This window comes from Alosa alosa, chromosome 2 (genome assembly GCF_017589495.1).
Source record: "Alosa alosa isolate M-15738 ecotype Scorff River chromosome 2, AALO_Geno_1.1, whole genome shotgun sequence".
Taxonomy (NCBI): Eukaryota; Metazoa; Chordata; class Actinopteri; order Clupeiformes; family Clupeidae; genus Alosa; species Alosa alosa.
Genome location: NC_063190.1, coordinates 37,550,843 through 37,622,931, shown reverse-complemented (window position 1 = coordinate 37,622,931; position 72,089 = coordinate 37,550,843). Strand labels below are relative to the sequence as shown.

General features: G+C 41.7%; 2 protein-coding genes, 1 long non-coding RNA gene and 1 pseudogene across 3 annotated transcripts; 3 read left to right on the top strand and 1 right to left on the bottom strand.

The window, feature by feature from the left end:
• The first annotated feature begins 26,471 nt into the window (after window positions 1–26,471).
• Window positions 26,472–29,263, top strand: LOC125285648. The gene is made up of 4 exons (XM_048230186.1): window positions 26,472–26,849; window positions 27,003–27,230; window positions 27,415–27,559; window positions 29,036–29,263. The coding sequence occupies exons 1-4, from the start codon at window positions 26,572–26,574 to the stop codon at window positions 29,261–29,263; spliced, it is 879 nt and encodes a 292-aa protein (XP_048086143.1). The 5' UTR covers window positions 26,472–26,571.
• Window positions 29,264–29,848: 585 nt separating this feature from the next.
• Window positions 29,849–30,701, bottom strand: LOC125290902. Its single transcript, XR_007192886.1, has 3 exons — window positions 30,470–30,701; window positions 30,049–30,149; window positions 29,849–29,919 (listed from the first exon to the last, which is right to left on the bottom strand). It is a non-coding gene; the product is annotated as an uncharacterized LOC125290902 (long non-coding RNA).
• A 3,524-nt stretch (window positions 30,702–34,225) lies between these two features.
• On the top strand, window positions 34,226–48,124 carry LOC125289944 (annotated as a pseudogene).
• An 11,236-nt stretch (window positions 48,125–59,360) lies between these two features.
• On the top strand, window positions 59,361–67,097 carry cbr1l (carbonyl reductase 1-like). The gene is made up of 4 exons (XM_048237054.1): window positions 59,361–59,888; window positions 62,979–63,159; window positions 63,382–63,505; window positions 66,498–67,097. The coding sequence occupies exons 1-4, from the start codon at window positions 59,600–59,602 to the stop codon at window positions 66,735–66,737; spliced, it is 834 nt and encodes a 277-aa protein (XP_048093011.1). The 5' UTR covers window positions 59,361–59,599; the 3' UTR covers window positions 66,738–67,097.
• Window positions 67,098–72,089: the final 4,992 nt, after the last annotated feature.

The window sequence follows — 72,089 nt, the reverse complement described above, 5'->3', positions numbered from 1 at the left end:
TTATATGCAACTTTATTAATATATATTTTTTGGTTTTAAATCTCAGACAGAAGTTAGATAGAAGTTTCATAACTGTACATAACCAGAGGATAGAGAGGCTATGGATGGATGTTTGGTCTCCAGTGACTCACACACACATACACACACACACAGGACAGAGATGCTATGGAGGCATGTTTGGTGTGCAGTAACTCACACACACACATACAGAGGAAAGAGAGGCTATGGAGGGATGTTTGGTATGCAGTGACTGTGAACTACCACAATATATTCCAACATTTATCTGCAGCTGGAAAATTAGATGTGGATAATGATCTAGACCTCATCTGTCTACATTACGTCATGCTTCCACGCATAAATCAACATCTCCAGCTTTTCATAAAAGCCTGGGATCGTCATTCACTCTCCACAGAGCAAGGAAGGTCACAGCAACAATTCTGGATCGAGGGCCAAATTATGGTCGGTAATCCAATCTCCGTCCCTGTCAACTTGCAGGTAATGCCTAAACACCAAAAACATGTGAACAAGATGTGAAGTTTTTCAAAATCTTTCTATTGTTCCTAACAAAACTGTATTATAATGTTAACAGACCTCAATTCTGATGCCATCTGATAAATCTGTGCCATGGACCTGTTATGACCCTGTGGGTCGTTTCTGTGTATTCTCCGTTTCTGTTCCTCTGTTCTGTGTCTTATAGGTCGATTGGTATTGTGATCCTATTGGACGTCTTGACGACCTGGTGACGTCAATCGGCAGCGCCGCTCTCGCTCTTGCTGGTTTTGGAGGATCGCTTTCGTTCCACCGCCGCTGCCGCACTTCGTTGCCGCTAGGGCCAGCCTCGGGCCGTGCCCGTGCAACCACCATCGTTTTTCCACTCCCTGGGGCGACCAGGAGTAAGAGCCTGGCCGCAGAGGCCTACTTTTTAGGCCTTGTTTTTTTATAGTGTCCTCTACTGTTTTTTCCATACTGTTTTTTTTTTGTATTAATAAATACATGTTAATGTTATGTTTCGTTGTCTGCCCGTCTCTCACAACTCAAAAACGTTGTTATATCCCACAAGCCCTAGCCCGAGATATAACAGATCGTATACACTGGTCACAATGTCTATGCCATGCACCTGTACGCTGGTCACAATGTTAATGGGATTGACTGGGACGGCCCAACACCAACTGATCCAGAGGGAACAATCAATTTCCCAGAAGCACTTCAAACTTTGAGGAACCAAATTGTCCATGATCTTCGTGGGATTATTGTGCTGGCCGGAGTTTTTAGAAAGAATCGTTTTCTGAGGCGAATTTGCCGTTTGCATGTAAACGAAGGGCACAAAGGAAGGGAAATGTCTCTGTTTTTCAAAATAACACGCATGTGTAAACTAAAAAGACTATCTGTGTAAAAGAATGGGCCAAAATCACACCTGAATACTGCAATTGATTAGTTTTGTCATACAGGAAATACCTTGACGCTGTCATTACAAATAAAGGCTTTTTACAAATAAAAGGATTTTTTTATATATATGTGGATTACCAAAATTAATGCTAATGTCTGGTGAAAATTTCATGCGAATAGCCTCACTGGAAGTATACTTACTGAAAAAAATGTGGACATGTTCAATGCTTATTTTCCCCGCTGTATATCAATAGTATTGTAGCGTTTCACCAAGAGCCAGATGTAGAGGTTTGAAGACTTGAGATATTTGCAATGGCTTGCTGCTAGCAATGTGGTCAGAGTTAGTTCCATAAGCAGCGTATAGTCCAGTTCAACAAAATCCACTTTGGAAACGTTAAAAAATAAAAAAGATCTTTGTTTTATTTCTCTGTTTTACACTGGCTGGCTAACACACTTGTTCTAAGTAAATCCAATTAGCATCGGCAGTGGCAGCTAAGAAAACCGTATGCTTCCACAGCTCTCAAGTTAAAGGAGAATTCCGGTGTGATATTGACCTAAAGTGTGTTGAAACATGATACCAAGTGTGAACGTATGTCTCACCGTATGCTTCCACAGCTCTCAAGTTAAAGTCCGTTCTGAAGTTCAGATCAACATAGCCGACGTGAATCTGCTTAAAGAGGCAGTACATAATTCTACCAATATGTAAATCACATCACACATGAATTCTATTATGCTTTTAGCTATTAAATAAACTTATAAATGAAATTATTTATCTTTTCAACAACTATTTTAATTACATTAACTATCAAACACTATGAATTGTACTTTGGCCTCTACACCAGAGTTTCATGAACTGGTTTATTATCACCAAAGCACACAATGCAGCATATAACACACAGCGGGCCGTGTCAGGCCCAGAACTGAAAGAGACAGAACTTCCTCGAACAGTAGCCTATATTCCTCGGGGGTCCCGCCCCCCTCTCGCCAGGCTGCCAACCATGAGCGTGCCCGGGGTTATGCATAGCACGGGCACTCCCTGATTGACAGCCGGTCGCTACAGTATATTGTCCCCAGATTAATTGAGGTGAGGTTGCTTTGCAAAACGCCACAACGGTTGAAGCAGGGAATCCAACCCACAACTTCTCAGGCCCCATGTTAAGCTATTAGGCTACTATAGGCTACAGACAATACAACTTATGGCTATACACATAGGGAAGCAGTAATTACATTCATATTGAAACTTTACGTTGCCTACCATGAGAATAAATATATGGAAAAAACAACTTCTTTATGAATTAAAAAAATTAAATTAAAATGTATCTTGATCGCGCTAGGTAATTGTAAAGTCAAGACATTGGTAGTTTAGTCAAAGACTTTCTAACGAGGAGACACAGCTCAAAGAATCTTCATGTAGGTCACATGCTGCTATTCCGACATGCCGCTACTTAGACATTGGCGTCTAATTGTCGAAGTGGCGGCATTAACATTAATTTTCAAGCGTCCCACTACTGCAACATTTTTTTTTCCATTGTCGGAGTAGCGGCACTTGACCTTTTTTCAAACGTCCTGCCATTCCGACACGAGGTCATTAACAGTGGCATAGCCAGGATTTTTCAACGGAGTGGACTTTTGCGAAGTAGGCCTAGGGTGGGCCTCTATTTTTTTTTTTTTTATTCCAATATGGGCAGTAGCCTAGGCCTACAGTAATCATCCCAACTTTAAACAACACACGATTTCATCACAGCTCAGACGATTCATGGCAAAAGAAACAATAAAAAGGCTACATTGATAAATAGCAGGGGCAACAGGATTGGATTCTATAATAGCCTACGCACAAGAACTTCAACCGAAAGGTTAGTCGCATCTCAAGGAGTCCAAGAGAGTTGATTAGAGAGTCATTTGAAATGTCGGGTAGCCTAAATTATAGCCTATAGCGCGTGAATCTCAGAGGAAGAGATTTTGGAGAGAGAGAGAGAGGATTTAACCTAGGTGATGATTATTTATCTGGTGGTAATTAGACTTGAGTATGGATACCTACAAATTGTTTTGAATAAAAAAAAGACAACGAATGAAATATAAACACGCGGAATGAAATATAAACACGCGGACCTGATTGGTTCTCGAATGGTCCTCATTTAAATAAAGTTAAACTTTCGCCAACTTTGTTTCGTCTGCCTCAGCGTTTCGCTCTCATTTCGCCAGGGCGAATTTCGTGTCCATTCAACCTCAATGAGAGCGAAGTGAAATTTCGCCGTGTGGAAACCGACCGTAACCTGATAATTTGTGGGTTTGCAGAGTTCACACTCTCCATTCTCTCAGACGTGGGCAAGACAAAGACAGGTTACACTTCGGTTATTATAGCCTCTTTTATTCACAACCAAATTAGACAAAACACAGTAGCCTAAAGCCCTCCTTACACCGACAGACTTTGGAAAGATTTGCAAAGATTTGGAAAAGATTTTTGAAAGACTACAGTCTCAGACCCTCTCACATCTAAAGACAAGTAGTAGAGTTTTAAGTCACAGACTATGATTTTGCAATGACTAGGGATCTTGCAGGGTCACCATTTACAAGACTGCAACTAGATTCCTTTAAATCATTACCCATCGTGCAATAGATAAACAGGAACTGAAATGATAGCCTACTAAACTCAAAGTCGTATTTTCGTGTTTCTGCAGCATTGTTTCATGCGTGACATCCTTAACCGATACAGAGTTGTTCTGTCACTTGGAAGAGCTGACTAAATATGTATAAGAAATGACAGATATTATAAAAATAACAAATAATTATAGGCTACAGCTGTCGCCTATACTTTTCCCCTCCCTGTTTGGTGTTGGTTTTTATAGTTCACGTCACTATTTGCATGAGCCACGACTAGAAAGACTTGCGATAATATCAAACATGTTTGAAATTGTCGTAACGGCAAAACTAGAAAAGGTCTGACTCCGACTGACTTAAAACCGCTAAGATTGGCACCTTACACTTAACAATCTAGTTGACGGGAGCTCGCCGCGATTCCAGTACAACTCCCATGATTTCTTAACCTGACCATCGCCAGATGAATTTCGCTCCGCCTAGCTCCACTCATCCATCTGGAACCGATCCGATATGGAATGGTGTTTCAGAAGGCTGGGCCTAATCAAAAAATGCTTGCATATGATTGAATAAGCCACTTGTCCGTCATCTATTGACGTGCTACTTCAACCACTCACATCGAAGCCAACCCGTGACGCTGATAACAGTCTCACGGTTGCTTCTCCACTACATCACATCTATGAAACTCCCGCCCTGCGTCCTGATTGGCTGAACCATAAAGTCGGTTGCAGAAATCACTCTCAATGGAAGAGGTCCCAGATGGATGTGAGTGAAGCTAGGCGGAGCTAAGCAGAACAAAATTCATCTGGCGAGGGTCAGGTTAATGATTTCTGTCCGACTTTGGAAATTTAGTTGCCGACTGTAAAAACAGACCAAAATCGTACAATGTAAGGCCGCCATAACGTGCGCTCACTTCTGTCCAGCTCAACTCTTCTCTAAAACCTTCCGGTGGAGACACCACTCCCCCCGCAACCAAAACACCCAACACTCAAATGTATGGGGAACTAAATTCACCATAAACCAATCGCAGCTCAGCACCAGGCAAACTCGGCCAACTTCAACCCAGACAGAGCTCGAACTGCCATTCTATTGAAATTGATTGCAGTTCATCTAGCCTCTAGGGGCGGTCGCAAATGAACGTAAAATGAGTTTCTGCTACACTCAATTACAGCTTAAATGGTAACATTAACTTCTATTAATAGTGCAAAACAAGACACCCACTGTTTTTATAACACACTTGCAACTCAACAAGCAATCAACTGTTTCAATAAAACACTTGTAACTCATATTTCAGCCGGCTGATGAGACTGCAACATAAAAAAGGTGACTGATACATTTTAGATATTTTATTAATTTTTCAATGTGTGAAACAATTGTGTGTTAAAAAGAACAGGGGGAAACAACAAAAATACTGCGACAACTGCTGACATATTGAAGGTACATAAGAGTAGACTACGGCTAGATCAGCTACTTTCTTTTTTAAAAAATGTGTTCATTCATAAAGGAACAAAGACCCAGTATGCCGACAAACATGTTTAAAGCCTTGGCAGAAAGATTGTATTGATGAAAAGGTTTCAAGTCCCCATTTTGCCTAGGCTACAGAGCCATAATCACTCAGGGCTAGCCAAGAACAAGTGACTGACTGAACGAGAAGAACAGACCGAAGTCAAACAGGTGGGGGGTCTTCGCGTGAGAACGAACGAACAAGACAGATTGAAGAGACATCTTATTTTATTAAACTGGCATGACACAGAAAATACACAGGTTTCCCGTTTACCAACAAAACTAGATGCATGCGCAGCCATGGGGCAGAAGACGCTTGGTGGCCGTCCACAACGTTATAAACTTAACCTAATAGTCGGCTGCTGTAAGCTATAATCAGAATTTTGTATACCCCTGTTGTCTCAATGATAATAACATCTCATTTCAGGCTATATTTCAGAGTTTGCCGTTCATTTGCTTTATTAATATAACATTGTATTTTGTCATTTTTGGCGAAGACATGCATTCCGTTAGGGATATTGAACATAATGAACATTCTTTAAGGGACTGTTCGTTATTTATAAACGGGGCCACCGGAGGAAAATAGGGGAGGGTCATGTCTTTTTATTCTTTGTTGAGGGGAGGGTCACCTAACTTTTTTTTGTCTAGGAGGGGGGGTCACCCATCTTTTTTATTAATGAAAACAGCAAAAAATCAAAGTGGCTTGTTTGATTGTTGATTTCTGTCACCATATAACGTTCTCTTTCGTTCCATAGCTCTGTCAACATTGAACAATGAAAATAAGGGAGATTTCCCGGGTTTCTAACGCAAAATACGGAAAATGTCAACCTTCGTCCCCATTAACGTTGGAAGGGTTGGAGCAACAAAGTAGCCTACTTAATTCACGCCTAACAGCCTATATCCAATTGGTCAACTTTATCCAGACCTAAAAAGCTAAATTTAATTTTACAGCCGAACACTGCGAGTCGTTAACTTAAATAGGCCTAGGTTAAAATCACTCTGAGTTCACATTCAAGCAAGCAAAACGATGATTTGAATACATCTGTTTCACTGGAAGGGCAAGGGGTAACAACAGGACAACACAGAGACAGGCCAGAATGCAGGACTAATATTATGAGAGTATTACAGTAATATGGGATATTCTACGGGAAAATATTAAAACGACAAGACAGCGGGGAAAAGTTAAAATGATAAACCCGGGAAAAATTGGCATGTTAGGTATTCTTTCGGTCCCTGTGATTATTTGTGAAATTGTGTAAACGGCCTTTTCAAGTCATTTGAGAAGGAAGGAGTGTAGCAAGCTCCCAAATTGGCCTTCGTGAGAAATTGAGTTTTGGATAATGTTCAGCCGGCAGCTTTACAATGACTGAGGAAGCCTAGAGGCAGAGTCCATAGCAACAAGTTCATGTGTTGAATTTGTTATTACCCAGTGTGCTTTGTTGAATGGTCTCAATGTTTTATTGTTTTATTTAATGTGAATACTTACTAGAGGAGTAACTTATTTCAAGTAGGCTAATGCAGTTGCAGGAAGTGTGCATTTAGTTTCCATGCTTATTGTGTTTCCACAACAATGTTAGTGAGTAAATCTACAGAAATGGCCACCATCTTGGTGAAGTGTGATGTGTAAGATCAGAAAGCAGAGGTTGTTTTAGAACAGTAGCCTAAGTTGATGTGTTTTCATAACGCTTTACAGCGTGGGCGGAAGGTATCGACAATTGGCCGGGGAGGGTCATGTCTTTTTTGAAAACCCTGCTGGAGGGTTATTGAAAATTTTCTTGTAGGCAGGGGAGGGTCATGCAACTTTTGATTGAAGCACTCAAAATCCCTCCGGTGGCCCTGTTTATAAATAACGAACAGTCCCTAACCATTGTGATTTTGAATTAATGCAGTTTTCAGCATAACAACTCATTTTATTCTTTTCATGGAGAGCACTGCTCTATGCTGTTTTATGGTGCTTTCTGCCTCTTAGTTGCGCACACATGTTTTTGTGACGTTGCATAGAAATCCATGTATACAAAGACAACATGCATTTACCATTAGACAGATATTTAAATGTAAATGCCAATATTGAAATGTAAACATGGTATTGTTAATGTAAACCATTATCATTATTTTTTATGGTATGCTCGCTCGCTAGCCCATTTGTTTTTTTTCTTCATGGAAACGGTTGCTATGCTTTCCTGCTCCTCATTGGCTAATTCGATGACAACGTTTTAGAAACAACACAGACAACAGCATACGATTGGTTTGGCTCTCGCCCTAGGAAGCTGATTCACAGCAGCACTAGGTCAGTGTGATTCAGAGATAGGGTTGGGTATCGTTTGAATTTGAACGATTCCGATTCCAATTCCGATTTCTTATTTAGATTCCGGTTCCTAACGATTCTCGATTCCGAGAGAAAGACGAGGCAGGGTCAAAAAAAGAGGCAGGGTCAAAAAAGGGTCAAAAAGAGGCAGGGTCAAAAAGAGGCAGGGTCAAAAAGAGGCAGGGTCAAAAAGAGGCAGGGTCAAAAAGAGGCAGGGTCAAAAAGAGGCAGGGTCAAAAAGAGGCAGGGTCAAAAAGAGGCAGGGTCAAAAAGAGGCAGGGTCAAAAAGAGGCAGGGTCAAAAAGAGGCAGGGTCAAAAAGAGGCAGGGTCAAAAAGAGGCAGGGTCAAAAAGAGGCAGGGTCAAAAAGAGGCAGGGTCAAAAAGAGGCAGGGTCAAAAAGAGGCAGGGTCAAAAAGAGGCAGGGTCAAAAAGAGGCAGGGTCAAAAAGAGGCAGGGTCAAAAAGAGGCAGGGTCAAAAAGAGGCAGGGTCAAAAAGAGGCAGGGTCAAAAAGAGGCAGGGTCAAAAAGAGGCAGGGTCAAAAAGAGGCAGGGTCAAAAAGAGGCAGGGTCAAAAAGAGGCAGGGTCAAAAAGAGGCAGGGTCAAAAAGAGGCAGGGTCAAAAAGAGGCAGGGTTTTTTTCATGTAGCCAGTCGCCGACATTCAAAAAATATGCGGTTATAGTTCACAACTTTTGCGAAGTAGGCCTAGTAAGCCTTTATGAACCTTTTCTATTTTCGGAGAAATACAACATTGAGCACGTTTTCATGCGGGGAATAAACCGTTTTGAATCAGTTTATTGCCCAAATTCCGTTTATGTCAATATTCCACCTGTTTACATGCAAGTAGAATGTCACGTTTTGAGCATATTCCTGTAGCAATCCACATTATTCAGAATAAGTCAGCGACGCAGCCCACAAATAGGTTCCCAACGTCGACATAAAACTCCGCTGGTGGAATTCTCTCTTTTGGCTCTTCCACCTGTATTTCACTTGTTCAGGCGTATGTCGATAGCCAGCCTCATTACGTTTTTTACAAATCTTTTAAAAAAATGTCACTATTACGACATTTTCCCCCGTCGATGAACTCCATGACATTTACATGATTGCAAGACATAAGTTTGTCTCCTCGTCTTTCCAAAAGTGTGTGCGTTGTTTTGCCAAGATTAGGAAAGTATGTGAGAGACAATTGGTTCATTTTAAAGTATATTTTTTGGGCTTTTTATGCTTTTTTAATTCGATAGGACAGTGGAGAATGAAAGGAAGCGAGTGGGAGAGAGAGTTGGGTTGGGATCCGGAAAGGACCACGGGGCGGAAATCGAACCCGGGTCGCCGGCATACGGTGCAGGTGCCCCAGCCAGTTGTGCTGGGGCCAAAAATTGGTTCATTTTATAATAATTCTATGCGAATTGAGCATGAGCAGGCCTACAACACTCTTCCTTCTGGGAGTATATTCCGTTTAAGATGTTTTCATGACCCAATATTCCGTTTAAAACAGACATATGCTAGGGTATGCAAACAGTTTATTTGTAAACCAAATATGGCCTTTTTCGGTTTATTTCAATCAAAATAAGGTGTTTATAAGGCACACGCATATTCGGTTTATTCCCAATAAACTGATTCGAAACAGTTTTTTTTCCAAAAACAATCAGAGAATGTCAGAGGAAGGCACTGTCTGGTTACTTCCGGTCTCTGGACTGGTTGTGGTAACACATCTCTGTCCAAGCAAGGGCGCTCGCGGGCAAGTGCAGAATGAATGGGAGTCTATGGGGTTTCACCCTCAGAATCCACTTTTCTCAGGATATAATTTTTTGTCTAGTAATTTGAATGTTGCATTCGAAAGGGGAGGCAAAGAAAATACACACTGTTTAGTATTATATTTTTTAAAGTCACTCAATTGTTCTAAAAAGCCTTTCAAACGTGTCAATCATTGGCACAATGCTAGCGTGTAATGGGTAACAACGGCCCAACCTGTAAGAAATCGAAAGGACATAAGTACTCTTCATTCGACTTTTTAACTATAATCTATATTGAATTTGCAGAATCTACAATAAAATTTGCAATGTTTCAACGACAAGCAGGTGAAAGAGATCAATTTAGCGGTCTTGCTCCATAGACCCCCATTCAATCTGTACTCGCCCGCGATCACCCGGGGGGAATTCTTTGTTTTTTTGTTTTTTGTTTTTTTTAAGTATATTTTTGGGACAGTAGAGAATGACAGGAGGCAAGTGGGAGAGAGAGTCGGGGTGGGATCCGGAAAGGACCACTGGGCGGGAATCGAACCCGGGTCGCCGGCGTACAGTGCAGGTTCCCCAGCCAGTTGCGCCACAGCTGGGGCCACCCGGGTGGAATTCTAATGGAACTGCAACCAAGTTCGATACTTGGGGCTTAATAGGAAGTGCCAAGGCTCTCCGTAGACGGGCTCTGAAACAATAAGCTTGTTCGACTTGATGCAGATCTGACTTGATGTGATGCATGCTGGGTTGAACACAATGCATACTGGGATGGACGCAATGTTTGCTTTACAGTCCTTCACACTATTCCTTCGTTATTGGGTCCTTCTCCTCCCCCTTCCCTACACATGTCCCATGCACTGCAGCCTACACATGTCCCATGCACTGCAGCCTACACATGCCCCATGCACACAGTGTCCCGTGCACTGCAGCCTACACATGTCCCATGCACTGCAGCCTACACAGTGTCCCATGCACTGCAGCCTACACATGTCCCATGCACTGCAGCCTACACATGTCCCATGCACTGCAGCCTACACATGTCCCATGCACACAGTGTCCCATGCACTGCAGCCTACACATGTCCCATGCACTGCAGCCTACACATGTCCCATGCACACAGTGTCCCATGCACTGCAGCCTACACATGTCCCATGCACACAGTGTCCCATGCACTGTAGCCTACTTTCTAGGCTACTCTGTTTTATGTTGTATGTTTTTAAATGTTTCTGGGATGCAACCCTAGGACATTTGGAGTGGATGAATGGACTGTAATTTGTATTTTTGTTTCATTCCTTCATACAATCATACATTTAAAAACAACAACGGAAATGAGCCCCAATTTGTTGACCGATAAGGACAATTTCATGTATTCATTTCTTTATTATAATACACATCTTTTGAATGGAAATATCAATAAAGAACTTTCCAACAATCAATTGGGATTTAGGTCATGTCATTTATTTGGTTGTGCAGTCCACATAGACACATAATTAAACAATATTGTGTACATAGAAATATAGGAACACAAGAAAGGGTTCAAAATGATAAACAAAGGTGGCTGGAATATTCCATGATATCCCCATATCAGCACATCATTTAGGGGGGAAAATCATTAGATCCAGATCCATTAACCTAAATATGTCAAAACTTACCTGTGCCTGCAAACTTACTCATGCCTGCATTTTGAAAACATGTTGAAGACAAAAATGTTCCCACAGCATTGGTTGGGTTTGTTTATGTTATTACGATTATAAGAAGCATTGTATTGGTTGGGTTTGTTCATGTTATTACGATTATACAGTGGGCATCGCTTTCAAATGACCACTTCATTCGCGCATTACGAGGCGTGAAGCTGCGTGAAGTTTTAGTACCACTTTTAGCCACCGTGCATCGCTCTGCCACTGTACATCGCTCTGCCTGCGGTCCCTTCTGAAAAAGCAGGATCTACCATTAAACATAATTGTTGCCGAGAGTAATCCCAGCCTACGAATTCAATAACAAAATAAATCATGCATAATTAAACATTACCTCGATTTAGGCTACTTGGGTATGGCTTAAGGCTTGACTACACGGTGGTAACGAAAAATCGAAATCGAAATTTGCTGTCTACATTATTGTCAGTGTTGGGGTAACGCCTTCACGCAAAATCAAAACAGTGGTGTGATAATTGAGCCAGTAGAAAAATAACTGTTCAGAATGAATCTGTAGCCTTGGGTAGGCTTCTGCAGAAAACAATGTTGTTGCCGATTTAATACTATCTGGCGGCGTTTTAACAGGCTACTAATAGAGGCTTAGACAACTATGACCCACGTTTTGGTTTCAGAAATTAATTTTCCCTACTTCTTGACTGCAATGTAGTCAATTGACTGCTTGACATGTCATTTTTATTTTTCTGTACAATAAACAAATACATCTGCTTTATGCCGCAGAATTACATTCATATTTGGAACTTACATAGTCCAATGCATCGTTCCACTACGTTAGTGTTTCCCAAAACCATAGTAGCAACGAACGTTCGCAACCACTATCGTAAAGTTGTGTAGTTACAACTACACCTCTCGACCTGTGGTAGAATGCTAGAAGCATAGTTCCAGGGATCTTCATGTCAAAGACGTCACCCTGACGCCAGTTATTTGTTTGCAAATTAATAATTATAAATATATTTAGGTTTCTAATTGATATTTACACTTCTAACCATACATCCATATTTTAAAATGCCCAAGGCAGAAAATACATAAATTAAAAGTCAATTTGCAGCCATGTGCACGTAAGTAAAAGTCACACACTTGCAGATAATAATAAGGTGGTGCACACTTTTTGAGGATCAGCTGAGAATATGTAGCCTTTGATTTTCATGGGGGGTCTACTGTTAGCGCAGGATTTATTTAAAATTCTTCAACAGAAGGCCACCTCGAATGCAGGCTTGTGGTTTGCGCAGCCTACAGTAAGTAGGTCTAGTGAGTTAGGAGTCCTCTAGACTTCTTTTCAGCTATCTCAGAGGTGGAAAGTTATGTTAAGCTTGGGGGCAGGGCGGGTTAACAATTCATAGACCCTTGGGAACAAATGTCTGATGGCCCCCTTGCCCCCAGCCAACGTGAATCGGGCGGTCAGTTAATAGGCTTATCGTGAAGATTTGTATTGCCATTTAAGGCACGAGCGCATCTGTGAGGCCAAGCCTCACCAAGTAGCCCGTTTGTTTACAACTAACATTACATTTAATTAAACTGCTTATAGGCTATGCCGAAATAGTTTCAACATTTTGAATATCAGTGTCAGGTGAATTGGGAAATGCCTTATGGCTGAAAGCTTCTTGTGATCCCCCCTGTCAAGCAATAACCATACAAAAGTTAAAACAGATGACATGATGCCATCACTGACATAATGCGCAAATAATATAGCCTAGATATTCCAATATATTCGAATACATGTGTTTATTTTAGAGGGATATTTGAACGTCATTTTTGAGCAATTTTGACAGCCCTAGTCCACTGTAGGCTACAATCGTCTATTAACACCTTCCACTAACCCCGTGAGTGGGGGGTCGCTATAATGCGCGTGAAATAGCACCATTGAGTAGCCTATGCGAAATAGCCTTAAAATCGTTCGTGTTGTGTGCCTTCTGGTTTCTCCACCTACTGGTTTCCTTTGCGCTGCATGCGCTGCAGCAGTTGTCAGACATTCACAAACAAGTTGTTTTAGGGCGGTTTGAAGTCGCCATTCATACGCCATGAACGCCGGGCTACATTACAGCCACTGACAAAAGACATGTAAAAAAAATATATGTTTTGAAAACTAGCTTTTAAACTGGATTCGATCCTCAAAAAAGCAAATACACACGCATGACTCTCTCCATCCTGATTCCCTACTCTTTGAGCCAACTAAGATGTTACGCGAATCAATTAACTATTGTAGGCTACCATTAATTAATAATGTAGGCAACACCCAGGTAACATGTTCTCCAGGCTATCTGAAACAAGGGGTTGCCGCTCATCTACAACAACTGGTTACGTTGGCTGCTACAGTCGTCAGTGCACTGTGCACAGCGGCCTATGCTACTCTTTGTGGTTGATCAACTAAAAATAAAAGATGTATTTGGTGATGACGTTATTGTAGGCCTAGTAGACCTAAATTCTTAATTTTCGAATGTCTTTGTCAGGGAACATCTGACTTTTCAAAACCATAGGCCTGGTAGTCGCTCAGACAAGGAGTTATAAGATAAAGGCAATACCATTTGTGTCACCTAATGCAGTTCAGTGAATTAGCAAGATACCATCAGAAGGCAACAATCATAAAGCACAGTCTTGGCGCGCGCCTCTCCCCCCGCATGAAGCTGTCTGCGTGTTGTAGGCTAGATTTGCGTGAGTTCTTTCTATCTGCTTCACTTTTGTGAGTTCACGACCACCTAGGCTATGTTATAGGCGTTCTATGAGGTACCAGTGTTTAGCTGTGTCACAAAACAATAAGCTTTGTCAGACTACTTTTAAAATGATATTCAGGGCTATATACATTTTAAACATTCGGGGCTGAAGACCCGACAAAGCCTTGCGTTAATTCTTCAGGTGGGAAGTGTCAGGAATGAGAGACGCTCTCATTGGAGTATATGAAGTAGGGAATTGACAGCAACATATCACATATCACATCTAACAATCACATTATGAGAGATGCTGAATTTAACATAAACTGCGATGTTTGATTTTAAATGAATGTAAATTTAGCCGGGACTGTAAGCTGTCACACGTGGGTGCTCGATGTTTTCAGTGGGTGCCCGAGAGCGAGGAGCATCAATGTATCGGCGCCTATGACAAGCGTATCTCACGGTTGCATCCATTACAAACAAACATGCAATGTGAACGTCTGGGATTGGGAAGAGCACTAAATGCTCTACTGAATAAGCACGAAGTCAAACCTTTAAATGAAAAACACTCTTTAATAATCAAAAAAATAAACCGCTAATGAAGTAAACTTGTGACCATCAAAAATCGTTTATCGCCTGTAACTCTGTGATAACAGGACGTAACAGGAAGGCATTTGGCTGAGCAACGGAGGTTAATATGCTCTATATTTTGTCAAATGATGTCTGTCTATTATCGTTGCACTTTTCGGAGAAAACCAGAATGTTTAATTTGTCCTGCGTTTCTTCTGACTGCAAAACGGGATTCACTCGCAGTTAACCAAATATTTCTTTATTAGGGCAGGGCAGGCATATTTCTGGCTATTAAATTATTTCTAAACCAGTCTGCTAAAGTTTGTAGTGAAGTCTGTGTAGGGTTTTCCAGGCTCCATTTCTTTTTACGAGACAACCTGCTCACTTGAGCCATCTACCGGTTGTTTGGGTTGTTGCAGCGTCACACTGGGAAAATACAAATTAAAGTTGCGTTGCAGACCGCGAGTGAAGCAGGCCAAGTCGAAGCACTGCCCACTGTAAGAAGAACATAATTGGGGGTCTTTCTAAAATCAGTTGCTTAAATGAAGTTATTATACCACAGGCATGCTGAATTTCCCAAACGCACGCTGTTTGCCGGTTGGTCAGGTACTTAGATTGGAACAGGTGTTCTATGTTAGGCCCTTAACTCTAAGGCCTTTATATATGGCCAACAAGCTGCCTCCCATCACATGACATGATAACACAAATTCATTACACCTCATGGACTTACAGCTTTTGCATTTAGGGCTCAAAAGTATTCTACATGAACCATTATACCAGCACATTCTTAATTTCTATTCAGAGACGCACACAATGCTCCACCAACAACTATCACTAACGTACAACAGAGGATAGGAAGATAACTAGGCCTCAGCACCTCAGCATGTGCCTAATTAACAAATGTTAATTAATTAATCTATTGCCCATCTCAGTATTTTAGTGTAACCTACTAGAATAGCTTCACAACGAATACAATACTCAGCTCGCATTTTTCTAGTGTTAGAGTTTTCACAGGCCTCAAGCCCCCAAGATTAGTACATCATTTAGAACAGTACAGCTGACGGAGTCACAATTTGTTCTGTTTTTATGAAATTGAAGGTGAAGACTCGCCATATTTACACCTTTTTGGAGGAGATCCAGATGGTGCTGGAGATGTTAGAACATTGGAAATTGAAGGTGAAGACTCGCCATGTTTACACCTTTTTGGAGGAGATCCATGGTGCTGGAGATGTTAGAACATTGGAAATTGGGTCGGAAGCATTGAGAAGGTAAGAGGCCTGTTCTATTTGTAATTACATGAGATGTGCCATCATATCACCCTGTGGTGTATTTCCCACCTGCTCACCACAATGAAAGAAAATAATTGAAAGGGGGTTTTGCAGATTGAATTTGTGATACCAGAATTTGTTGACAGAAACAAAAAGGTGGAGTTGGTGGAGTTCACATGATGTTACAAATGGCATCCCTGTAAAGGGCAGCCTGCTGGTGGTGGTATTGTGGTGGATGATGGGCATGATCCATGGCCTCCACGTCTGGTTCTTCAATGTCCTCGGAGTTCAGGCTGATGTTGTGAAGAACACAGCACGCAGAGACCTCTGAACTTATGTGTTCCATTGACCTCATGTGCACATATCGGAGACGGCGGAACTTGGTTTTAAGGAAGGCCGAACGCGTGTGCAATGACGTGCAGTGTTCCGCTTCTGCCCCCTGCAAGGTGCCCGTTCTCCCTGCAAGGTGCCCGTTCTCCCTGCAAGGTGCCCGTTCTCCCTGTAAGGGGTTAACAGTTGTGGCAAAAGTGGGTAGGCAGAGTCCCCCAACATGGGCATACCCTCTGGTATGACAGAGTGTTGGATCTTCCTCCAGCGCTTGGGCAACTGCAGAAAGCCTGCAGGCCCTGCATCATGCCAACTGCCAGGGTGGCCCACACTTATGTGGCAGAATCTCCTGCTACTGTCACAAAAACCTGTCAGGATAACAGAATAAAACTGCATTCTGTTATAACTATAACTAACTAAGGCTATTGGGTTTTCCACGTGTGGCTTATTGGTGTGGATGTGGCACCCATCCACGGCACACACTGTCAGGGAATGCCGGATTGGACCCAAGTGCAAGACTCCTCCAGGCAGAATTTAGAAAGACACACTTTATTGAAGGACAAACTTACAGCAACGACCAGGACTTCAACAGGGTGGACAGAGAAACGATCCGATAAAGGACAGAGAAACGGGGAAATACACAGCCCAATTAACAGAGACAGAGGACTGGACGAGACCAACAAGACAATAGCGGGGAACAGGACGCAGAAACGGAGGGAAAACTAACAAGACAGGAACTACAGACCAAATAAGGAGATGGGCCGGAGACAAAGACAGGTGACAGGCAGGTAAAAACAAAGCACATGGGGAACCAGGCAAACACAGCACACACAGGACACAACACAAAATGGCCACCAGGGTGGCACAAAGTCACTCCATCCAGGCAAGATCCTGACACACACTGGCAAAGCCCAGCTCAGACCTTTGGAGGGCCTCCCCCACAGGCCAGCTAATGTGATGCCCCATGTGTTCATTGACAAGGGCACAGAAGTGGTGCAGATGGCATGACAAAGTAGATTTATTCATATTAAATCTGTCTGACACACCCCTATAGGACTCCTGGTCAGCAAGAGTCCACAGACAGGCCAGGACACTGTTGGTGATGGGTATCTTTGTTTCAAGTGGATTCTGATAAAATGGTTCAAGAGAACCAAAAACATCCTGGGTAGTAAACATGACAGAAACAGTCATTAAAAACGTTAAAACTTGTATTAGTATAGCCTACTATACTACGCATGACCTACGCACCTCCACTTGTGCTTTAGAAATCCTGAAGTGAGGGCGAAACTCTTCCAGGCTATGAAAAGACCTCCTCCAAATATCCCTGAATTTTTGGAACGATCCTGCAATCAATCAGATTTGGGACACATTGCATGTATTGATAAACTGGAAAAACTGCTCACAATAAATGCACAATGCTTTAATGAGTTTGTGTTGTATGTCACATGAGAATATATAGCAAATATTGGAAGGAGCCTATTACTGGTAGATCAACTGTCATGAAGGACAGGATTGAATATCAAAGAAGCCTCATATAGGTTGTCAGATAATCCCTCCCTGAAGGCCTGCCTTGGATCATTGTTTACAACAAAAAGTTGTGTTGATAATATTGTTAATATCTGACTGGTTGTCTCACAAATGACTGTAATAAAAATAACTAATATGCGTCACAGGTTATGCCCACTGGGTGTACATTTCTGCATGTAATGAGTTAATGGCTATGTTTTGAGAGTGTAATGCATTCTGATCAACATACAGCGATACAACATATTTAATAATTGATAACGCGCGACACAGCCTACTTATTCAATTTCATGATTGAACAAAACCATTTGCAGTGGCCTGTATGCAGTAGACTAGAGATGTAGTGCATTGCATTGTCAGTGCCATGCATTGTCAATGGAAGTCATTGAGAGACCATATACATTCATAACTTAACAGGGCTCGACATTTAATGGTGGCCCTTGGCTACCAAATTGTTAGGCTATCCATAGTGTGTTTTGAAGTAAAAACAAAATAAAGCAGGACTGACTCTAGAGGGTGCTGTTGTCATAGATACATATAGGGCTGTTGCATTTGATAGGCTACTGCCTAGGCTTAACCTGACAATAGCCAGATGAATGTCGTTCCGCTTAGCTCCGCCTAGCTTCACTCACATCCATCTGGGACCTCTTCCATTGAGAGTGATTTCTGCAACCGACTTTATGGTTCAGCCAATCAGGACGCAGGGCGGGAGTTTCATAGATGTGACATAGCGTAGAAGCGACTGTGAGACTGTTATCAGCGTCACGGGTTGGCTTCGATGTGAGTGGTTGAAGTAGCACGTCAATAGATGACGGACAAGTGGCTTATTCAATCATATGCAAGCATTTTTTGATTAGGCCCAGCCTTCTGAAGCAACACTTCAATGGATCGGTTCCAGATGGATGAGTGGAGCTAGGCGGAGCGAAATTCATCTGGCTATTGTCAGGTTAGCCTAGGCTAGGCCTAGCAAAAAATGTTACAGCCACCACCGTCAGGTATCGAACCCAGGTCTCGGGATTGACAGGTACTGACATTACCACGACTCCACACCGCAACTCCATGCAGGAGATAACATGACACCCTTACAACAGGTAGAGTTATAATCACATAAATCACGTAGGCCTATAACATCACAAATAAAGCATCATGTAAAATGTTTTTATCACCTTCGTTCTTCGAGGTTTTCTTGTTGTTGAAACACGGGTATAAATTCCGGTAACTCCAAAGCTTCTATTTCGTCGGCAACAACTACTGATGTGCCCAATGAAGCGAGGCTTCGGAGCTTGTGTCGAGCAGAAAGGGGCTTGCCAGATGAAGCCCCGGTTCGAGGCTTGTGTCGTTTCCATAAAAATCACGTGACTAATGACAAATGAGGCCTCGGTTTATGAGTGTGACGTCTGAAGCTTCGTTTGGGACACACACCCATGTGACTGCTTCGGAATCTGATTCAAAGGCTTTGAATTGCACGAACCAGGGCACTCGTTCTAGTGTCGGAATGTGTTGTGTTGTATTGCAAGAGTAAGGCGAAATTTGTGTTTCTATAGGGTAGCCCTGTTTTATATAGGTTGCTTTCTCTATATGTGAATTTATGTTCTTTTCTTTCTGGAAAATGTCCATAATCCATAATGTCTTGCACATAGAAATAAAGAAGAAATAGCCTAGGCCTAGCCTAAAGCTTTGCGATTTAGAACAATGCCATTAAAACGTGTCTGTGTTGCAATCTTGTCTCAACTTCAATCATGTAATTTCAAAGCAATACAGGCTAATAATGTCTATAACAATGATGGCTGACATAATATTTTCCTTTATTGAAAGATTGATTCATAAATCGTATTTGGTTTAATTAGGCGCCTGGTCGTTTCCTTTTCACTCTCGTCCATAGCGTGTTGAGGTTGACAATACCAGAGATTTTCTAATGAGGAGACACAGCACTCAAAAAATCCTCCATAGAAATGCATGGGGTTAGTTGGCCGTTGTCTACAGATTTCACACCCCTTCCTCGGCAAAACGTCGACATGTGAATACATTGAGCCAATCATGTGGTGTGATGTGAATACATTGAGCCAATCTTATGGTGTGTTGTGAAGACATCGTGCCAATCATGTGTTGTGAACTCGCCGCTGGAGCAAGGTTGGTGTTGTGAAGCCTTGCGCACGCGCATTTCTGCTGAATAGGATGCCCGATGAGTGCCCAAAAAGTGTTGCAATATGGCCGCCGAGTGAAGGGACTTGCCTAAAAGGACTTTGACAATACTTAGTCCTGCTTCAGAAGCTAAGATCTTCACGTGATAACAAGTGACGGGATTATGTTACCTAATCGTATTTTATTATATGGAATTGAGACAAACAGAAATGCAAATTTCTTGCAATACTGTTAATGTAATGAATGAGAACATTTTGAAGCTTTGGCATTGTATTGAATGTTGTAGGCATTCTTTTCACTAGTCCGTGGCTGCTATAATTTATGCAAACCTCCAGATGTCGCTGTGTTTTTAATGTCCCGAAGCTTCGAAACATGGAAGACAAGGTGCTGAGTAATGTGCCGAAGCTTCGAAACATGGAAGACAAGGAAAACAGCAGCACTCGAGGCTTCATTTACCCATCACTAGCAACAACAAATGCAAACGCCGCGAGATCCGCCATTGTTTACAGGAAGTAGACCGTGTCCAACTTGTCTGCATCCTTTTTATACTCCACCCCTACAGTCGGCATAAGATCACGTTAACGTATGCAGTCAGCCAAAGTCAGACCCAGTTCATCTCGAACAAGCCTAATGCTATCATGACGTCATTTATGCAATGAGCATGCGACCAGAGAGGGTTAAAGCGTCGCACAGGAGCAAAGTAACTGTATTCTCTGGATAAGAACCTATCTTTTGCTGTCTATAATAAGAACCGTAGAAAGTGCAGGCAATCTGTGGGGAAGCGTGTGAATGATGTTCAAGGGAAAAACAGTAAAAGATAGCAGCAGGAAAATCCATTGGGAAAATCCACGAAAGCATTGGACCACAACATTTCAGCGAAGTTCTCGATGCAGCTATCACAAGCAGACTAGTATGTGCCTATGTGAAATCTACATCCCATAAGCATGCGCAGAAAACCTTGTCGACCAACAGGAAACGGTTGAAATTTGCTTCATTTGTCTCTACTGACGTCTACGTGATGACTCTCCATATCTTTTACTGTCTATGGCAACAATCGAGTCAATGCACAATATTACATTACATTATTCCACTGCTTGGTTGAATTTCCCATTGTCCTACGTAACTTAGAATGACCATTAACATTATGTTATTTGAATACCTATGAAGTAGATCCATTTTTTTGGCCGTATCATACTTGTATATTAATTCACCAAACTCCGCGTAAAATGCAGACATTCAGAACATAGCAACATTGTAGCATATGACGGAGGTGGCTTTTAGCTAGATGGATGGCAGCAGGCTAAGTAAAATAGCGATGTTTCAAAGCTAAAGTTCATCAGAATCCTAGGATACGGTTTATCCTGCAAGTTGAGAAATTAGTTTATGTGTCGGAAGAAAGTAGTTCTACAAACAAGACTGTTTTAGTGATTAAAAACGTTTAAATTGTAACAGGAAATGAACACAACGCAAGTGGCAACAGTGGAATAAGCGGTATAATGGACCACGGTGGTCTGTTAACAGAAATTAATGCACTTACGAGGTTTAAACGACCCTCCGCTTCGCGTCAGGGCCGTTTTACAACCTCGAACGTGCATTCATTTCTGTTAACAGACCACCGTGTTGTCCATTATCCCTTACTTACACTACATTTAGCTGACGCATCACAGTCAACACTAGGGGGTGTTGTTTTGTAAGGTGAGCAATGACATGAACGAAAGCCATTTTGTCACATCTGTCATAAAGTGAATGTTGCATAGACATCTTCAGTGGACATAAGTAGTCGACAAAAGCAATATTTAGTTGACATAAGCAATATTTTCGCACAAAAGGAACGTTATAGCTACTAGTTGTCTAGCTGTGTGGCATTCTGAAACATCCTTAAATTCGTTAATCTATCGCTCGTTTCAACTTGGGACCTATTCCCGTCACGCTATCCAGCAAAATATTCTTTGGTCACCACTATTTATCAGTTTACTGCTCCCATTGACTTCCATTCAACACATCAAAACAATACTTCAATTATGTGCTCAAACTAACGCCGTTATCCATAGCTGTTATCCATTACATGTCAGAGTAATTACATTCAAAGACGTACCTTCATATGACATCACTATTTATAAAGGAACAAAGTTTAAAAAGAAAAACACACACAAATCAGATGGATTACAAAAATAATTAGTACGGATAAAACAATATTTCTACTGTAATTTCCTGTTAAATTAAATATGTCATGGTGCTATTGCGCTGCACGAAAGTGCAGTCAAAGCACGCACATCTTTAATTTAAAACTGGGAGCAGGACTAAAGGCATATAGTAACAAGTAAGAGAAAAGTCCGCTACAACCAGATTTTGCTCCCAATAGTTTAATTTAATTGTGTGAAGTTTCGGACCTTTCAACCCTTCCTCAGACGTGCCATACTATGTGAAAAAAGACACCCATATATACATATTCAAGGTGGTCACATGACCACACTTGATTGAAGGTGTTTAACAGTACTAATTGAAACATAATACATAGACATAATAAATAGACTATCTACTAGCATACTGTCAGAGTCACTTAGTGTTTGAATGTATAAATGTATACAATGTCCCCGGGGGGTGTTACCAAAGTGAAAAATACGAAGTGCAGTGGTAGTAGTAATATAATCCTAATAGCCTATCTACACATGTACAACATATACGAACAACGACTTTGACTCAGTCCAGGATTGTCAAAAACATTGGAGCAGACATTTTGAAAAAATATTTTTGAAAAGAATTTAAACAGATACATCTAGTCCACACGACGGATCCCAAGTAGTCCCTCGTGGCTGTTACGAAAAGGGCCTCGGGTTGAAATCCTCATGCCCAAGGTGTACATCCAGTATGCTTCTCCTCAAGAGTGAGGCATTCACATCACCACCCCGACAGGGAGCTTTGAGTCCAATGTACCTCAAAGAGACGTTGTGTGAAACTTTTGTGAAGTCTGTTGCCACTGGACATTTCTCATCTCGATTGCAGATTTTGGAGCGGTGTTCGGAGATCCTTGTTTTCAGGCACCTGGTTGTCTTGCCGATGTAGGCCAGCCCACAGGGACATCTGAGCATGTAAATGACATTATTAGTGTTCCATGTTATTACACCTGTAATGTGAAGAGTTTTCCTGTGAGGAGTGATGAGAGGTCTTAGTTTTAGTGGTGAAGTTGCCCTGGGGCGAATGGCCACATCTGTAGTTGCTATAGGGGCAATGGCCACATCTGTAGTTGCCATGGGGACAATGGCCACATCTGTAGTAGCTATGGGGACAATGGCCACATCTGTAGTTGCCCTGGGGGCAATGGCCACATCTGTAGTTGCTATAGGGACAATGGCCACATCTGTAGTTGCCCTGGGGAATCTGTGTTCTGACTGTGCAGAATGGTGGGCCCTAACAAGTAAATTCCTCAAATACGGCGGTCCAACCTCGGGGGTGAAGCAAACAATTGGGCCTGACTCTATAATGTAGAAGTATATATACTCTTTTGATCCCTATATAAGTATAAGTATATATACTCTTTTGATCCCGTGAGGGAAATTTGGTCTCTGCATTTATCCCAATCCGTGAATTAGTCAAACACACTCAGCACACAGTGAACACACAGTGAGGTGAAGCACACACTAATCCCGGCGCAGTGAGCTGCCTGCAATGGGCCTGTAATGTGCCTACAATGTTTGCGTATAACGGACTTGAAGCGATGGCCTAATGGCGAGTACTGTACAATACAGTTGACCCTCGGCTCCGATGCGTCTCGTCTAGAGGTTTGTAAAGAACTAGTTTGTGAGACTCCACCAAAGCATCTGCGAACATTAGAAATCCAGTCTGGTTTATAATGTCTCTCTTTTGTGAGACACCATCGAAGCGCCTGTGAGCTTTAGAAATCCAGTCTGGTTTATAATGTCTCTCTTTGAACCTTCTCTCCAGGTCATCTGACAACAGAAGAAAGTCTTAATCTGTGCTACAAATTCTTCTAATGCGACTGAATTGAGCGATTGGTAAACTTTTTTTCAGAGGCACTAGATGATATGCACGGCGCTATTGCGCTGCTCGGCCACCAGACGACGCCATTTCACTGCTTGCTTTTACATCCAAAAAAGGCCCAAAGTGAAGTTAAATGGTTGCTGGCATAACAGCTCCCACACACAGCTGCGTGCATCGCGTTGCTGGAGACGCATCCCATTCACTTTAAATGGGCTCACATGATCCGTTGCCGAACTGAATTGTGGGTCCTTCGCATCGCGTTTCTCCCGCTGCTCGCGTTGAGGAGTTCAGCTGTTGCTGCACCGGCCAATCAAGCCAATCTACGGACGGCACCAACCAATCACATTACCGTCATTTGCATAGCTACCGTCGGGAACACCCACTGGAATGCGTTGACGGAACGCAGCTGTGTGTGGGAGCCGTAAGTCAGCGGCGTTCTTTTGAGCATATAATTTAGCCTACGTATTATTTTGATGTGTTGAATGGAAGTCAATGGGAGCCGTAAATCGGTATAGCGGTGACGAAATAATATTTTGTCTTTTAGCGTGACGACGGTTAGTTTAAAGTCGTTTGTTTAAAGTGTCAAAGTAGCCTGGGCTATTCGAAGTGTCAGTTTATACACGGGTTTCCCGTTTACCAACAAAACTAGATGCGCGCGCAGCCGTGAGGCAGAAGACGCTTGGTGGCCGTCCACAACGTTATAAACTTAACCTAAATAGTCGGCTGCTGTAAGCTACAATCGGATTTTTTTTGTATACCCCTGTTGTCTCAATGATAATAACATCTCATTTCAGACTATATTTTTAAAAGTTTGACGTTCATTTGGATTATTAATATAACATTGTATTCTGTCATTTTTGGCGAAGACATGCATTCCGTTAGGGATATTTAACATTCTCTAACCATCGTGATTTCGAATTGGTGCAGTTTTCAGCACAAAAACTCATTTTATTCTTTTGCTCTTTTGCATTGCTCTATGCCAGGGGTGGGAAAACTGCGGCCCGCGGGCCGGATCCGGCCCGCCAAGCACTTTCATCCGGCCCGCCGAGCATTTCATTTAGTTATCAGGCTGCTCACTATTTTTTTCCTGCGATAGAGACGACGTTGGTTAGCTTTACTGCAAACTGCTTTTCACTCTCCTTAGATAACGTTTACAATGTCAATGTCAAAACATAATGTTAAATAGAGATAACATCATGTTAAACTAAGTTAACTCTTAGTTATCTCCTTTGCAGCAGATCTAATGTGAACATTTGCAATCCATTTAATTGGGAACGCGTCTGCACTCACGAGAGGGAGAGAGAGCCGCAGGTTCCAGCTCGCTTGTGATTGTTGATAATTGATATCTCCTTCTTATAAGAAAGTTTTAAAAGGAAATCATGAAGGCAACAGTAGTTCCCACTACTGACCATTTAAAAACTGTGAGAGGGCAGAGCCGTAGGTACAGCACTAGCCATAGCGGAGCAGGCAGAAGATCATTGAGAAATAAACGTGAATTAATTTGTTAAACAGCATAAAATTTGCAGTATTTTTAAGCAATTCATATTTTAAAACAAATACTTTTCATACTAAATTAGGCTATAAAAAAATTATTTTTTTATGCGTGTGCCGTTGGGGGGGTGTTGTGCGGCCCGCCGGCCAGTTTTCAAAACCCAATGTGGCCCTTGAGCCAAAAAGTTTGCCCACCCCTGCTCTATGCTGTTCGATGGTGCTTTCTGCCTCTTGGTTGCGCACATAGACTGTATATATAGAACTTGACAGTGTGCCGTCTGTTAAGAGTGATGCGAGCGCTCATCCAGAGCCCCCTGGTGGCTGGTTGCAGTACAATGCGTAACTCCGCCTATCTCCATGTATTTCAATGGGCAAGTAGCCAACTTTCCGTGTCACTTTTTTCATCTAAAACTATTTTTGCATCTACAACTTTTTATTCGAAAAAATTGTTTTCAAGATGCTTCAATACACACTATTTTTCTTTTCTCGCTGAAATTATTTTTTTTTATGTTATTTTAACAAATCTAAAAAGGCCGTGTTTACACCTATGATTGACAGCTAGCTGGCGGCAGACTCGACGCTTTGTCGCTACCTTATTTTAACGACACCTGATATCCACACGTAATCTAACCTAAATAAGTGTTGCTGTTATTATCATTAGGCTATATCTTATCACAGTCTGATTAAATACATATTGATAGACATACATTGTGTGATTGTTTGTAAGAGACATCGTTGTTAGTTGTGACAGATTCTTAGTGAAAAAAGATATGTGCTGTTCTTTCGTAGATGCTAAGTATATTAGCTTATAGCATGCTAAATCGTGCTAGCATTAGCCAGTTGATAGGTAAAGTAAAAGGGCTCTGCTATATTGATCCGAAGTAACGTTAGTCACGATCATTTACAGTCCTACTTGTTTCAAATGGTTTAATGTGACCAGTGATTGCCGCCACCACCGTTGCAACTTCATTTGAATACACTTAAGTCACTGGGAGAAGGCGATGTTAAGTTTCATTAACGTTAACTCTTGCTTAGTTTTGCACGAATGGCAATAAACGTCACCTAGCCTGCTAGGTCAACAACCTCGGTATGACCATTTATTAATAAGCCAGACAAATAACGTTACTTGTTTTTTAGTGAACACATATTGGACCATAGCTTAACGTGAGGAGGGATTCAAAGTTACAAATGAACAATTTGCTTAGTATGCTCATAACAGCGGTATCTGAAAATGCTGAGTTAAGGTATCGTTGTTACCTGCAATTCACCTTTGGCTAAGCCCCGCCCCCCTTAGTTACTGTTGCTACGTCCGACAACTTCTGGGCTCTGGTTTTCTGACTGGTTATCCTAAGACTCTGGTTAGGTATCAACAACATGGCTTATGCTGCGACAGCTCTTCCTGCTGAACTTTTGTCAAACTTTTATAAAGCAGCAAATAAAGTGTCCGATAGGAGTAGACAAAAGGGTCTGCAATATGCGTTCGAAGGCTATATTCAGGACATACAGGTGAAACGCAAAGAACAACAAGGCATCCAAATAGAGGCAAAAGCATACCGGTCACAGTCAAAAAATGAACCACCGCATATCCTACTAATCGAGACGGAGGCTGGGACTGACAATATCAAGGAGCAACACTGTTCATGCAAAGCTGGGTACGTCTCTATTCACTTCTAAAATCGTTATTACGAAGCAAACGGACTAACGTTACGCACGTATAGTTCTACGTTATATTTATTCAGCGTGTGCTATCAACAATCGGTAGACTTTTCAACTTAAACTCTAACTTAAGGTGATGTTATGGTTATCTCCACAGGGTTTTGCGCGCACATCATTGGGCTTATCCATACCCTGGATCTCTGCAAGGCACAACACATAAACGCTGTGCCAGTTCAGTCCTCCACAAGCTTACCCCAACAATGGCATAAGCCAAGAGGTGCTAAAGTAGCACCACAGCCTGTGACAGCAGTCGTTGTGGCCAGGGCCAAGACAGAGCGAAAACGGAGACCCATCTTCTGCCAATACAGCAATGACAGGTGAGTCACAGCTATGTTGATTTTTAACACCATGTAGGCTGGCTATCCCATTGTGTCCTTCCACCATAACCAACTTAATTGTATGTAGCCTATGTGTTTGAGAGCACATGACATAGGCAGAAATGTATTTTGTATTTCAGATTACTTGACATACGTAGAAATGTGTGACTTTTCCATCTCACAGGGCCATCTCTGAGGTAACAGATCAGGATTTATTGTTATTGAGACAGCTGACAGGGACACCTATGAGCTACATAGCAAGCAAACCCCAGATAGATGTAGTGATAGGTCAGGAGAAGTACCCTCTTGGAAGTGGCTTGAGCTACCAGGTAAAGCAGATTATGTAAAACTGTTACAGATAATGACTAATTTCTTATCATTTGCAGGAAGACATTTTATTACACTCACATAGCCAACATACATTTGATTTAATTTACAATAACAACACAATAATTGATTTATGAACCATGTTAAAAAAAACAAACATTCAAATTCAGGAGCTTAGCTGTGTGTAGACAGATCATTGTGCTGTATCCTATGCTTTTATAATGTTCGGCTGGAAATTGGACAGCATACAGACCACGAACCATATCTGATTTATGTTTCCAAGCCTGACATTAGGGATCCGTCCAGAAACCATTTTAAATTTCTTCACTTTGGCTATGGCTCTTTCTACATGTACTCGGTGTTTGGCTATTTTCTTTGTCATCTCAACATCTGTAGCTGGCATCTGACTATTTGATTTGGCAAAGGGGGGAATGTTCAAATTAAGCCCAAGCTCCTTTACATCCTTCTCAATAAGAAAACCCTTATCCACCATGAGCCCATCACCTGCCTTAAGATAGCCACACTGAAGCAGACCTTTCAGTAAATCTTTGATCCCACATTGTCTAAATAGCTCTTGGTCTGAGATTGATCCCGTGTAAAGTGTGGATACAAAGATAATGGCACCACGAGGATCACAGGCAATAAGACATTTCAGTGTGTTGGCAGATTTGTAGTTTGAGTAAGTCTGACTTTGAAGTAACAGTGATGTTGGTTTTCTGTCTTAATCTCTGTACCATCAAGAATAGCAAATGTTGTTGGGAACTCTGCTCTGTAGTTGTCAGGCATGTTTTCTGTTATTGTGTCCCTGTGTGGCCAAATAGACATGTTGCCTAGCCTACCATACATGAAATCAATCCATGAATTGAATAAAGTGCTAACAGTTCGTTCTGGAATTTGAAATTTGAAGGCCAGCTCTTTCAGATCAAAGTTTTGCCTCAGCTTCATAAGCACAAGTAGGAACTGTTGTCTTAAAGGCATGAGGTTGATTTGCTGATCTACTCTGTGGTATGTCACAGGGCTAAAGTGTTTGTGTATCCGTTGCAGTACTGGGTATCCTAAAAAAAGCACACAGCTTGTTGAACTCATCATAACTAAAACCTGTGCTGTACTTAAAGTACTCAGGCACATTGCAGTTAGATATAGTCTCTGGTGTGAGTTGGTAATGAGCTTGAGTGGGTGTGGTGTGGGTGAGATGAGTGAGTTTGAATCTCTTCCCTCAGCAAGGCATTTTCTTTTTCTTTATCGGCAAGTTGCCTCTTTAATTGATTTATTTCTTCTTGGTCCTCTGTGCGATCCTGGTGTGGATCCTCTGTGGGAATGTGGTCTGTGGGAATCTGGTCTGCTGTGTGAATCTGGTTTTCTGTGTAAAAACATAACAATGACATTAATAAAATGAGGCCTAGTAAAAAAAAAAAAAAAAAAAAAAAAAAAACGTAATGTAAATAATAAATGTTTTTTTTCCCCTTCAATGCATACAGCTCCCACTATTGGACAACACTTCACAAGCATCCTCCCTATCAAACTCCAGTGACTTCCCAGCATTCCCTTTGCCACCACAGCCAGGCTCTTTCTGTACTGTCCTTAATAAAGTGCAAATGGAAAGGTTCAGTACCATAGTAGTCTCAAAGGCTGAGGCAGAGGCACTTGAGAAAAACACCAGACAGCAGAGTAGCAACAACATCTGGCATCATGTCCGGCTCTATTAAGCCCTAACCTCATCGTCCTTCAAAAGAATATTCTCTAGAAGAGCTGACTTTGAACAACTTGCCATCATCATGCAGAGGAAGAAGAAGAGCATCATGACAAAAGCCATGAAGAGAGGCCTGGAGCTTGAGCCAGCGCTGCAGCCCAGTATCGCGGTCATCACTGGTAATGATGTGCAAGTGTGTGGGTTTGTCATCAACCCTAATGCCCCCCTATTTGGGTACATCCCCTGACAGAAGGGTTCAGAGTGGTGAGAGTGAGACCTATGGACTACTCGAAATTAAATGTCCAATGAAAATCAGCTACACCGATTGCCAGTACCTTAAAAGGGTAGCGATGACACCTACAGGCTCAATCGTACTCCACGAATATTACTTCCAAATCATGGGACAATTGGGGATAACTGGGATGCCATGGTGTGACCTTTTGTGTCATGTGAAAGTGACTATCACCTGGAGCGAATTTGTTTTGATCCCGAGATGTGGAGGAAAATAAAAGATAAACTTGACTGGTACTTTTTTTGAGCACTTTCTCCCTACAATGTGCAATGACAGTCCACAACCGTCCACATGAACTGTAGCCTACCTTTTCAATGACCATGGACAACTCCTCTGATGTGGTGTCCTGCACTGATGAGCCTGATACTGTGGAGATGCCTCTGTAAATAGATAGATACATACAAATAAATACATATGTAAAATCGATTAAAGTGTTTGATATTGTTCTGATACTGTGTTGTGGCTGTTATATTTTTTCTGTGATGGAATTATTTAATTATACCTCTTACCTCTTAGTTGGCAGTCTTCGACTTTTGACTGCACTTCCTCCACCAGGAATAGCAGGGACTGGATTTGGGGATTCGGGACTTGGTTCTCCATTAACAAAATGCTGAAATAGTGATGTAAAATATTGTTGGACTGTGGCAACACGCTGGCGGTAGTCACCTTAAAACTACCACAAGCGTATCTGTAACATTAACGTTAGGTGTTTGTATCTTTAATAACGAAGTTAGCTAACATCCAGCCGCTAGTCAAAGAAAACAATCCTGATTTACGTGATAGCTAAGCTATCCCTAAACTTGCTTGCTTGCTAGCACATTGATTCTTCAATAATTAGGGTAGAGAACCGAAATCATAACCTAACACAGCATAACATTGTCTAACTAGTATATCATATAACTTCACAGTAAGGTTAAAAGCAAAATTTACCTTAGAGCACACAAAAGTGTGCTTGTTGATCCTCGAGGGGTTTAGCTGACTGTGAGGACACTTGTCAGGATTTGACTTCGGTTTTGGGAAGGGGAAAAAACGGACACCCCCCTCCAACCTTTCTGGGAAACGCGTATCTGTATTACAAATGCCCCAGGCACAACGTTTAACCATATTTTTGATCAAACTACCTGCCGAGACCGAAAATATGAGACGCCTGCGTTAAAGTCAATGGAGCGATGTGAAAGTGTCGGACCTCTATGGGAGCTCGTTGTTGGCTGCGCTGTGATTGCGCTGTGTGGCTTAGCCAAAGGTGAATTGCACTGCCGGAGAAGCATTTTGCATTGGTATGATTTGATCAGGTCTTGCCAGTGATGTGTAAATCCTCCCGTAGACGTACCCTATTTCAATACGTCTAAATTGAAAACTGTGACAACTCATCATAGGCTCTCTCAATATGTCTGTAATCGTATGACTCTACCACAGGGTTGCTAGTACTAGTCTTTCACCAGAGAGGGTGCTCCATTATAAATCAAAAATGTAATATTGCAGCCTTCATGTCAGCTGTAAAAATATGAGAACATGGACCAACTACATCAGGATACTCTGTAGACATTTTACACATAATCAGGAAGCTACTTTGCTGTTCAGTGAGTCATGTGTTTAAAGTGGTACTACATTTAAAGAAACATATTTTTATTTTTTGCTTCAAGTGCATAAGAAAATACCACATTATGATGGCTAGGTTACACTTTTGTCCAAAGCCATATACAAATACAAAACAATATAATACTTAAATTTAACAGGGATCTATCAATAGCCTAATGAAATAAACAATGAAAATGAGGGGGGGGGGGGCAATAATAAATAACAATGCCCATTCAATCAATAATATAACAATAACATGGTAACACTACATTAAGGAGAATATCAATAAAAAAACAATGTCAAATTAATCAACAGCCTAATGAAAATAACACAGTACTATACAAACCATAACACTTAAGAAGCGCTTAATGAACTAAGTGCATGTTGAACAGATATGCCTTTAGACCCCTCTTAAAAGACCGAAAACTATCACAGGAATGAAGAGCACTGGGCAACTCATTCCACCAACATGGAACCACTGAGGGAAAGAGTCTTGAATTTCACCTAGCGTTTAAGACTGGTCGACATAACAGGCGCTCAACAGAAGACTGCAGTGGGCGGTTGGGGATGTACATCTTGATCGTTGAATCAAAATAACAAGGAGCAGATCCAGTCAGTGTCCTATAGGCCAAAGTGAGAGATTTAAATTAATTAATTCTGGCTACTGTAGGGAGCCAATGGAGAGTAACTAGGAGAGGGGTTACAGTGTGTCCTCTTAGGCTGATTGAAGACTAGGCGTGCTGCGGCATTCTGAATGATACTTCAAACAAAATAAATAAAAACATTCAAAATTGATTTAGTATCAACCAATAATTATTCTGATATTAATGTTCTTCTAACTTCTACATCTGTGTGTAGGCTACTGTTAAATACCAAGGCAGTTAAATGCAGTGGTATAGTCTATGTGATACACAGGACTACACAGTAAACCCACTTAAAAAGCATCACCATCTCAGTATACCCATTTAAAATAGGCAAGGATTGCTCACAGTATACCCACCACTACAGCTAACTAGACTACAGCACTGGTTAAATGGTGCATTGCAATTTACAATTTGTGTGAGTTCAGGGGCATACCGAAAGTTGAAGTTTGGGTGGCATCAATAAAGAAAATAGAAACAAAGTGATGTGTACAGCCTCAAGTATGAATGATGTCAAGTTAACAGAAGGTTCAGAGCAGCGGCAGACCTATCTTGGTGCCATAAGTTATTGAAAGTCATATGTTTAAGTAGTGGTGCTGTGCCATGTCCCATGTATAAGGGGCTTCAGGTTGATCCAGTGACAGTGGGTGGTGTCAGGGAGATGAATGTCTGGGAACTTGGAGAAAGGGGGAGGACATGCCACCTCAGGCAAACCACTTCACGTAGGCATTCCCTTGCAGACTAATGGAGACCTCCTTGCCGCCACCTCCAGTACATTCAGCCATCACCCATACCTTATCTGCAAAAAGGGAAGTTACAATAAAGTTAGTCAGACAATTTTACAATATTACAAAGCATATAATGAGGCACTCAACAACACTAGTAATACCAATTAATTAAATATATGTGTGCAATAAATGTCACTGCCTACCTAATGTTAACTACACGTTTAAACATGCGTTTAAACTGCAAACTAGCTAGTAGTTACATAAATATGACAAGTTGATGAGGTCCATGCTTCATATAATGTTAACTTACGTTGCTTTATCACATCATAAACTGTACTGACTGTGTAATCTCCATGTACAGTCAATGGTTACTCCATGTTGAGATGGCAAACATTCAGATTGAGATATTTGAAAACAGCAAAAACTAATAAAACCGACTAAACATGCATCGACTCTTACGGGAGCTGTTTGCTAATCTTCACCTCAATGACTAACTTAGCCTACCGTTTACAGTAACGTTAATGTAGCTGCTAACGTTAGCATGTAATTCGCTGTCCGTATTTCTGTTGTTAGCTGATTAGTATTCACCATACTAATTTCTCACAGTCTGTAATCAACATAATAAGCTCTCTTAGACATATTTAAGAACAACAATAGACAAAAAAACTTTTCAGTTGATACACAAAACTTACCAGACAAGAACAAACCAAAGACTGTTGTTTGTGCTGTTTAGCTAACTCACAGCCGCTAAATTCATCCAGCCAGCTAGCCTTCGGCGCCGAGTCGACCTCATTATCGACCTGTGTTGTGGAAAGGAGAAGGGGGCGGGTTTCACTTTCGACAAAGGTGTTTAACTTCGCTGAGTGGGCGTGCCTTACCGCGACTCCTCTTCACTCGCGCGTGCTTCAACTTCTGCTGCTTGCCGCACTTCAAATTGGTTGCAAATTTTCCAAGATGGCGTCGCCTCGGCGGCTTCAATTCCATAGAACACTGCTGAATGCAACCACACTGTCCAGTTCTATATATACAGTCTATGGTTGCGCACGCATGTTTTTGTGACGTTGCATAGAAATCCATGTATTGCACGTCATTTTGAATAATGAATAGCCTACGTCGAACTTGGCACCAAAGATTCTAGAGCGGCGCGTAGCGCTTGGCACTGCACTTAGGCCTCTTGCCCGTAGCAAGACACCTGCCACGTTTGAAAACAATCGGATCGGTTTGAGAGATATGCGAATAACAGATACACACACACACACACACAGATAAACAGACAGACATTCCTGTCATTTATAGATAGATAGTCTAGACCTATATTTGGGGCTTCTATATTCTTTCAGGCCAAGCGTTTAGTGTGCAAGTAGCGTGGCTATCCACTTTTATAATTGAGGCACATGCCAAATTTGTATTCAATTCATTAGATTGGTAGCCTGGCTAGCGCCACCACTTCTCAATGAGACGTGGTCTGGGAACCAAACGTTAATTTTCTCGTATTTGAAAAAAATGCCCAGATCCGTTTATTGGGTGCCACGGATGGCTATCAAATGCGTCTGTGCATAGCTCATCATCGTCTTGCTTTCCCCCTTGTTCTGTGATTGGTTCCCTATCTCAGGCGAAAATTTGCTCCATGGTCTCCAGGCTGCCTTAGCAGCGTGAATCAAATCGCGCGCAAGGCAGCATGGGAACACCCAGGCTATTAGATTGGTTCTGTAACCTGTATATTAAGGATCTTTGCCTACACGATCCCAAACATTATCATATACTTCATCATGACTTGGGAGTTTTGGTTTGCTGACACCCGAAAATGTCAGACTGAGCAAACCTGACACTGAATTTTTGATTTCACTCTAGACAACGAATCATGCGATAGCCTAATACTACCAGTTCAACAATGACGGTGCACTTTTTCTGGAAGTGTGTGTGTGTGTGTGTGTGTGAAGTAGTTCGGTAGGCGGAGTTCTGCGACCGCGACTGTGCTCCACCATCAGGCGTTTGCATTGCTTCTCTCTTGTTTGAAGCTTAAGTACAACATGTCGAAAAAAGTTGCAGTTGTAACAGGTGCGAACAAGGGTATTGGACTTGCAATCGTGCAGGGGTTGTGCAAAGCTGGCTATGCTGGAGATATCATACTCACTGCGCGTAACGAGAAACTCGGACAGGAGGCTTTGCAAAAACTGAAGTCCGAGGGATTCAATAACGTGCTCTTTCACCGTCTTGATATCTGCGACCAAACCAGTGCCGAAGAACTCCGGAAATTCCTAGAGAAGAATTACGGCGGTTTGGATGTCTTGATCAACAATGCTGGGATTGCATTCAAAGGTTTTTGACTTTAATTAAAGTATCTAACTGCACGTTTCGATATCACTTTTTGGCAGACCTGTGTGACTCTTGGCGGCAGTCTGTTCATTGCGTAACGTGGTATTTTGTTAGGCTGCAAGTGCAAACCTTTTCAGGAAAATTTTGTTCAGTCTTCACGGCCACGAAGCTTATTTCTAATGCTGTTGTCAGCCTATTAGGCTAGTGACAAATGGTCAGAAAGGGCTTTAGTTTTTGAGATACCCCTATCGGAGGTAGAACTAAACCCAACAATGTTTTTCCTCATCTCTAAGGTCTCCCATATATGAAATGGATTCTTGGCTAAAAATATTTTACTGCTAAGATTGTTAAATTAACAGATATTGTTATACACCCCAAAACCAAAAAAGGACTAAAATATAGCCTGTCCGTATTGGAGTTAAGGCATATAAATTGGTGCAGATCAATTACACGAGCTCTGAGACCTTTGAAACTTGGCATGTTTATAGTCAGGAATTTGCTTTACCTACTAGAAAAGACTGGATGTGAATATCTTGATGTATGGAATGAGTAGAGACATGTAAACGTACACCTAAAATAAGCGGACATGCAAAAAATTAATATCTATGCAGAATGTTTTCATTTACTTTGTGGCTGCTTTGCCATGGATTATCATAGAAACACATATGGCTTGTTGGAAAGGTGGGGTTGTACTGAATCTAACAATACCAAATATGTAAATATAGTATGGCAAATTAGGGTGTTCTGTCACTCAATGAATGAGGTGTCCAAAATGAAAGAAAACAGAACACTGGCAAAATACAGTCTCAAGTCCAAATCACATTATAAGTGGTGAGAAGAATGTTGACAAATTCATTGTTACTGCAAGGTAAGTGCTGATCTATATCTACACTTAATAATGATACATTTAATATGAAACACAGATCCAATTGAATCAGGTTAACATTGGAATGAAACACCTTTATTAAAATATTTATTCACTTGAATTTTGTTTTGGTCAAGTCATTACTGAATAATGGAAAATAATATTGTTAGCTTTTGTCTGTCCAGACCAGCAGTGGACAGTAGAGCCTACACTGCTTACTTCACCCCTAAGTAGCTAAACAGTTAGTTGTAGAAACTACTTTCCCTAGCTAAGAAAGTACTTAGCCCTCTGACTAATGTTGCATGTGTAATTCAACTTGATTTGCATTTCAATGAAATATCTGTAATTCAACTTGATTTGCATTTCAATGAAATATCATTTTTCCTTTTCACTAGTCTCTTGAATTATGGAGAATGTCTTACAGACATTGGATCCAAAGCTTTGTATCATTTGTGGAATACATTTTGAAAAGGGCACACTGCTGCCATTCTTGTCCACAGTCTCGTCACTTCCCGTCTTGATTACTGCAACTCTCTCCTTTTCGGCCTCCTCCACAAATCCCTCCATAAACTTCAACTAGTCCAGAATTTAGCTGCCCGCATCATAACTCGAACCCCCTCCATTCACCACATCACTCCCGTCCTCCATCAGCTCCACTGGCTCCCGGTTCAGTTCCGCATCCAATTTAAAGTCCTCCTGTTTACTTTCAAGGCCATTCACAACCTCGCCCCTCCATATTTGTCTGATCACCTCCATGTTCCCATTCCCTCCCGCTCTCTAAGATCCTCTTCCTCCATACACCTGTCTGTCCCCACCGCCCGTCTTACCACCATGGGGAGCAGAGCATTCCCACCTGTCTGTCCCCACAGCCCGTCTTACCACCATGTGGAGCAGAGCATTCCCACCTGTCTGTCCCCACCGCCCGTCTTACCACCATGTGGAGCAGAGCATTCCCACCTGTCTGTCCCCACCGCCCGTCTTACCACCATGTGGAGCAGAGCATTCCCACCTGTCTGTCCCCACCGCCCGTCTTACCACCATGTGGAGCAGAGCATTCCCACCTGTCTGTCCCCACCGCCCGTCTTACCACCATGTGGAGCAGAGCATTCCCACCTGTCTGTCCCCACCGCCCGTCTTACCACCATGTGGAGCATTCAGCCGCTCTGCTCTGCTCCCCGTCTCTGGAATTCACTACCACCCCAACTCCGAAACATTGATTCATTCCCCCACTTCAAATCACAACTCAAAACACATCTTTTTAAAACTGCTTATTCCATATGATGTTATTTTTGTTTTTGTTTTTTTAAATATTTTATATTTGTATGTACGGTGTCCTTGAGTGCCAAGAAAGGCGCCTTTAAATAAAATGTATTATTATTATTATTATTATTATTATTAAAACCCCACAGTAGAAGGCCTCCAACGCATACTTACCCTTGCTCAGCAGAGAGAGAGAGATGGTGATGTCCATAAAACTCTGGCTCCATATACAGATGATAAAGTTTCATATCATGTATCATGTAGAGCGAACTACTAGCCTGGCGGGCCATCCTATATAATTGAAATGTATAGTCTGGAATCGAACCATTCACCTCGCTTAATCCATGGGGCGGGCAGAGAATTGTCTTTCAAACTGCCTAGGCATGCAATAGGCCAGCGCTACGACCATATCCGTATCCGGTCGGCAAAACGGCAAATACATCCTACTTCGAAAGGAACGACTTAAGTGCACTGTGTTGCTCAACTTCCAAAGAAAAGCACAAGTCCAGCTCCTCCAGAGTGGACGCCGACGCCGCTTCAAACAACCGCTAGCTCCTCCAGAGTGGACGCCGACGCCGCTTCAAACAACCGCTAGCTCCTCCAGAGTGGACGCCGTAGCCACCTTCCTTGTTGTTCACCGTCGCAGGACTGTCGTTAAGCCCGCCTTAAACTCTCTAACAAAATAGAGCGCTGTGATTGGATGACGTCCACGGCGTCAGCCAATAAGATCCCTATGGTTTGATACTAGACGTACAGGCTGAGCAAATTAATTTGCCGCCGCTAGGGTGCGTCTAGATTTCTAGGCTACAGAACTACTGCAGTAAGACAAATATCAGTGAGCAGCAGCAAGTTGCAAATGTTGAGAGTGAGAGCACATCTGCACCAAGAAGGCTGAGTAGGGTTGATACAACATCATTTCAAATACGGAGAGATTGTTTTATTTGTGGGAAAGCCAGCTCTAGATCAGAACCTCTGACAGCCATTTCAACTGGTACAGGCACAATGTAAATTATAGGCCTTTGGAATTTGGTCTCTGCATTTATCCCATCCGTGAATTAGTGAACACACAGAGCTCACAGTGAACACAATGAGGTAAAGCACACACTAACCCAAAGCAGTGAGCTGCTTTACTACAGCGGCGCTCGGGGAGCAGTGAGGGGTTAGGTGCCTCGAACCCCTAACCAGTAGGCCATGGCTGTCCCCAGTACCAGAGACGAGGTTCTTTGGACAGCTTCTGAAAGGCTTGATGAAGATGTACATCTTCAAATTCTTTCATGCCCAGATCTCTTTGCATATGATGTCAAATACCATAAAATGTGCCTTGCACACTACAGTACATATCTAAACGAAATATAACAGCAGCCATAGAAAAAAAAAAAAAAGACCAATGTCTATAACAAAGCCTTTATTAAGCTCACTGAAGACATTGATAAAACAGTATTGTCCAACAGTATTGTCCAAATATTTGGCTGGATCGACTCCAGTCTTTCCTTCAGGCCTCATATTGACTCTATAGTGAAAAAAGTAAACTATAACTTAAGATTGTTATACCGTTAAATTAATTGCTTCACACAATAGATTAGATTAGGAATTGTAACTCAGCTTTTATTTCCTATTATTGATTATGCTGACATTGTTTATATCAGTACAACAGAATCACACCTTAAATCCCTAAATGTTGTCTATAACAGTCTCTGCCGATTTGTGTTGAGATGTCCGTTCCTAACCCATCATTGTCATATGTATCAGCAATTGAACCTCTTATCCCCAAAGGCCAGACGACAGCTACACTGGTTTCAGTTTGTTTATAAATCTATCTTTTTTAATTATCCTTTTTATTTGAAGCAACACTTAGTCATATATAGGTCAACTTATGGCCTTAGACACCTTGATCATCTCTCTTTTTCTGTCCCAAATTTTTCTAAAGAAATCGGAACACGTGCTTTCAAATTCAAAGCCCCCTCTGACTGGAACAGCTTGCCTTGTTCCTTAAGGTCTATCTCTTCCTTTCCATTTTTAAGGCATCCCTCTTATCTTACTTGCAATCCGGTGACCAATGTAAATGTTTCCCTGGTGTATGACTTGCACTTTTTTTCATTAATGCACCTTCTCTCATTAATGCCCTTATTAGGATATTATGTATGTATGTGTGCACTAGTGGATATGTGCCTTTATGTGTACATGTGTATGTGTAACATATGAAATGTATCATTATTAAATGTAAATATAGAGCAGCACTTACCTGATGTAACTTACCTTGTAGTAACAATGAATTTGTCAACATTCTTCTCACCACTGATAATGTGATTTGGACTTGAGACTGTATTTTGCCAGTGTTCCGTTTTCTTTCATTTCTGGACACCTCATACATTGAGTGACAGAACACCCTAATTCGTCATACTATATTTACATATTTGGTATTGTTGGATTCAGTACAACCCCACCTTTCTAACAAGCCATCATATCTGTTTCTATGATAATCCCTGGCAAAGCAGCCACAAAGTAAATGAAAACATTCATGTCCGCTTATTTTAGGTGTATGTTTACATGTCTCTACTCATTCCATACATCAAGATATTCACATCCAGTCTTTTCTAGTAGGTAAAGCAAATTCCTGACTATAAACATGCCAAGTTTCTAAGGTCTCAGAGCTTGTGTGATTGATCTGCACTAATTTATATGCCTTAACTCCAATATGGACAGGCTTTTAGTCCTTTTTTGGTTTTTGGGTGTATAACAATATCTGTTAATTTAACAATCTTAGCAGTAAAATATTTTTACCCAAGAATCCATTTCATATATGGGAGACCTTAGAGATGAGGAAAAACATTGTTGGGTTTAGTTCTACCTCCGGTAGGGGTATCTAAAAAAAATTAAAAAAAAATAATAATATATATCACCATGAAACTTTCTCAGTTGATTACTCATGTTAAGCTAAGAAAAAAATGTATTGAAAGTTTTTTATACTTTAATGTTTAAATATGCAAATTAGGCCTTGTCTCATTAAACATGCGCTAATTTGCATACATTTTGAAAAAAAAAATCAGATTGTCTGATAAAGCCAGGCTCAAAATATTTTTTTCATTTTGTCGTCCTATGAGATGGGAAAAGAATTACTGAGGGGTTTATGGACTTCTACTTCTATTATCCTGTAAGGCTACTACAATCTTTCAAGACTCTCCCAAATAGGCTACTACAATTTTTCAAGACTCTCCCAAATGTTCAAAGTCTTCTGGTGTAAGGATGGTTTAAGTCCCACAGGGTTAGGATAAAATAAACACAATCAATTATTTCCCAATGTTATGAGACCTGTTTGTCCTTCATATTCAGTTATTTTGCCAATGTTAACATCTGTTTGTCCTTCATGTTGGCAAATGGTCTGGCCAGATTGAATCTAGGTTATTTGACCCGTCCACCACCTGCCCGAGGGAAATGTCAGGACAGATTGGATGAAACTTTCCGTAAAAGTATTGTCAGATTAAAGCTGTAAGAAAATGATATAAAACACTTGGACTGATAGGCTTACTTATGCGTTCACTTCAAACTTAAAGGTCAGCTTGTTATCATTTTCAGAGCAAAGATGGCACAACTGTTTAGTGTGCAACATCCACTGCCATCAGAGCAAAGACAGCACAACTGTTTAGTGTGCAACCTCCACTGCCATCAGGGCCAGGACCTTTCCATGCTTCCTCTAGGCTAGGCCTCGGGTTTTGATCTGTAGCCCCCCCGCTGGACTGGACCCCCGAAAGGAGGGTAGGGCAGACACAGTTTTCTGTGAATATCTCGAGAACCGTAGGGTTTAGGAGGACCATTTTTTTTTTGTATGTTGATCTCAAAGGGCCATGTCTACCCATTCCATAACCACTCATTTCATGTATAAGCCCACCTAGTTAAACACAAAAAGTAAAAATGAGGTGTTGTAATGTCGCAGGTATCTGTGACCTAACATAGTCAAAACTGCACGAAATTGGAAGTGTAGGATCATTATGACACCCTCTGAATGCACGCCAAGTTTCGTGGAATTCCGTTCATGGGGGGCCACACAATAAATTCATTTATGTTACTATACACCAACTGGCCTGTAGGTGGCCGGAGACAGTTTTCTATGAATATCTCGAGAACCGTAGGGCCTAGGATGACCAATTTTTTGTGTATGTTTGCCTCCAGGGGTCATGTAAACCCATTCTATATGCACACATGTGCATAAACAGATACACACGCACACACATACATTCACAGTAATCCTACGTATGACACATACTCACACAGTAGACATATATACGCATGCATGCACATGCACACACACAGGCACATAAACAGGCAAACACACACATGCACGCACACACACCCACCCACACCCACATAAATATAAACATGTACACACACACATGCACACAATTCAAGAATTTCTCAGAATTATGAACAGGCAAGATGGGGGTGGGGTTGTATAAAATGTATATTACATGTGAAATCTATGAACTAATCATGTTTTGGTACTTGTTGTCTAGCAGATACCAGTGAGAATTGAGTGTGCATAATGCAATTCAGTGAGACAGTTAGAATCATATATGCCTTTCAGCGTGACTTATTTTTGTGGAAAACATGTGCTGGACTGGGCAGTGGTCATATTTTGTACCGCTCTGCGGTACATCTAGTTTTATTACCTTTTCTTAATATTCATGACTATGGTGGTTCAACGGCGGACAACAAGTGGCACGCCACCGGCATACCACCAGCATTCCGCTATCTGCCAATCTGATTTTGCTATCTGGGATAGTTATATTAGCGTAACCACAACCATATTAGTATTAGTATCGGTATGTTGTTTCCCCTGTAAGAAATGACAACTATGTGTGAGAAGAACACGAGATTGGTAAACGTTTTGATAAACATAAACGATTGATAGAACATGAGATTGGTAAACATGACTTCCCAAATGGCAATCTCATCATGGTAACAAACAGAAGTTCTCTGCTCTGGCATCACTTCAGACACCTGGGGCCAAGAAGCAAACTGAGGTGTGAGCGGCAACGCCCATCAACTGTAGTATGGGCCTGGAGGATGGGCCACTGAGAACCATGCCAGGGAGGGGGACCAGTTAGAGAGATCAACTTAATTATCATTTAGAACAACCAAATTCCTACTTCCTTAAAATCCTAATTCCTTAATATTAAGACTGTAGGACATACAGGGCAGTAGTAGCGTTTTGGTTTTAAGGAGTTGGGCTAGCATGCAGTGGTAGCGTAGCAGCTAAGGAGCTAGGCTAGCATGCAGTGGTATCGTAGCAGCTAAGCAGCTAGGCTAGCATGCAGTGGTAGCGTAGCAGCTAAGGAGCTAGGCTAGCATGCAGTGGTAGCGTTGTGGTTAAGGAGCTGGGCTAGCATGCAGTGGTAGCATTGTTGTTAGCGAGCTGGGCTAGCATGCAGTGGTAGTGTAGTGGTTAAGGAGCTGGGCTAGCATGCAGTGGTAGCGTAGTGGTTAAGAAGCTGGGCTAGCATGCAGTGGTAGCGTAGTGGTTAACGAGCTGGGCTAGTATGCCGTGGTAGTGTAGTGGTTAAGAAGCTGGGCTAGCATGCAGTGGTAGCGTAGTGGTTAAGAAGCTGGGCTAGCATGCAGTGGTAGCGTTGTGGTTACGGAGCTGGGCTAGTATGCAGTGGTAGTGTAGTGGTTAAGGAGCTGGGCTAGCATGCACTAGCCTGAAAAGTTTTGAGTTCAATTCACGGCTTCTACTGTTGTGCCTTTGAACAAGGCACTTAACCTTACTTAAGGTTAAGATTACTTAACTTACGTAATTTAACTCGTTGCTGAAGGGAGAATGGCCCTTGTAATATAATTGACATTTGTAAGTCGTTTGTATAATACCCTCTGCATGAATAAATGTAAATAGTAGGGGGGATTATCAACAAAAAAGGGCCTAATCGTTACGCGGTGGATTTTTATGTATTTAGGTCATTTTAAAGGGAAAATCCAAGATGGCCGCCTAAAACGACCCAAGGATAATAAAACATTACATAGTTGGGCATCATGGTTTATTCTGCTACTTTATTATTTTACATTTGATATATATAGAGATGGTTAACAAATAATATGTGCAAGATAACCCCTGAAAATAATCTTACATGCCTTTTATACAGCTTTAAAGGGGGGAAAACTGGCTTAAAATGGTCAGAATGACATGACTCCCCAAATGAATCCTCATCTGAGAAGTTAATTATTTATGTATGCATAACATAACTATTTTTAAAAACTTTTGGAAGAATCACTTAATAATTTTCAAAAGACAGTTTATTGCTAAAATTTCCACATGATCAGAGATCAAGCCCTAAATAGGGACACAACTCATTGACCAAATGTTATGCCAGTGTTAGCGTTAGCATTAGCCAATGTAGACCCACTAGCTGGGTTCCAATGTTAGCGTTAGCATTAGCCAATGTAAAACCACTAGCTGGGTTCCAATTATCAAGCTAAATCTAGGCAAACAAAGGCATCCCTAGGCTAATTGTGTCCCCATGATCACCTGGGGTGCGTATTTGTGAATCTGTGGGGCTTCCTGGGGGGTACTGTACCGTTATTTCGGGAATAACATTAGAAGCTACGACATTTTGATTTGTACTACAGCATGGGTTCCCAAACTCCATCAATGTGGGCCTCCCCTCTGAAAACAGTGACACCTCTGCGCCATTTTCAAATAATGATATTCACTTCAGTTAAGCCACTTAAATCGGTGCTATACTATGCTATGCAATGAAATGAGTTTATCATATTTTTGACGTTTGGCTTTGTTGCCCATATCAGGCAGCAATAAAATGTGACAAATCGGTCCATTTTACAGTAAGTTAGCTATCGGAACGTCACATATTACCGTCACGTATGTCCAACCTCTTACGTGTATCTGCCACTTAATATTCATTTCTATACAAACCAAGGCAGCGGATTCCTAAATGAACGCAAGCACCCACACCATAAGTTTATCTAAATTAGCTATGTACCAAAAAATAAATTTTACCGTGACTCGAAGAGCTGTAAACAGTGTTGTAAGGCTGCGTGTACAAATCTGCACTGGTAACTTGCAGCTAGCTCGGCTGGCGGCACTGTTGCTAAATTACGTTATGAGGTTTGGCACATATACATTCTCACTCAGGATAGGGATCAATAATACTTTCCACTATCCCAAAGATTTAGTATACATCTCTTCTATGATTTATTTCGATTTTATAATGTTGTCATTGGAAAAAAACAGAGATAGTTCTAACATGAAATAAACGTTTTTCCTTCTTTTTTGAATCAACCTTCCGCGCCTCCCCTCAAATTATTTGCCGCCCCCCAGGGGAGGCGCGCCTCACAGTACTGAGGGGAACCTCTGTACTACAGTAACGGTAGCCAGCTAGTATTTAGCTGTGCAGTATGTACATTGAGTAAACCTCATGATACCTTGACGTGCTAGTGAGAGAACTAGCAGCCTGGGCTTTTAGCTCAATTACTAGCACGCTCACCTCACGATCCGAGGTGCTAGAGAGCAAATATACATTCAGCCAGCTCAAAAAGGGCAAAAATATATGCTCTGTCTTCCAGAGAAGTATACACTACAATTCCAGCTGTTACTTGTCAACCAAAGGCCATCTTAGTGCCAAAAGTTAACTAAAACCGAACTTAGCATGGGCAAGAACAGAGGAGGAAATGTGGGGTGAGCATGGAATCAAACTGATGCTTCACTTTAGCCAGAACTGTCTGACCCACCTGCTATAAACTCACTCCTTCCTCTCTTTCATGAAAAAGCTGCCAGCTTTGCTATGGTCAGACATGGCATGAATGTTGTAAAACAATTGACAGAGCACCTAAATTCCGGCCATTGACCATTTGACCAACCATGGCATTTGACCAACCACTATATACATTTACAAAAATGGTTCAGTGGAGTGATTCAGAGATCCAGACTGTTATGGAGAGATGTTTGTGATGCTTGGTGGGTTACACATAGAGATGGCTCTATGGAACACAATCGGATAACTTTTAGATGGAAGTAGTTGAACAACTGTACTATGTGATAATGGGGTGGCTACCTCTGGAACAGCAGACTCCTTCTAAAGGGTGGGCAGCATGGAAACCATTTCCAGAAGTAAAGGATGCCTTCATTGCTATGACAGCAAGTCCTTTTCAACTGCTTAGCCAGGAATCAAACATGTTTGCATGTTGGAGAAGTCCACTTGTGTTCTTTACGATAAAAAAAATGGATCATGAAAGTCAATGATCTCAGGAAGGACTTGTTTTCTCAAATATGTCTCTCAATGGAAAATATTCCTCCCACACAGGCTGCACTGATACAGCATTCAAATAGAGCAGTGTACCAAGCTAGCATTTGGTCCAAATGTCTGAAGGCTACCCAGTCAGTGCCTTCTCCTGAAATATGGATGGACCAAATTAGATGATTTTTGGACACCTTTATGGACACTTTTACCAGAAGCAGCCAAAGTATGTAGAGAACCTCTTAAATGTGGCAGCAAAGGTGAGCCTCTCTGCTCTCGAAAGTGCCGATGCTGGGTTGCCTTGCACAGTATTATGCCAATGTGCCAGAGCATGTGAACAGATGCAAATATGCAGTATGTAGAGTAGGACTAATGTAATCTAGTGTGGTGTTTTAGTGTGTCTTAAGAAGTTGTAGGGGACATGTGTGCTTAATTGTATGTTTTTTATGAGGTCTGCCTGAGGTGCTTGACTGTCTGTTTATAGTATCCTTGAGACAATAGGTGGATATAGCCATTGTCTGCTTAAAACAGAGACATATCTATGACACATAAACCTAATTTCATGATTTTAGGAGGTTGTTTAGGTGGCCTTTGAAATAGCTGCCAATTATGTGGATAGGCAGTGCAGCCTTTTTTCAATTTCTTAAAAAATTCACTTCCCGTTTGAGATTTCTTGGAGTAATCTTCCAGGATAACGTAGGATCACCCAAGGGACATATATCAAATTTCAAGCTTTTAGGAGGTTGTTTAAGTGGCCTCTGAATCAGCTGTCAATTATATGGGTGGCCATTTTGAATTTCTTCAAAATCTCACTTCCTGTTTGAGATATGTTTGATCACCCCTTCTATGATGTCTTAGGGTCACCCAAGGAATATATAAGCTTTTAAGAGGTTGTTTAGGTGGTGTTTGAATCAGCTGCCGATTTTGTGGCGGGGAGTGCAGCATTTTTCAATTTCTTTAAAAACTCACTTCCTGTTTGAACTATTTTTGGGCACCCCTTCTAGGATGTCTTAGGAATCATCCAAGGAACATGTATACTAAATTTCAAGCTTTTAGGAGGTTGTGAAGGTGGCTTTTGAATCAGCTGTCATTTGTATGGGCGGCCATTTTGAATTTCTTCAAAATATCACTTCCTGTTTGAGATATTTTTGGGCACCCCTTCTAGGATGTCTTATGATCACCCAAGGAACATATCTACCAAATGTCATGCTTCTATCCACCAAGTAACGATTTTTCACATAATCTCCCCTACTAAAATGATATGGTTAGAATTTGAGATGCTGGTTCCACCACTGAATCCAGTATGTTTCACTGCTCCATTACTGCTCCTTACTGACATTAAGACTGCATCAACCAATAGAAACATCCTTTTTTCTTGCACCCCTGTGAAGTGGATGCCACAGAGCCGTTCGGAGAGCAGGCGGAGGTCACTATGCGCACCAACTTCTGGGGCACCCTGTGGGCGAGCAAGGCCCTGCTGCCGCTGCTCCGGCCCAACGCATACGCAGTGGTCAACATCTCCAGCTTCGTCAGCAAGCGGCTGACAAGTGCAGCCCAGAGTTACAGGCAAAGGCAAAATGCAGCTGGGGAAACCATTTTTACAGGAGCCAATAGGCAGTGAGATTGATGGATGGAAATGTTACTGTTAATGGTGTTTGTGTTAATATGATACATGTTGAACTCTTTTGCTGTCCTGTGTTTATTGTAAAATGGGAAAACCACATTCCTATATTTGTTTGTAACCGTAGTGACCACATTCCTATATTTGTTTGTAACCGTAGTGACCACATTTCAGGTTCCGCAGTGCAGATATCTCAGAGGAGGAGCTGTGTGGACTTATGGGAGAGTTTGTGGTGGCAGCTCAGAATGGAAACCATGAGGCCAAAGGATGGCCAAACACTGCCTATGGGGCCACTAAGGTAACGCCAAACACCGCCTATGGGATCACTAAGGTAACACTATACACCACCTATGGGACCACTAAGCCTATGGGGCCACTAAGGTTGGCGTAGCGGTTCTGTTGGTCTATCTAACCGCTACTGTGTTGTCCTCTGCAGGTTGGCGTAGCGGTTCTGTTGGTCTATCTAACCGCTACTGCGTTGTCCTCTGCAGGTTGGCGTAACGGTGCTGTCCCGTATCCAGGCGCGTGTTCTGGCCCAGACGCGGGCGGCTGATGGGATCCTGCTGAACGCCTGCTGTCCTGGCTGGAGTGCGCTGAGACATGGCCGACCCCAAGGCCCCCAAGAGCCCGAGGGAGGGGGCGAGGCAGCCGTCTACCTGGCCATGCTTCCCCCAGGAGCCACCGCACCCCACGGACAGCTGGTGTGGGACAAAACGGTGCAGGAGTGGTGAAGGCACAGGGAGGCCATGCAGCACAAATACTGACCAATAACTCCGCCATGCAGCACAAATACTGACCAATAACTCCGCCATGCAGCACAAATACTGACCAATAACTCCGCCATGCAGCACAAATACTGACCAATAACTCCGCCATGCAGCACAAATACTGACCAAGAACTCCGCAAAACTGACTAATGACCTACTCTGCTATATGAAATATTTTTTACTGTGATTATGGGAACATGCATAACGTGAAGAATATAACACATAATTTCCATTTCAGTTAAAATACTGGTAATTACTGTACGTTCACGTACATACGTACACATTTTTTTATTGCATTAAAAGTTTTGATGGACATAAAAATGTGTATGTTTGCAGAAATCATAAAAGTCAATAAGCTTTTGGCTGCTTGCTGCTTGAGCAATGTCTAGAATCAGAGAAGTGCACTAGCTCCAGTTGTTTGTTTTGTTTGTTTTGTTTTTACAAAATGATTATACACATATACAAACACATTCCAAAATTAACTGGGTTCATACATTGATTATTTGTTTGAATGAAAGGATGTTGCCCTGCAAGTAAAATTAATAAATTGTTTATTTTGTCATTTATAGACTTGTGTGTTTCTAGTGTGAAAATGTTATATCTCTATTGTGCAAAAACAAACATGGCAATCTTAAAACCGATTGGTCTCAATATCTGATACATAGTAAAGCTTCATAATCAAAATCTTTCATAAATTACAGTACCATTAAATAAATGATCTAGCAGGGTTTGTACTAAACAATTACAGTGTTTTCTTGTGGCAGTCATTTGACTCATTTCTGTCCTTGTAAAATAGCACGGTAGCAGAATGTTTAAATAAATGGGAGAGGTCATTTGTAATGTCTTCACTGTCATCTTATGAAGATAATAAATTATGAACAAACTCACACGGAGACGCTATAGATTTTTTCTTAACACGGTTGAAAAGCAAGAAATTACAGCAGTATACAAATCATTCATAACAAATGGTGCAGGTTCCATTTATTTGACCATAACTGAATTCAAACTACTTTGTTGTTGTAAATCTCTCAGTGAAAAGGTGAGGTTGTGACATGACACATGGAACAAAGTCCAAAGAGACAAAAGCTCAAGTGCAGGAAAGACTCCAATTACGCATCCAGATGATGCCCATTTGATCACCATTAGGGACCGTTCGTTATTTATAAACGGGGCCACCGGTGGAAAATAGGGGAGGGTCATGTCTTTTTATTCTTTGTTGAGGGGAGGGTCACCTAACTTTTTTTTGTCTAGGAGGCAGGGTCACCCATCTTTTGTATTAATGAAAACAGCAAAAAGTCAAAGTGGCTTGTTTGATTGTTGATTTCTGTCGCCATATAACGTTCTCTTTCGTTCCATAGCTCTGTCAACATTGAACAATGAAAATAAGGGTTTCTCACGCAAAATACGGAAAATGTCAACATTCGTCTCCATTAACTTAAATTTAACTTTGGTTTACTTGTAGTTTACCGTGTAGCCTAACTTTAAACAGTGTGCATGCTTGACATAAAGCACACTTGTGCTTCATTAATCCACGCATCCAGCTCCTAATTGACCTCGTTCCTGCCCATCTCTAGCTTTGCTGTCTCCATCCTTTCTGTTTTTGTTGTTTGCAAAAAAAAATATATAGTATTTATTGGTAACCAGCAACAAGTGCAATTTGTTAATCGCTGTCATTCTCTCTCCTGCCAACAAAAATGTGTCATAGCAGTGCGTAATTCTGCTTCATAAATTTGAACAAATACATTTGGTCATATAAATAGCCAGTTTATGGTCTACAGTGTAGTTGGTAAGTTATGGTAGGCCAACTTGGAGTGAATATACAGGGGGAATTCTTTGTCTAGCTGAGTAGCCTGGCAGGTGCGCACGGCATAGCCTACGGCCGAACACTGCAAGCGCTAATGAATCGTGCTCTCACGACAACCACGTTGTTAACTTAAATAGGCCTAGGTTAACATATCCCGATATTCTACGGGAAAATATTAAAACGGCAAGACAGCGGGGAAACGTTAAAATGATAAACCCGGAAAAAGTTGGCATTTTGGTTAGTTATTCTTCGGTCCCTGTGAGTATTTGTGAAATTGTGCAAACGGCCTTTAAAAGCCATTTGAGAAGGAAGGAGTGTAGCAAACTCCCAAATTGACGCTCGTCTAAAAAATTGAGTTTTGGATAATGTTCAGCTTCGGCAGCTTTACCATAGACATAATATACATAGACGCCGCATTGGCTGCTGGAAACAAGAAATGCGGCCGCCATCTTGGACCGGTCATACTCCTCGTTGCGTTGCAGCAGAAGACACAAGATGACAGCACTGTGCAGCATGTTCCTTCTCAAATCGGCGGACCATACTCGGGGGATTTACTTTTCACAAGTAAGATTTAACATAACCGTATTATTGGTTGTATTTTGTGAATAGAATATTACCAGAGCTGAGAAGGAGCGATCTTTGATATTACTGTATGAAAATCGTAGCCATCTAGCTAGGCTATGTTTACTCGGTGTTCACCCGGCTATGAACTGAGACTTGATAAGTCATATTCCATAACACTGACTTAGATTACAACTGACACAAGAAGGCTATTGTAGAAATAAATCATACTAGATTTGGTCGGCGAATTTTACACAAGTGGCACAGACTAGCCTATTGGGCAATCGCTAGCTGCTACTTGTAGCCTAAGTGTGTTGGTGGTAGCCTCACTATTTCCTGAATAAAGTAACTTTTCAATAGCTCAACTTCTTTATTTATCAAGTAGCTTAGCCAGACAAGCTACACTTTTCTTGTCATGTGAAATTAGCACAATTTAAAGTAGCTTCCTATGTAGTGAACTAGCCTACTGCTGTGTTTGTGTTAGGCTACTAATACATTTGACTGGGTGGTAGTTTTGTGTAGTGTTTTATTCATGGCAGAGTAACTGATAGTTTAGCTCACTAAAATTTCGAAGTAGCTTGCCCAACACTGTATTATTCACATGTCATTTACCCTAACAAGAATAAGATGCCTCTCAAATTCCTTTTCATTCATTTATTTATTATTTTGTATCTCTCCAGAACAACTGCCTTGTTCAAGAAGACTGTGAATGAACTGAACGGTCTCCTCACACCCCTGGAACTGAGGAAGGTGCAGCTCTTCATTGCAGTACTGCAGGGCATCTGCTACACTGTGACTGAATGTTTGATTTATGAGCTCCACCCTCATCACCTGCATTAAGCCACTCTGTGTCCCATTTCCCCATCGTCTGGTTGACTCAGTCCTCTTTTATGGAGTTTACCCAGTTTACTATGCCATCTTATTTGCCCACCTGCTGTCTGAAGCACTTTTGTTCTCAGCCAAAGTGTACCCAAGCAATTTTAGCAAGGTGGGAACATACAAAATGACATGCACCAGTTGTCGAAATCATAGAACCAACTGCATGACGGTAACTCTGTCTCACTGAGCCTGTGAAGACACTCCCTGATTCTTTACTGATTGCAATGAACGGGTTGATCTTAGCAGTTTCTAAAATGTTTCTTAATTCCTTTTTATTTAATCTCTTCATTGGGGCTGAAACCTTTCTGTGAACTGTAAATAACAGATGCTGTTGATGAACCCATTGACACTGTACAAGTGACAAGTCACCTTTTTGTCTTGAATTGATGAACTGTTACACTTACTATGCCAAACCAATGTCTGTTTTTTAAGGATCAGAAACAAACCTACAAACTTGCACTTTACAATATTTATGGAACTTGTCTAACAAATGCTGTTGATATTGAACCCAGTTACTCCATTTCCTTTATGCCACACCAATGTCTGTTCATCACTTTATTTTTGATGGCACTGAACTGAAAATGTTAATGGATTTTTTTCTGTAAATTTAACTCATTAAAACTTGTATCAAACCAGTTTTTGTCTATGCTGTCAAACGTATTAGTTATGTTCCCAGTTTTTATATTGGATGTCATCACTTTATAAAATATCATATATCAGAATATTCTATTACTGTTAAGCCCACTATGAATATTAAAATACACACAACCATGTTTTTCTGTATCATACAGCTTTTCTACTGGGAGGTTTACAACTTATTCTGAGTCAATTTACCCAAGTTTGTCACTAAACCACATGGGCCTACTTGGAATACCCCTCAGATGTCTGAATGGCACTGATCTCACTTAAATGTTTATGGAACCTTTCTGTGGACTGTGAATAATGCTGTTGATGGAACTTTTCTGTCAACTGTGAACTATATTTAACTCATTAAACTTGTATCAAACTAGTTTTGTCTATGCTGTCAAACATGGATTATGTTCCCAGTTTTGATATCGGACATCAGGTCACTTTATATCATATATCAGAATATTCTATTACTGTTAAACCCACTATGAATACTAAAATACGCTAAATCATGTGTCCTGTATCATAGCTACATGTATGACCTTTGCAGCAAAAAAAAACGCGTGAGAATCTGTTCGGTACTCAGTGAGATATGATTAATTAAGTGCGCTGACAGCTCATCTCACCGGCCAAACAGATTACACTGAGTGGAGTGGATGACCGGTCCAAGATGGCGGCTCCAAATCTCGTCAGCGCTAGTAAGGAGTAGCGGTCGATGCGGCTTCTATGTATATTATGTCTATGAGCTTTACAATGACTGAGGAAGCCTAGAGACGAGTCCATAGCAACAAGTTCATGTGTTGAATTTGTTATTACCCAGTGTGCTTTGTTGAATGGTCTCAATGCTTTATTGTTTTATTTCATGTGAATACTTACTAGAGGAGTAACTTTTCTCGTTAGGCTAATGCAGTTGCAGGAAGTGTGCATTTAGTTTCCATGCTAGGCCTATTGTGTTTCCACAACAATGTTAGTGAGTAAATCTACTGAAATGGCCACCATCTTGGTGAAGTGTGATGTGTAAGATCAGAGAGCAGAGGTTGGTTATAGGGCGGTGGCATGTGTAGATGTCCATACAGAGGTGAAGTGTGATGTGTAAGATCAGAGAGCAGAGAGCAGAGGTTGGTTATAGGGCGGTGGCATATGTAGATGTCCATACAGAGGTGAAGTGTGATGTGTAAGATCAGAGAGCAGAGGTTGGTTATAGGGCGGTGGCATATGTAGATGTCCATACAGAGGTGAAGTGTGATGTGTAAGATCAGAGAGCAGAGGTTGGTTATAGAGGCGGTGGCATGTGTAGATGTCCATACAGAGGTGAAGTATGATGTGTAAGATCAGAGAGCAGAGGTTGGTTATAGAGGCGGTGGCATGTGTAGATGTCCATACAGAGGTGAAGTGTGATGTGTAAGATCAGAGAGCAGAGGTTGGTTATAGGGCGGTGGCATGTGTAGATGTCCATACAGAGGTGAAGTGTGATGTGTAAGATCAGAGAGCAGAGGTTGGTTATAGGGCGGTGGCATGTGTAGATGTCCATACAGAGGTGAAGTGTGATGTGTGAGATCAGAGAGCAGAGGTTGGTTATAGGGCGGTGGCATGTGTAGATGTGTCCTCGTAGCGCTGATGTGTAAGATCAGAGAGCAGAGGTTGGTTATAGGGCGGTGGCATATGTAGATGTCCATACAGAGGTGAAGTGTGATGTGTAAGATCAGAGAGCAGAGGTTGGTTATAGGGCGGTGGCATGTGTAGATGTCCATACAGAGGTGAAGTGTGATGTGTAAGATCAGAGAGCAGAGGTTGGTTATAGGGCGGTGGCATGTGTAGATGTCCATACAGAGGTGAAGTGTGATGTGTAAGATCAGAGAGCAGAGGTTGGTTATAGGGCGGTGGCATATGTAGATGTCCATACAGAGGTGAAGTGTGATGTGTAAGATCAGAGAGCAGAGGTTGGTTATAGGGCGGTGGCATGTGTAGATGTGTTTTCATGGCGCGTAAAGAGCGCGGGCGGAAGACCTCAACAATTGGCCGGGGAGGGTCATGTCAGTTTTCAAAATGCTGCTGGAGGGTCGTTGAAAATTATAGCGCAGGCAGGGGAGGGTCATGCAACTCTTGATCGAAGCACTCAAAATCCCTCCGGTGATCCCGTTTATAAATAACGAACGGTCCCTTAGATCTGAATAAAGTGGAGTTTGCATTCACACCACCCAGATGATGCCCATTTGATCACCGTTTGATCTGAATAAAGTGGAGTTTAGATAGAGATAGATACTTTATTGATCCCCAGGGGAAATTCAAGAGTTTGCATTCACACCACCCAGATGTTTTGTAGAGAAGCCTGGCTGTGTCCCACAACATCTGAGGAGGTTATGAACTGGCGATGGAAGCCATTACGGTCCACACCTCACCCCTGGAAAACAAGGATGACTGGTGAGTTCACATTCTAAAGAGCTCTCCATAACACTTGACACATTCAAGGATGTTTGGTGGTTGTGTAGCATATGGGCAAGTGGTTTGATAACCCGCTACAGTTTGCATACCAGGAGAAAGTGAGCATGGACGATGCCTTATCACGACACACAGGAGGACACATTCTCACCTGGACAAGGGGAAAAGGGCTGTGAGAATCATGTTCTTTGATTTCTCAAGTAGTCCAGTCATTTTATGAAAAAAGGTTGAACAAATTGCAACAGAAGAAAACATAACTGATTTTGTATCCTCAATATGTCCTCAGTAAGGGAAAAAAAGTCCCGAAGAATCCCAATAGGGGAAAGTTTAGAAAAAGAGCCAAATATACCCTATTCATGCGCCTATACAGTATTTTTCTCACGCAAATAGGGGAAAAATTTAACCTTCACATATCACCATGAAAATCACTGAGTTGATTACTTACATCAAGACAAACAAAAAATGTATTAGGAGTTTTTTGAAATTGTTTGTTAACATGGGCAAACAGGGCATAATGTAATTACGTATAGCTTGTAAATACCACAACGGAGCTAATAGTCCAGGCAAAGTAAGGTCTGACCCAAAACTAATTGCAACATAATTTATTTTCACATTTTTATATTTTAATTAGTGATCTAAACACCATAGTAAATAACCATGAAAATCCAGTTGGCGGAAATATGTTAAAATGAGGGTTGTTTTATGCATTATTCTTCAAGCAAATACTGACAAAACTGTAATTAGAATGTTGTAGAATACACATTGTAAAGAATATCTGACCCCATCTAACTTAACATGGAATTTTGGAATCTTGCATTGTTGAGGAACATTCTTTTATTTTCAGAGTGAATTTTTGGCTTATTTCAGACTGGTTTGTTGCAAAATTGGTGTCTATTTTTACATTTTGGCTCTTTGAATCAATGGAAATAGTTGTTGACTCTTTAAATAGAGCCAGTGTTCAACAATGTTCAAGCTGTACAAACACATAGTTGAGCATTATTCAGCCTAGGTAAGTGGTTTTGGTGTTTAATCTGATTTAGAGGTCACTGAAACATACAGTATATCACATTAAAGTATCAGTCCATCATTTTCCAAGACTTATAGTAATTGATCTCTTGCCCAGGGGTTGACTGATATACTGTCTGTCCAATCAGAGGGGCCTGTATGATGCCCCTTTACTTTGCACAATTTTGTCTAAAACAATAATCAGATAGCACAGTATGTTTATGTTAGTGAATGCAGGAAAATTGTGAAGGCAAAGTTGAAGATGGACATGATAATGTCCAAATTCGACAGAAGGGTGCAGATGGGATAACTGCAGTTAGCCTCCAAAAAAGTGCTTCTATTGTTGTGACATCTGGCAAAAAGGTGCATGCTATACTAATAAATATAGTTTAAGATTAATAATTAACAATGCTTGACTATGCATGGGTCATGGTTTTACCAAAGTCATAGAACAGTCAAAACTATACATATTCTAAAAGCATATGCACTGTACATGAAATTTTGCATCAATCAACTTATGTCCCATCTTCCTCCATACCATGCATAACACATACTCCTCTATTCTGTATAGGCGAATCAAGTGAACAGTGGCCTGCACTATTAAGGAAAACAAATTAAACACCCTAAACTATATATTTTCTGAAAGCGTATACCCTCTGGAGGAGATATAACAGCATTTAAGACATTTCCCATCTTCCTCCATGCCATGCACAATACATTGCCCTCTATTCTGTAAAGGCGAATCTAGTGTAAAGTGGATACAATTTGGCCTATACTGTCCAGGGAAAACAAATTAAACACCATAAACTATATAGTTTAGCATATACCCTTTAGATGAGATATAGCCTAATACCAGTTAAGACATGTATTATCTTCCTCCATGTCTTGGACAATTTGTTTGTCAAATGTTGCAATTACTGTAGTTTTGGGTCACTATACATTATACATAATTACATTATGCCCTGTTTGCCCATGTTAACAAACAATTTCAAAAAATGTATAATACATTTTTTGTTTATCTTGATGTAAGTAATTAACTCAGTAACTTTCATGGTGATACAGTATGTGAAGGTTATTTTTTCGCCTATTTGCGTGAGAAAAATACTGTATAGGCGCATGAATAGGGTATATTTGGCTCTTTTTCTAAACTTTCCCCTATTGGGATTCTTCGGGGCTTTCTTTTCCTTACTCAGGACATACTGGGGATACAAAATCAGTTAAGTTTTCTTCTGTTGCAATTTGTTCAACGTTGACCCCTATTTTGGCTTAAAATGACTGGACTATATCTGGTCTTGTAGCAGCAAAGACGTTTGCCTCAGACCTCAGTCTTTTGAAAAGTCCATGATGTATGGTTTCGGTGTGACTGATCCTCCATTACATTGCATTTATTCATTTGGCAGACGTGTTTATCCAAAGGTATGCATTGCAAGGATATCTTCTATGCTACTGTACCAGCTCTTACCACCGCCCACGCCTATGTTTAATCTTTTCATCAACTGTAGAGTTGTCAGTATGACTGTGCACTTTTTGTTTTGTTTTATGAAGGCATGTGTAGGGCTATTGTGGTGGATTTCTATGACTTAACGGATGCATGTATGGTTTTTATAAACTTTGATATTACTGCAATTATTATGAGACTTCAAGGCCTGTACACATCTTAAACAGACCAGACCAGCAGTCAAGGAGTGGGGTGAGGGAGTTCACAGTGACACCTGGCTGGATGGTCGAGGGGGTGAAGGAGTTCACAGTGACACCTGGCTAGATGGTCGAGGTGAAGGAGTTCACAGTGAACTAGATGGTCGAGAGTGAGAGGATGATGTAATGGTGGTAACGGCAAGGCCAAGTAACAGGTGGCAAGATAAGAAGCCCTGTTACAACTGGAAAAAAACAGAATCTGGGAAAAAACCCAGAAGGAGACAGTTTTGCATATAATTTATGCATGATGAGACAATAGTTGTAACCTTGATGATAGGCCAACAGGTGTCTTTCGAGGGTGGCGAGAGGGCCCAACCCCAAGGTTAAGGAGTATAAAAGATAGGTCGCAGCCACCTGTTAGTCAGATCTCATCGGGGGCGTCAGCTGATGACATCTCACATCACCCTATTGCTTGACACCTGGTCTGGACATCGTTTAGGCTGGACTATCACTGCAATACGGTGAATAAAGATCAACAGTCTTCAGAGATCTCCTGTCTGCATTGTCTCCTTCGGACACTTTGTTCCTAATTGAGTGCTAATTAGTAAGTAGTTAAGTGATAAATTGTTCAGTGGATTCGGAAGTGGACCGGTTTTTCCACGACACTATGTGCGCGTGTGTGGAGTAGCCGGTGTTACCAGATATACGGTTTCTGAGATTCTGAGTTTCCAGGGCGGAGTTTAGCGTGAATATTTATGAACGGAGGATGTCGTGCGCGAGTGCCTAGACGCCCATTGCTGAAGCGTGAATGAAATGGAACTGAAAATGTTGTCAAAGAAAGTAGAAGACCACGGCCTTTTAACACGTTTTTGGATGTTGTCATGTGTTATTAATGGAAAGTATGACTATGTTGTGTTCGAGTTTAGATGCAATTTGGCGTCAATGTTGTTATCTTGTGTCGCAGCCAGTCAAACAAAACTTTGTGTCAGATTCAGTGGGTCGCTTACCATTAAGGATATTGGCGATTTTTACACAGTAGGCCTTCATGGTAGTCTTAGCCTAGCTAGGCTATTATGTTTTTTTTATCGTTTTGATTGTAGCCTAGGCTCTGTGCATCTGTAGTGACATGTTAGCCCAGGCAGCAACATAGCCTACATCAAATTGACCCACTGTATAGCCTACAACACAAATGTCTGTGCAATAAATAGCATGTTATACATGCCTGTGTGTGTCCTAACTCTGAACAAATGGCATCCTGTCATTGCTCGCATGCACATGTGATATGTTATTCTGAGACATAATATAGGAATTACTACACATAACTAAACACACAAAAAGTTGTGAAAACAATTTATTGTATTAGTTATTTACAACCAGGGCATATAAACTGTCCTTCAGTGTCAGGCCAGTTTACACATTCAGTGGTAGGCCTGCCAGCCCTGGCAGCAATCACATTTTATCTTCAAGACAAAAACATTGAGTTAAGCAATACTGATGTCAAGCCAAAGTTGTAAAATATATATATTACCATACCAAAAAACCCACAGAGTATTGTGTGCAAGGATAAGGATATACAAAATAAAGTTTGGGTAATCAGCCTTCAAAGGACAGAAATGGGGTGCCCTGTCTATCTATTGTAGAGCAGTTTATTCTTTTCAATTTTAATTTTACATAGTAAGAGGGAGTCTGGCCAAGTTAGCCTAATATTCTTAGGGAATAGAACATAACAGCAGATTTGGTCGAAAATGTAAATCAATGGGCATGCATATAGAACAGCAAGATATGAGCCTGTCTGGCATCAAATACACGAGTGGAGTGGTGTGTTTCTCTGTTCCTACCTGAACAGTAAACTTTCAAAGCGATAAGACCTGCTCAAAATGCCATTAACTAAGAGTTCATGGGCTTTCAAAATGATTTTGGAAACGTTATTTTAAGGTAAAAACTCCTCTGGGGTCCTTTATGCATCACATGACTAATTTGGGGTTTGAAGGGCCAGATTACTACCTGTTATAATCAGCCCATATGTAGTCATTCCCCTCAATCTGATGACTGATGAACTTTACCTTATAGCCCCCATCATCCTCATTGAGCACATAGGTTCATTAAGTACTACTTAATTTGTAACCATTAGCCATTCATACCCATTCACCACACCATAACCCATTCATCTTGTGTACTGTATCTGAAGGACTTCTCTTACAGAAGGCATCATCCATGTAAAGCTAGACAGTACTTGTAAGGTAATAAAGCATATTGACTTAATGCAGTTATGACCTTTATGGATAAACATAACCAATATACTGTAAGTGCATGGCCCATATTAATGCCCTGCTTCCCTAATGGTACAATAACAACATGATTGTATAAAACAAGTTTTATTATTTCACAAGACTCCAAGATATCAGAATGTCCAATAAAGCATTTTTGGCAACAGAGGTAGCTAGCTGGGCATTGTAATGCAGCACAAGTAAATTTGTCAAACTAGGCTAACATGTTCGTGTAGGCAAGCATGCATGGCCAAACCTCGAAACTCATTGGACATCACACACAAAAACAGATTATGTACTAACACTTTCAAGACATCTACCATGATGTCCCACTGACATTACAACCTTAAGTGCTAAATAGCCCATTTAAACAGGGCTAAATGAAAGTAATGACAATTTGATAGGCTGTAGGCTAGCCTGTCAAAGCTACACAAGATCAAAACATAGACGCCAAATTGCCTAATCGTACACTTACTCGACCACCAGTGGTCGTCGAAATTGTCACGTTTTTCCACAATATCCCATATCAACATTTAAAAACGATTTAAAATTGCTGTAGTCTTCTAGCTTCTTTACCAACATTTTCAGTTCCATTTGAGTCACGCTTCATGAATGCTCTCTAGGCGCGCGCGCACGTCAACCTCCGTTTATAAATATTCACGCTAAACTCCACCCGACTCCACCCATGGAAACTCAGAATCTCAGAAACCGTATATCTGGTAACACCGGTAGGCGCGTTATATAAGTGAACCTGCGCTTTTCTACAGTACACCATCCATCATACTTCCACGCACATACGCTGGGGTTTTCAGCCTTCGAACGAAATGGCTAAACAAGTTGCTGTTGTCACCGGCGCGAACAAGGGTATTGGACTCGCAATCGTGCAGGGGTTGTGCAAAGCTGGCTATGCTGGAGATATCATACTCACTGCGCGTAACGAGAAACTCGGACAGGAGACGTTGCAAAAACTGAAGTCCGAGGGATTCAACAAAGTGCTCTTTCACCGTCTTGATATCTGCGACCAAACTAGTGCCGAAGGACTCCGGAAATTCCTAGATAAGAATTACGGCGGTTTGGATGTCTTGATCAACAATGCTGGGATTGCATTCAAAGGTTTGTCCCAATGAGTAATTAAAATATGAGTGCGTAATATGAACGTAACTGCATGGTATGGTTTCGGTGTGACTGATCCTACATTACATTGACTTTTACATTTATTTATTTGGCAGACGCGTTTATCCAAAGTTTATTAGAGCAGTAGAATAACATTTAAGAGTGATGAGCGGACCAGGCGGGGATGATACATACGTCAGCAATTTTGATGAGACTCGGCCAGTTTGAAGGGTCTACCTAAAAACTCAAAAAGCCAAAATTGTACAACATTTGAAACAACACAGTGGGGGTTAGGACCCCCTCCTTGTTTTAGGCCAAACAAACTAAAAAAAATGCCCAAAATTGCATAACATGTTGACGTCCCTCCTGCTGTCGGATTTAAACACAGCAAAGTAACAATCAATGCTATCAAAGGTCCATCCAAGGCATTGGCGGAGCGAGGGGGTGGCTTCGGGGGCTCAAGCCCCGAATCTTTTTTTTTTTTTGTATGTGTTTTCAATTTCCAACTATTCTAATTTCTAATTTAACTTCCCATCGGTTTCTCTATGTAGGCTACTATTACTGAACAAATATCCCTTATTTTCAAAGCCCAATATTGACAGATAATCTGATTTCCCACACGATGAGTTTAGGCAATGCCAGAGCCGAGATGTAGCGGTTTACGTCATAAACCTGGCAGGAAAGTTCAGAGCGGCGCAGTCAGTTTAAACAGCAAGCGGTAAGAAAAACTATTGTCAAGACATTAGGCAATTCGGCTACTGTACCCCGGAATACAAAAATAAACTTCAGAAAGACAGAACGTTTGTTGTACTGTATTTATAGAGTCTCAATGACCGAATCAGTAGATTTACCTGTTGTCAGTTGAGTTCGTTCAATTAATTTATTGTAGGCTAGTAGCCAATATGAAACGGAGAAGTAACGTGGCTACCGGCGAGATTTTGAAGTCATTATTTAAGGGGTTATTTTTCAAAATGTCCTGCCGGTGGTGCATGCCCCCGGACCCCCCTAGCCTTTCTGTTTGTGACACTGGGCTAAGCCCCCCAATGTTTCAAATGTCTGGCTCCGCCCCTGATCCAAGGTTAGTTTAAAACTGGAGTTACAAGGCGTAGGGTGTGACGGGTGTCAGTCCAGTACTGCACGTGTCCACTATGTCACATGCCTTTTGGCGAAAACCCAAAAATAGCAATATTCAGACCTGAATATCTCCGATGAGGAACCTCCTTTTTTCAAAATTCTCTTTGCACATGAAAGAAAAATACCATGGGATTGATGTGTTCTCCATTTGAGGAAAATGTTCTCCATTTGATCTGTAGACTTATAAATCAAAAGAAAAATGCTCGGCCTTTTTATTATTTTTGTTGCTGTAACCACCTAAATAGTGTGATCCAGCCAGTGATCAGTCAAATACATATCTACTTCAATGATTGGTTGAAAAATAATGTTTAGGTCATTTATGGTGGACAAATTGAGATATATTATCATCAATCATGTCTACTGATCAAATGCAAGCTAGAGTACATTTCCTGAATGCAATATATTCCTTAAGGTAGCTCAAAGTGACATCATCGGGTGACATACACCAGTATACCCGTAGGTCCAATTTTTGCAAATGTGTTATCTCCAACATATCTCAGGGCAATCATTGAAGCAGAAAGAATTTTGAAAAAAAGAGCTTCCTCATATTGCTATTCTCATCGGAGATATGCAGGACTGAATATTGCTATTTAGGGGCAGCCGTGGCCTGCTGGTTAGCGCTTCGGACTTGTAACCGGAGGGTTGCCGGTTTGAACCCTGACCAGTAGGCACGGCTAAAGTGCCCTTGAGCAAGGCACCTAACCCCTCACTGCTCCCTAAGCACCGCTGTTGTTGCAGGCAGCTCACTGCACCGGGATTAGTGTGTGCTTCACCTCACTCTGTGTTCACTGTGTGCTGAATGTGTTTTACTAATTCACAGATTGGGATAAATGCAGAGACCAAATTTCCCTCACGGGATCAAAACAGTATATATACTTATACGTACTTATTCTCGTCGGAGATATTCAGGTCTGAATATTGCTATTTTTTGGGTTTTCGCCAAAAGGCATGTGACATAGTGGACACGTGCATTCCTGGACTGACACCCATCACACCCTACGCCTTGTAACTCCAGTTTTAAACTAACCTTGGATGGACCTTTGATGGCATGGATTGTTACTTTGCTGTGTGGACCCTTCAAACTGGTTGTTTCATCAAAACATATGTCATCATGTCAGAGCTGTCTCCTGCTATGTCATCATGTCAGAGCTGTCTCCTGCTATGTCATCATTATGTCATCGTGTCAGAGCTGTCTCCTGCTATGTCATCATGATGTCATCATGTCAGAGCTGTCTCCTGCTATGTCATCATTAGGTCATCGTGTCAGAGCTGTCTCCTGCTATGTCATCATGATGTCATCATGTCAGCGCTGTCTCCTGCTATGTCATCATGTCAGAGCTGTCTCCTGCTATGTCATCATGTCAGAGCTGTCTATGTCATCATATCAGAGCTGTCTCCTGCTATGTCATCATTATGTCATCATGTCAGAGCTGTCTCCTGCTATGTCATCATGTTAGCGCTGTCTCCTGCTATGTTATCATGTCAGAGCTGTCTACTGCTATTTCCATATTTCTCTATTTGGTCTGCATACATGACTGAACTGACCAAGGCCACTGAATTCACTTGATTCAGCTACTCAAAGATAATTGTAACTAGTCTGAGTGTAATTGCTCCTGCTTGGAGCAGAGGGAAGTCCATACTGCATACACAGAAGACTGAGCCCTGGTGACTGCTGATGTACGCAGTATGCAAGGGAATGAGCACTGGTGACTGCTGATGTACGCAGTATGCAAGAGAATGAAGGAGTGAACAACATTGGCACTGTTGGACTGGCCTTGTGTTTAGGAAGCCTAGGAGCCTGATGTGCGATTTCATGCCCAGGAGCCTGATGTACGATTTCATACACATTTCTATTGATCTGAATGGGTGTGTTTTCTGAGTTCTATTGATCTGAATGAGTGTGTTTTCTGACTTCCGAGATTTGATCTGAATTGGTGTGTTGATCCCTCTGTGAAGCGGATGCCACGGAGCCGTTCGGAGAGCAGGCGGAGGTCACCATGCGCACCAACTTCTGGGGCACCCTGTGGGCGAGCAAGGCCCTGCTGCCGCTGCTCCGGCCCAACGCACGAGTGGTCAACATCTCCAGCTTCGTCAGCAAGCGCGCTCTGGACAAGTGCAGCCCAGAGTTACAGGCAAAGTACGCTGGGAAACAGTCACCATTTTTACAGGAGCCAATAGGCTGTGAGATTGATGGATGGAAATGTTACTGTTAATGGTGTTTGTGTTAATATGATACATGTTGAACTCTTTTTCTGTCCTGTGTTTATTGTAAAATGGGAAAACCACATTCCTATATTTGTTTGTAACCGTAGTGACCACATTCCTATATTTGTTTGTAACTGTAGTGACCACATTTCAGGTTCCGCAGTGCAGATATCTCAGAGGAGGAGCTGTGTGGACTTATGGGAGAGTTTGTGGTGGCAGCTCAGAATGGAAACCATGAGGCCAAAGGATGGCCAAACACTGCCTATGGGGCCACTAAGGTAACGCCAAACACCGCCTATGGGATCACTAAGGTAACACTATACACTGCCTATGGGATCACTAAGGTAACACTATACACCACCTATGGGACCAGTAAGGTAACACTGAATAAAGCCTATGGGATCACTAAGGTAACACTGAATAAAGCCTATGGGATCACTAAGGTAACACTGAATAAAGCCTATGGGATCACTAAGGTAACGCCAAACTCCACCTATGGGATCACTAAGGTAATGCTGTACACTGCCTATAGAACCAGTAAGGTAACACCGGGATCACTAAGGTAACGCTATACACTGCCTATGGAACCAGTAAGGTAACACCAACTATGGGATCTGTGGCACCACTAAGGCAATGCCGAACACTCCTGTATGGGCCAAGTAGCTGTATTTTGTATTATGTATATTTTGGGTTAGCATTATGTCGTCTGTTTTTTGTTACATGCCAGTAGAGGGCGCTCTTTGTAATTTAGTATAAAAACACGCCCCTTCTGTTCACCTGGTGCTTGTTAGTTGAGTGGAGAGGCATACAGTTTTTCTACCGTGCAGTGCCTACCCATGTCTTTGTATGTGCTATCGTACAATTTGCTGCACCTATTTGGAATAAACAAAGAAAAGAATTTACCGGTATAGATTATTGACTTTCAGTTCACGCGTAGATTAAGTTTCATTCACTCAACACCAAAGGGACCATACATTAGTAGAAAAACTACCCTCGTGGATTCTACGCACCACCGTTGGAAGTAAGGCCTTTGAGCTGTGTGCACCATATTGACTGTGAGTAGCCTAAGCCGCGCATGTGTCTGGACAAGCAAGATCTCCCACTGTGACAACGCTTGATTTAACATTAGCCTACAGCGCTAACGTTGATGTGGGGAATTTGTCGGGGTTTGTTCGTCGAATATAGCGTGTAAGGTCCGCTTTCTGAACCAAGTGAACCCTCTAGTCAGAGCCGCTATGGACGAAAACAGCAGCGAGTACACACGGGAGAAAAGAACCGAAAAACCTACAGTCAAGTGGTTGGAGGAAGAACAGCAGAAGAGGTCAATTAGGCCAACTTACTCTTAGAAAGAACGAGCTAGTGCTTCTTATGGAAGATGACGGCAATCTGGAAATAGTTAAAACTAAGCTGGCGGGATTTACTCCGTGTTTTGAGGACTTCCTAGAGGCCAATAATGCAGTTAAGGAGCACTTCACATGCATGGATCTGGAAGAAAACCTGCGGCATGACCAACAGAACTGGTTTGAGCCTAAAGAGACTGTGTGTTGTGACTTTATTGAGCATGTCGATGGGTGGATTAAAGAAGCACATGGTCGTATGGACGAAATCAGAGCTCTACAAAAGGGAAAGGACATTAAGAAAACGAGTCACATCTTTAAACTAAATCCATTCCTGCAAGATGGCATTCTTAAAGTTGGGGGAAGACTGAGCCGTGCAGCCATGCCAGAAGAAGGTAAACATCCCACCATCCTCACCAAAGACTTAAGGGTGACTGAGCTTATCATCGAAGCTATTCACAAGGAGATTGGCCATAGCGGGCGCAACCACGTATTGTCCCACCAACGCCAGAGATATTGGGTTCCCAAATCTCACTCAGCCATCAGAAAAGTCCTGTTGAAGTGTGTGGTGTGTCGACGTCTTCATGGTGCCGTAGGCCAGCAGCAGATGGCCAACTTGCCAAGAGATCGCCTTGTCCCAGATGAGCCTCCGTTTACAAGAACTGGAGTGGACTACTTTGGTCCTTTTGACGTCAAGCGTGAAAGATCAACTGTGAAAAGGTATGGTGTCCTCTTCACCTGTTTGGCTATACGGGCTGTGCACCTAGAAGTAGCTGCTTCCTTGGACACAGACTCATTCATAAATGCCCTACGCCGGTTCATAGCGAGAAGGGGGCAAGTGCTGGAGATGCGCAGTGATAATGGAACCAACTTTGTGGCGCGAGCTGAAGAAGGCAATGCAAGACTGGAACACGGCAAAAATAGAACACATCTTGCTACAAAGAGGAATCCAGTGGCACTTCAACCCTCCTTTGGCATCACATCAAGGTGGAGTGTGGGAACGACTTATCAGATCCATAAGGAAGATCCTCAATGCCACCCTAAGAACCCAAAGTTTGGATGAAGAGGGCCTTCAAACCTTCCTGTGTGAGGCCGAAGCAATACTTAACAGTTGTCCCATCACCACCCCTTCCAACGATCCAAATGACGTAGAGGCACTAACTCCAAATCATCTACTGCTGCTAAGGTCAAAACCATCATTACCCCCTGGCATGTTCCAAGAAGAAATGTATGGGCCAAGTAGCTGTATTTTGTATGATGTATATTTTGGGTTAGCATTATGTCGTCTATTTTTTGTTACATGCCAGTAGAGGGCGCTCTTTGTAATTTAGTATAAAAACACGCCCCTTCTGTTCACCTGGTGCTTGTTAGTTAAGTGGAGAGGCATACAGTTTTTCTACCGTGCAGTGCCTACCCATGTCTTTGTATATGGTATCGTACAATTTGCTGCACCTATTTGGAATAAACAAAGAAAAGAATTTACCGGTATGGATTATTGACATTCAGTTCATGCGTAGATTAAGTTTCATTCACTCAACACCAAAGGGACCATACAACTCCCTATGGAACCACAATATGGAACCACTAAGGTTACGCCAAACTCCGCCTATGGAACCACTAAGGTAATGCCGAACACTGCCTATGGAACCACTAAGGTTACGGCAAACTCCGCAGGTTACGCCAAACTCCGCCTATAAGACCACTAAGGTAATGCCAAACTCTGCCTAAAAGACCACTAAGGTAACGCCAAACTCCGCCTATGGAACCACTAACGTAACACCAAACTTGACTTGAAACTCCGCCTATGCAGACTTGTGTAACGGTTCTGTTCCAGATCCAGGCCCGACTATCTAACCGCTACTGTGTTGTCCTCTGCAGGTTGGCGTAACGGTTCTGTTGGTCTATCTAACCGCTACTGCGTTGTCCTCTGCAGGTTGGCGTAACGGTGCTGTCCCGTATCCAGGCGCGTGTTCTGGCCCAGACGCGGGCGGCTGATGGGATCCTGCTGAACGCCTGCTGTCCTGGCTGGGTGCGCACAGACATGGCCGGCCCCAAGGCCCCCAAGAGCCCCGAGGAGGGGGCCGAGACGCCCGTCTACCTGGCCATGCTTCCCCCAGGAGCCACCGCACCCCACGGACAGCTGGTGTGGGACAAAACGGTGCAGGAGTGGTGAAGGCACAGGGAGGCCATGCAGCACAAATACTGACCAATAACTCCGCCATGTAGCACAAATACTGACCAATAACTCCGCCATGTAGCACAAATACTGACCATTAACTCTGCCAATCATCTAGACTCATGTGTGTTTCTAGTGTGCAAGTCTTCTCCATCATGCTAAAACAAACATGGCAGTCTTAGAATTGATAGTACAGTATGCCAAATGGCATGCATTTTGGTCTCAAAATAATCAAATTATCGGTAGTAAAGTTATGATAATAAAAATCTTTCAGAAATTATAGTACCATTGAATAAATGAGTAAGCATGGATTGAACTGTATCATTGAATAAATGAGATTTGGAGGTTTGAACAGTACATTTTCTTTTTAGTTGTTTGCTCTTGTTGGCAGTCATTTGACTGATATCTGTCCACAGCTTTGGGCAGCCGTGGCCCACTGGTTAGCACTCTGGACTTGTAACCGGAGGGTTGCCGGTTCAAGCCCCGACCAGTGGGCCGTGGCTGAAGTGCCCTTGAGCAAGGCACCTGTGAAGAAATTGACAATAAAAGCAGACTTTGACTTTGACTTTTGTCATAGTTCTGTAAACATACAGGGATCCCAACTTCAAGTATTAGTGTTTATTTACACACATCAAAACAAACACAAGTGTGTTTTTCCAAGTCAAAACACAAAATAGCATTTCACTGAGACAAAACAAATCAGTCTACATCGGGTCATCTCTCTCAAAATTCTGTCTACATCACATGCAATGTCCTAGTCCAAGGCACTGGGAAAAATATCTTCTGGAATGACGTATCCAGGCCTGACATGACAATATCCCCACATGTAGACTGTTTTTTTGTCTGTTTTTTCTCTTCTCACTCTTCCTGCTCACTCCATCGTACCCATTGTACATTACCTGTGGCTTATTTATAGTGCTTAGGCTGATTGCAAAGTGAACTAATTATCTAAAACAGTTTTCACATGAGAAAGTGTGCCAGAGAGTTGGCAAAATAGTGTAAATAATAGCCATTGTGCCTACAGTTGTGCAAAGTGTGTGTTACAAAATTGCAAACTGAGTGCAAAGCAGTGTTTGTGCTTTTAGTTTTGCGAACTCAGTGAGTGGTTTTGCCATTTGTGTGTAGTTGCAAAAAAAGCCATAGTTACAAAAAATGTGTTTAAGCATTCAGAAAAAACTGTAATATAGAGTCTAAGGAACAAGATTTGTTTTGTCTTCAAATTTTCACAATCCATCTTTAGTGTTTTTTTTTCTGTATGTTTTTAAATAAGTGATTATATCTAGTCTGAAAAGTGATTTTCACATTTTCTTCGAATTATTTGACAATTATTTGACCCCAGATAATGTAGAAATGTTGTTGGTTCTAAAACAATATCCATAGTTTTCAAACTTTGAGTGTCTGAAAAGTGTAAAAACATCTCCACCCTTGTTGCCTATGTCAAAAACGATTTCTTAATCTTTGCTTTTCTTGATGCTTTCCTTGACCTGCCATGTCATTCTATTGTCTACCTTAAGAGAAATTTGTCTTGGAAATAATCTTATAATAGTACAGGCAACACAGTACACCACTAGGTGTCATAGGCATGGGTAGTTGAGTAACAGTAGGCAAAATTAACAAACAAAAGAATATAAGGTACAAACAAACAGACAAACCACGGATGGCCCTCTCACAGCCTGAACTAATACAAAAAACAAATAACTCAAGGAAAAACATTGCTCAAACACTAAACCATGTGCATTTGCTCTCTTTAAAAGCAACGGGTTATCCACAGCCAACAGGCCGGGCGTGCGAGAAGCAATGAAGTCTTAGAATTATAAAGCTATGTTCTTCCAACAACAACAACCACAAACACCCATGCGGCAAAAATTTAAAATGACCGGCATTGTTCTCCCAGAGAGGAAGCTACTTATATGATCACCAGACATGTGGACTCGAGTCACATGACTTGGACTCGAGTCAGACTCGAGTCATGATTTTAATGACTTCAGACTTGACTTGATAAAATTCGGCATGACTTGCGACTCGACTTGGACTTGAATACTATTTACTCAAGACTTGACTCGGACTTTGCCTCCTTGACTTGTGATGACTTGACATGTCTCGAATCAAAACCTAAATTTCCTGATCGTGTACCAGTCAACCCAGAGACGCTTTCCCGCGACTAAAAAAATAAATAAAAAATAGCGGAGACAAGCGGCCAGAGCACAGTTCAGTAGCCTACTGCCACTACCCCCACACGCGTTACGCACTGTGTGTAGGGCACCAAGAGACAGAGGAAGGACCAACATTTAGCCAATCACTAGTAGCTTTACTGCAAACTGATTTGCACTCTTGTTAGAGAACGTTTGTCAAAAAGCACCAACAGCATGTTACATAAAGATGATACTTTTCGAGTCCTCTCCATTAAGATCCAACTTAAACTTATGCTAGGCTACTCCATTTAATTGAGAACACATCTAAGCCCGCACGAGAGGGAGAGAAAACGAGTAGGTTCCAGCTGGCTTGTCACTGTTGATGATGATTGATATCTTCTTTTAAATATAAGAAACATATAAAAAGAAATCGTGGAGGCAACAAATACGAGATTAGAGGAGATTGTGAATTTATCCGGTTCTCACTAGCCTACTATACTGTTATAAACTATGAGATCCAGGTCACTATGACATAGCTGCACTCACTGTGATTTGAAAAGTGGACAAGAATATTATGAAGAGTTGTCTTTGCCTTGTGTAATGGAACTGGTGAGTCTTGAAGTATTCAATAATTTATTTACATGAAGCACATGATATGCCGATCGAAACGCATTCCACTCAGCTACTGTAGCTAGGTGGCTACTGGCTACCAGGCTCATAATTCACTTTTAATTGCAAACAGAAAATGTCAAGCAAGCATCATGTCATACATGCTTCTCTTTCCAAAGGAATGAAAGCTGTTTGTGCCAACTTAATATCATGCGTATCATTGTTAATATTGTGCTATACATGTGGCACAAACAATGTTAGAGATAAATGAAATAAAATAAAATAATAAAATAAAATAAAATAGTTTACAAATGAGATAAACAGCATCAAATGTGTAGTATTTCTTAAGAAATGAATACTTTAAAACAAAATTACTGTCATTATTATCTTTTAAATAATATAAAAGTGTTGACCTTGGCTTCCCTTATGAGTCACCACTGGCAGACAGCCTAATAAATTGTTTGCAGGCAAATCTGTGGCCTAGCTTAGTGAAATACCATCAGTCAAATTATTACTCATCCTTACAGTGGGCTCCGCAATTTGGAAAAACATTATATATATTTGCAGCTGTGCTGAGTGTCATGTAGCTATCCGTTTTGTACAGATTACTCAGGTATGCACATGTGTATATTACACAGGTATGCACATGCATATGTCGTAAAAGATTACAAGACAGAAACATTGAACATATTTTAATCTGTATTTATAAAAAAAAATACTGTGGATTAGATGGAAGTGCTAAAATTATGATCGATAGTCTAATAATGGCATTATTAAGTGAAGAGTACCTGATGACTTATTCAGGACTTGAAAAAGATTGGGACTTGGACTTGGACTCGACTTGGCTTTGATGTGACTTGGACATGGACTCGACTTGCCCTTCTCTGTATTTACTTGGGACTTGACTTGGACTTGACTGCTAAGACTTGGGACTTACTTGTGACTTGCCAAACAGTGACTTGGTCCCACCCACGGGTGGGCGTGTGCGCCAGCGCTGCAGGTCAGCCTTTCTGCATACACACCTGGCTTTAAAGTTCACCATCCTGGTAGCATACCTATCTACTGCCAAGGCCTGAAGGGGACGGGGAGAATATTTACTTCTGCTACACTGGCAGAGAACTCATGTGAAACAGACTGTGGGAGGTGGAAGGGGTTTGAATGCTGTCTGGCAGTATTATGAGTGGAACGTCTTAAGGGGGCCCACTTCCCCATACAGCCTGATCTTATAGTGTGTGCCAATTCCATCAAGACACTCCACAATTTCATACTTGGTAGACACCTATGTATCCTGGATTTTTTGGCGACCATGAAAATGGTTCTTGCAAAAGAGCTTACATGTACATTATATTTAGCAGACACTTCTTGACCAGTCACTTACATACTGTATGTCAGCTATATTACAAGGGATCACATTTTCCCCGGAGCAACTTGGGGTTAAGTGCCTTGCTCAAGGGCATAACAGTGAAAGCCGGGAATTGAACCGACAACTTTCAGGCTACTGCACACTAGCCCAGCTCCTTAACCACTACACTACTGGTACACGGTGGTATTATAGGCGAACAGGAGCTGAGGGAGCAACTGGGGCCATTTACGTTGCTTTTCAGGGGGTAAGGTCCAGAGCAAGTCATGAAGTATCCTGTTGAAACGTTCACATTGACCATTCCCCTCTGGAGGATAAGTGGTGGTTCTAGTCTTTGTTATGATGTAGGTGTCACACAGGTGCTTCAACAGCTCCCCCTCAAAGCTGTGCCCCTGATCAGAGTGGATTCTCCTTGGCACGCCATACAAATAGTTAGAATCTTAGCTACGGTGGAAGCTCTCTGATCAGGGGTAAGAAAGGCCTGGGTAAACTTTGAGAAAACATTTGTGACTACCAGAAAATTGCTAGCCCAATCCAAGAGAGTAAAGTCAATGGAGATTATCTACAAAGCTTAGTGGCATAAAACATATTTCCCAAAAAGGTTCTGGCTTGGGTTGTCTGGCTTTAGCAACCACACAGTGCTCACACTCAGAACACCACTTTTGCACCTCATGCCACATCTGGGGCCAGTAGCACCTCTGTCATTACATTACATTACATTACATTTGGCTGACGCTTTTTTAGCCAAAGCGACTAACAACATGGTAAACAGTTTAAGTTTTAGAGCACTTCTCAACAATTTTAGGACAATATAAAAAACATTAGAGTACAGTAAGAATAAGTGCATCAGTGAGTGCTGTTTTTAACAGTTACGTGTCAGTTTAAGACTGGTGAGTGCTAGGATCAGCAAGACTTGTAAGTGTTGCTATGAGAGGAGATGTTCTCTAAAGAGCAGGGTCTTCAGGAGTTTTTTGAAAATGGAGAGGGATGTCCCTGCCCTTGTAGGAACTGGCAGTGTGTTCCACCAATGAGGAACAACAGATGAGAAAAGTTTGATTGGCCTGAGCCGCATTGGTGGTAGAGCTAGACGCCGTTCGTCCTGAGGAGCGCAGCGGTCTGGAGGTAGCGTATGTCTGAGCGCATTCAAGTAGGTGGGAGCAGAACCGGAGACTACTTTGTAGGCAAGCGTTAGAGCCTTGAATTTGATGCGAGCCGCCATAGGTAGCCAGTGTAGCTGGATGAGCAGCG

What these genes read in the sequence shown, in the direction of transcription:
- LOC125285648 (XM_048230186.1), top strand. Translation starts at nt 26,572, where the DNA reads ATGGCTTATGCTGCGACAGCTCTTCCTGCTGAACTTTTGTCAAACTTT. An exon ending in CACTGTTCATGCAAAGCTGG is followed by an intron (nt 26,850 to 27,002) that starts GTACGTCTCTAT and finishes TGTTATGGTTAT; the next exon opens with CTCCACAGGGTTTTGCGCGC. An exon ending in TGCCAATACAGCAATGACAG is followed by an intron (nt 27,231 to 27,414) that starts GTGAGTCACAGC and finishes TCCATCTCACAG; the next exon opens with GGCCATCTCTGAGGTAACAG.
- cbr1l (XM_048237054.1), top strand. Translation starts at nt 59,600, where the DNA reads ATGGCTAAACAAGTTGCTGTTGTCACCGGCGCGAACAAGGGTATTGGA. An exon ending in TGCTGGGATTGCATTCAAAG is followed by an intron (nt 59,889 to 62,978) that starts GTTTGTCCCAAT and finishes CCCTCTGTGAAG; the next exon opens with CGGATGCCACGGAGCCGTTC. An exon ending in AGCCCAGAGTTACAGGCAAA is followed by an intron (nt 63,160 to 63,381) that starts GTACGCTGGGAA and finishes ACCACATTTCAG; the next exon opens with GTTCCGCAGTGCAGATATCT.